At 37.4% G+C, this 72,089-nt stretch overlaps 3 protein-coding genes and 1 pseudogene across 4 annotated transcripts; 1 reads left to right on the top strand and 3 right to left on the bottom strand.

Annotated features, from left to right (window-relative positions):
• Positions 1–27,277: 27,277 nt before the first annotated feature.
• Positions 27,278–30,520, bottom strand: LOC116105529 (cysteine-rich receptor-like protein kinase 10). Its single transcript, XM_031391934.1, has 7 exons — positions 29,252–30,520; positions 28,784–28,885; positions 28,501–28,667; positions 28,208–28,418; positions 27,887–28,124; positions 27,663–27,813; positions 27,278–27,565 (listed from the first exon to the last, which is right to left on the bottom strand). The coding sequence occupies exons 1-7, from the start codon at positions 30,348–30,350 to the stop codon at positions 27,278–27,280; spliced, it is 2,256 nt and encodes a 751-aa protein (XP_031247794.1). The 5' UTR covers positions 30,351–30,520.
• Positions 30,521–39,574: 9,054 nt separating this feature from the next.
• On the bottom strand, positions 39,575–42,663 carry LOC116105528 (cysteine-rich receptor-like protein kinase 10). The gene is made up of 7 exons (XM_031391933.1): positions 41,583–42,663; positions 41,048–41,182; positions 40,798–40,964; positions 40,505–40,715; positions 40,184–40,421; positions 39,960–40,110; positions 39,575–39,862 (listed from the first exon to the last, which is right to left on the bottom strand). The coding sequence occupies exons 1-7, from the start codon at positions 42,661–42,663 to the stop codon at positions 39,575–39,577; spliced, it is 2,271 nt and encodes a 756-aa protein (XP_031247793.1).
• An 11,698-nt stretch (positions 42,664–54,361) lies between these two features.
• On the top strand, positions 54,362–56,115 carry LOC116105577 (leucine aminopeptidase 2, chloroplastic-like). 2 transcript variants are annotated; one of them, XM_031391987.1, is made up of 3 exons: positions 54,362–54,835; positions 55,221–55,720; positions 55,925–56,115. In XM_031391987.1, exons 1-2 carry the CDS (start codon positions 54,548–54,550, stop codon positions 55,422–55,424), a joined length of 492 nt encoding a protein of 163 aa, XP_031247847.1. In that variant the 5' UTR covers positions 54,362–54,547; the 3' UTR covers positions 55,425–55,720; positions 55,925–56,115. The 2 variants fall into 2 exon arrangements, with proteins under 2 accessions (XP_031247847.1, XP_031247848.1); XM_031391988.1 differs by having other exon boundaries at positions 55,221–55,819.
• Positions 56,116–69,442: 13,327 nt separating this feature from the next.
• LOC116105527 lies at positions 69,443–70,338 on the bottom strand (annotated as a pseudogene).
• Positions 70,339–72,089: the final 1,751 nt, after the last annotated feature.

Here is a 72,089-nt window from a genome sequence, read left to right as displayed (position 1 = left end):
AATCCAGCATCAACAATTTGAAAAGCTTCTTAAAGCTTGCCCAACTTGTTATCTATTAGCTCTTCAGTGTTACATATATATAGGCATATGGAGAAAGCTTTGTAAATTACTTCATACTATTTTGCATATACGTGATAGAAACTTCAATGCTTTGCACAATATGAAATCAAATCAAGTTAAAAAGACAATGTAAACTCCCTGTTAGAAAGGGATTCTGGTGGGGTGTGAGGGGTAAGCCAAAAAGAGAAAAGAAGGATGCTTAATTGATAATTTTATTTTCTTTAATTGACTAATTTAGAGAATCTTCTTATAATTATGGTTTAATAAGTTTATTGCATGGCGAAAAACTTTTTACTCATATTTTATATTGAAATTGATTTTTGTTGTCACATTATTAACCATCCTAATATTCTTTATTAACTTTATAACGTTCTCTTTTATATTCTTTTTTTTGTTTCATATTAATCTGTATACATAAGTTTTTTTGTGTAATCATATTCACAGTCCTTATAAATTATAGGTTTATTTTCTTTAATTGACTAATTTAGAGAATCTTCTTATAATTATGGTTTAATAAGTTTATTGCATGGCGAAAAACTTTAGACTCATACTATATATTGAAATTGACTTTTATTGTCACATTATTAACCATCCTAATATACTAAATTAACTTTATAACGTTCGCTGTTATATTCCTTTTTTTGTTTCATATTAATCTGTATACATAAGTTTTTTTGTGTAATCATATTCATAGTCCTTATAAATTATAGGTTTAATTAAGAGCATTGTTTTAAAGCCCAAATCTAACCTGCCAATTCAATTGGTCCAATCAGGAACCGAACCCTTAACAAGTCCAGGTACATTCTAAACCTGATTATAGCAGTTGGACTCGATTGACTTGGGGTTGAACTGGTGGAATAATGCCAAATCGCTGGTTCAATTAGCAAGTTAGAGAACTGATGCTAAGCCGGGATCCTAATTCCTAAAATTAAAATATCTAAATTCTATTCTTCAATTTTATTTCTTCATCTTCAATTCTTCATCTTCACTCCTTCAAATCTTTTAATCATCGATCTGGATTGTAGACTACTTTGCCATCGTGTCATCGGTCTTGTGGCCCCTCTTTGTGATGGCTGTGGTGTTTTGTGGTGGATTAGGGTTTTCATGGTGGCCCGGTGGTGGTTTGTCCAACGTTGGGATGATCTGGGTTGGATTGCAGTTGCAACGGCTAGGGTCTCCTAGCCAAATCACAAGGATGTGTTTGTTGTATTTTAAACGTGCAAGGACTAATTTCTCAAGAGTATGTCGGTTAAGTTTCATACTAGGGTTTTACGCTAACGTCAACGGTCCGACTCGCCAATCGGACCGCTAGCTGGTCGAATCACCTAACTTGGGGATTGAACCCTTGACTAGGTTAAGGCCCAGTCTTGGTGTAAAAACATTGGCTAAAAGGCAAATATTGTTTAGAACTTCAAATAATAAGTCATTAATAATTTTTTTTTAAAAAGAAAATAAGAAGTTATTTCTATGATTCTTTAAATGAAGAAATAGAAGGTCTGGATAGATAATCTAAGAGTAATTACTAAATTAAGATAAATTCTACATGCATAGGAAGTTATTATGAAATTTCTGTCCGACATTGAGTCAAAAAGATATTGACTTGACTTTTATTGACTTGTTTTAAGACCATGTGAAAACGCATTTGCAACTATGAATAATAAAATCTTGACCTACTTAAAGACAAATACAGAAAAAAGATTTACATTTCATCTAACTACCACACCTTAATTGTCACATCATTAATTAATTGATAGGGTGGTCATTGAATAACCTTGCAACTATCTTGTATATTTCTTTTGTTTGATCTTCGTAGTAAGCATAACCTCATTCTTGAATTCCACAAATCCCTTAAGTGGAGGTTTCTGCAAGTTTCTTCACCGCTATTTCCTTTCCATTTGGCACTATACCTCTCCTATTGGAAATCCTCTGGTAGCTAGTTGCGTTAATATCATCCAAAGTATAGACCATCAGATGTGGAACATTCACCACAAAAAAAGGTTCTATTTCCTACGACCAATTTCCTAGGGCCTTAAAATGCCCTAGGAATCCCGTTTGGTTCACTATTTTTGGAGTTTTTAGAATAGTCCTTTGGAAAAAGTTGAGTTGAGTAGTATTTTCAGAAGCTTTTGTATATTTTTTTTAATAGCATTTTTTGGAAATATTTAGATTAAATTTTTAACCCTCTAGATTTGTTAATTTAACCAAACACTCCCAGCAATTAAAATTTTATAAAATGACAAAAATACCCCCACCCACCCGCATTTGCCAGATTCTGGCCACCATCGCCGAAAGCTGGCCGAAATCTACCGTATTACCAGTTGGATATGGCCGGTAGTGGGCCGATTTGGCCTTTTCTAGCCAGATCCACTGTGGATTTGGCTGGAAAAGGCCAGATCTACGATTTCCAAATCTGGCCGTTGACGACCAAGATACAGCTGTCAACCCGGCCAGATCCACGGTGGATCTGGCCGTAAAAGTCCACATCGATGCACTACCGGCCATATCTAGTCGGTAGTGCACCATTACTGCTGATTCTGGCCACCTTCCGATGGTGGTGTCCGGAATCTAGCAAATGTGGGTGGGTGGGGGTATTTTTGTCAATTTATAAACTTTTATTGTTGGAGGTGTTTAGTTAAATTAATCAACCTAGGGGATGAAAAATAATCTAAATACTTTAAGTTGAATAGAATAGTATTGTATTTTGAAAAGAATTTTGAATATTGAAACAAATATGTATTTGGATAGGATTGGATAGGATTGGACCTGGGAAAATAGGTGGGTGGGCCGGGTTGGGGTCGAGTCATCACTGGTATGGGTCCTATACGTACGGGTCCAATACGGATCAAGTTATACGGGTCCAAAAAATTAGGCCCGTACGCTACCCTATACAAGTACAGGTGGACCCGCAGGTACCCCTTTTTTTCTCTCTAGGTTTTAGTTTTCCTTTCGCCCCTAATAGTTTTCAATTATGATAGTTACACCCCCAAAATTCCTACAGTTTTAATTTTTTACATTTACATCCCCAAAATCAACTATTCTAAATTCAATTCAATTTAGAATATAAACAAATACGAGCCAAAATAAACAAATAGCACATAAACAAACACAAGAAGTCAATAACATATAATACAAAACTACAAATACCAACTAAAATATACAAATACATAATCACTAATACACATAAACAAACACAATAAGTCAATAAACTACAAATACCAACTAAAATAAATAATCCAATATTCAACAAAAAACATTATTAGGGTAGCAAATGTTCATCCCACAATGGGGGTGATAGAGTCTCTTGATTCGACAGTCCTGGGATTAGTTAATTGCACATCAAGATCATCATCCAAATCATCATTCGCATCATCATCTACAAAACAATGATCAACTACAAATATTAATAAATGTAAATAATAAAATATATGAAATACTATGTTAACATGTTACCTATAAACTCATATCCATATAGCCAAGTCCGAGTGCATATCAAAGATTCTGCATTTTTTGGTTGAAGTGAGCTTCCATATTTGTTGAGCACTTTACTGCCAATACTAAAAGCAGACTCCGAAGCAACAGATGTTATTGGTATTGCCATGAGATCACGATCCATCATGGCAAGTACTGAATAATGATCACGATTGTTCTTCCAATGATTGAGTATATCCAAATTCTGATATTTGACGCTATCAAACCTCATCTCTTCCAAATAAAGATCTAATTTGGATTTCTTAGTGGAAATGAAAACACTTTTATAGTTGTCAAAATCCTGCACCATTTAAATAGTTAAGTGTCAAAAGTTAAAATTAAATAATAAACAATATTTTATTTATCATAAGAATATAAAAACTTAAAAGTATAGTGACTTATAGAAGAATTATCTATGCGCCTAACAAGAGTAGGACCACTCGTAGGAGAAACAACTAAAGGTGATGCAGGAACTTCTTTGGAACATTGAGCCTCGTAAGCTTGAAAAAGCTTTTGCAAGTTATTCTTAACAACCTCCAACTTCTGTGTGGCAGTAGTTAAATCATAAACTTTGTTGAAAGCATACTCCACAAACTGAAACGTGAGACGTGGGTCAAGAATAGTTGCAATCGTCAACACAAGACTATAAGAATCCCAATATTTTGTAAATTTTGGGAGCATTTGTTCTGCCATGCTCCTAACAACTTCATCCTTACTCATCCTCTCTTCAATTAAATGCAAATGAATTTCCCACACACATTTCAGGTACAAGTTTGATGTAGGATATTTAGAACCCGAGAATAAAGTCGTAATATTATAAAATGGTTCCAAGAACTTGCATATCCTCGCCCCCCTTTCCCATTCGTCATCTAATGGACAAAATTTATAACTGAGATCTATTGTTGATAAAATCACATACACAGGACGATATATTAATGTCGTTTCAAGCATTAAAAATGTCAAATTCCATCTAGTGGAAACATCCAATCTCAACCCCATTGAGCTTTTCACTCCCATATGTACAGCAAGTTCTCTAAACTTGATTCTTCTAGACTCGGTTGCTTTAATATATTTCACACTATCTCGAATCTTATTCAAAGTGACACTAGTAGCTTTTAACCCTTCTTGAACAGTAAGATTCAAGATATGTGCAGAACATCGCACATGGAAAAATTCACCTCTACATAACAAAGCATTCTGCACATAAAGCTGGTTCCTCAAGATATCCTCCATCCTATCATTACTACTTGCATTATCCAAAGTAATTGAGAAAACTTTTTTTCAATTCTCCACTCTTGTAAGAAATTCATAATATTATATGCCAAAACAACCCCCGAGCGTGGAGGAGAAATATGACAAAAGTTTAATATTTTACTTTGTAACTCCCAATCCTCATCTATATAATGAGCTGTCAAAGAAATATATCCCTCAGTTGTACCAGAAGTCTAAACATTAGAAGTTAAGCATATTCTACTAGTAAGACTCCCTAATTCAAGCTTAGTTTTTTTCTTCATCCTTCCATATATTTTTAAGCAATCCACCTTAGCGGTGTTCCTAGAATAATGCATAAGCTCCTTACACACATACGAAAAGAGTTTTCTAGTTCCTTGATTCTCCACATATGAATATGGATAATTATGTTGAATAATTGATAAGGCCATATATTCACGATAAGTCTCTTGACTAATCTTTCTACTTTGGAATCTATGATCATGATCAATCAATAATTGCCCTACATCATTGTTGCCACGTTTTGGACAATCTCCCATATGACACTTCAAATTTTTAGTCCCATGTGTGGCACTCTCATTTTATTGCACACCTTACACCTAGCCCTTTCATTCTTATTCTCATCAACATATGTCTCAAAATAATTCCAAACTTCTGATGTTTTATGTTTATTTCTAGAACTAGTTGCATGAATACTAGAATTAGAAAGAGGTGGCATTACCCTAGAAGCATTGTCACTTGCTCTCACATTAACCATATCTGTATCTATAGTTGTAGGTAGTACAATGCAAAACATGGAACTGAAATAATAAAAAATTTGGAAAAATGAAATAAGGCAGAATCATAGATGTCTGAACATCACCAAAGTGACCCAATTTCCAATCTTTAAGGAAAGCTTTGAGCCCTTTAAGCTTTCTTCTAGAAAAAAACATAGACCGCCATGGATCGAGTGAGAATACTAAAATGAAGAAACCAAAGATCAAAATTGGGGTGCTGAATCCACATTGAATCAATCCTAAAAGATAGCAGTCATGAGAAAGAAAAATTTTTGGCTGTAAAAATTAAAGGATAAATAAAAAGCTCTCCTTGTGTAAGTAAAAAGAAAAGGATAAGTAAATGGCCAAAATATGAAGCCTTGATCTCTCTAATAGAAATGGCCACACCTCTAAAGATGCTCTAATATAAACCTCAATGGATCAAGAATGGAAATTCATTAGGCAACAAATAACTCAAAGATTTTATACTCAACGATCCAATATATTATGATATCAAGCATAGAAGACATTCTTCATGGATAAACACCTATATATCCAACTGACATAACCTTTAAGCTTTCATAACAACTAATTATACAAAAATTAAACAATTGTATGCCATAGTAATAACAAAATGTTTACCATTATATTATTGTTCACATAGAAATAAAAATAAAAGAACTAAGCTATACTCAAACTATAACAAACTAAGACCTGGATGAAATTTATTGATCAAGTGTTTGACCTAAGTGCATATTACTAACACGTGATTACAAAGATGACGAACATTATAAAAGAGAAAATGTTAAAATCACTTAAGCTTAAATTTTAACATACTTAATTATCAGCACCAAACAATGAGTCATAAACCATTGAACACAAATCATCATCAAAGATCAATCAAGTTGGGTGCAAGGTTAGAAACTTCAAGAAGTTTCTAATTCCATATTCGACAAGAACTTTGAAGGTTGAAAAAAATAAAACTCAAGCTGAGCTCATTAAGAAATTGGATAAGTATGATAAAATAAAATAAAAAGAAAGATAGTGAGACTACTACAGAATTTCTACTTGCTGCCCTACTTAAACTGCCAACCCCGTTATGAAACCACCAGAACTTAAAACTTGCTCCATGTAGAAGAAATACATCAGAGCATATACCACCAATTAGCACTAACCAGTATTTCTTGAACAATGTAGTAAACCTTGACAAACACATACATACCTGACTCAACAACAGGGCATAACACTCACAAAACGTTAGTCAACTATCGAATAAAACATTACAAATTAAGAGACAATAAAAATAGCTACGAAGAAAATTAGAAATTGCAAAAATAACCCCTAAGACTACTTAGAGAAACAAGTGAAGAATAGATAAGGGGAAACAAGAGAAGCTATATACAAAAATCAGAAGGCATACAAACTACACAATAACAGCTTCTCTCTTTTCCCCAATTCTTGCAAAACAAGCTGACACTAGTTACAAAAAAAATCTTGGAAGAAAAAATATTTATATCTTCGAAATGTAAATCGATTCAAAATAAACTAATCTTTGACCAGCAAATTGCATATTGTGCTCAATCTGGTTAGTACTTTACATTGTACTTGGTCTGAAACCAAGCCATCAATTTTTATGAAGGTACTTCAGGTTTGACCCATAACTGCCTTCCACTCACAAGGAAAAGAAACAAGGATGAGGCATGCACTTGATAAGAGTAAAACCTTTTTTCCAAACACTACCAAGGACCAGTCCTTGAATTGGTAAAATTAAGTTTTCAATGTCAATATATTAACATGTGGATTGACCAAGTGATTCACTTCTCTTGTTTGAGTCCAGTCCAGGTCACTGTTTCCAATTCGCTTAAAACAATCATATAGAATGAATTCACATACCTCTGGAGAGTAAGCAGCAAACAAGGCGTATTCCCAAGTGTGGCCTCCAAGAAAAGAAGCAAAGAAAGCGTAAAATGCAACCACTAACAAGCAGAATACAGTAATTGCAACAACCTATCAAAGGTAAGGGCCAAAGATGCATCAGAAACTAAAAGATATCAAAGGAAAACGAAATCAATTAACACAAATTGCACAACCATAATCTACAAGTTGAAAATAATTAAATGCAAGAAAAATCCCTCAAAAAGTCTTTGCACCAATTTAAGAAACCCAACCCACAAATTTAAGAAACCCAACTCACCGATCTACGACCACAATGGTGATGTGAGAGAAGAGATGTTGACGATGACAGTGACGGTGATGACGATGATGTGCGACAATGAGAGAGGACAGTCGTGATTCTTGCGACGGAGAGAGAGAGGAGATGACGAGCCGACGACATAAGAGACAACAGATGACGAGCCAATGACGTGGTCTATGAGAGAGAGGAGTTCAGAGATGGCGATGCCGAGACGGTGGGACTGGGATGACGGTCGACGGATGACAATTGAGAGAATGACTGAATGAATGAGTATGGAGAAAATTTAACTCCCCAGACATCCCAAGTTTCCATTTAACAAAATGGCCTTGAAAATCTTTTTCATTTTTTTTTTAATTTTTTTGATTTATTTTTTATTTTAGAAAAGCTGACGTGGCACAGTTAGGATTCATTAAACATGTAAAATGGGTTAAAATGAAAAGATTCAAACATATGTGGGCAAAAAATAATTAATGAAAGTTTTTTAAAATTTGAAATTTAAAAATGAGCCCCACCCATTCAAATCACTTAATCAAAACTGATTAGGAAAAAATCGATTTCTTGAACCCAAAACGGATTCTCTGCGATTTTTGGCGACTACAGTCCACATTCTTGCAAATTTTCACACCAAATTCAATCCTAAAGCTTCCTTTCTTAAAACCATGGCTGACATTCACAATGAAGAGGAAAACCCAACGCCACTTCGAATCCTAGAGTCTGGCGATACAAGCAGTTCAATGGCTACTCCAGTGGATCATCCAATCAATGAAGGTGGTCCACTGGCAGAGGAGACGGCGACGGTACAACAATAGAGAAAAGAATCACAAAACGGTTTTAAAGAGGAAGAGGCCAGCGAGAATTCAGGTGAGGAGGAGGAGGCCGATGAGAATTCAGGTGAGGAGGAGGCTGGCAAAGAAAGGGTACGTATTTGTTTTGGGAGTTCTGGTACTGTATTGTATTTTGGTTCGCCATACCAATTTTATGCTTAGCCTTTGTTTGGTGGATGGTTGTGGTGTTGACATCTTTCATGTCAGTGATGCTACTGGTTTAGATATGTGATGGTGTACTTCTCGTGTACTGCTTGTGGATGAAAAACCACTGGTGGAATTTGAATGATTAAAAGCTTTTTATTCTATCAGTGCTTCTATGCGGCTCTGATTAACCTGCCAGTTCAGATCACAGGTTTGAATTTGTGTGTATGTGATGTTAGTTTGATGGCCAGTCATTTGCTTTCAAGAGACAGGATCTAATTTAATCATTCCTTGAAGGAAGTAATATAAGAATTTGGTAGGTTTTGTTTCTTTACTTCAATCTTGAATATATGGTTAGAAGAACCTTTTACTTGCTTATTATTAGCTGATAATGTTAGATCTTGTGTTTTGTGGTGAGGTTTTACTTTTCTGTTGCCCAAAATGGAAACAAGAAATTGTATTTGGTTGTTGAAACACTTGCCTGAAATTTTTCAAGTAATTGTTGATTAAATAAGAGAAAGTTGTGTATTGAACTATTTATGGATGTATTAATCAGGGGTCATCTTTATCCTGTGATGAGATAAGAGAGTGCAATTAAGTTTTTGAATTCAGTAAATTCATATATCGGTAGGAAGAAATGTATGCAAGTCATGCTATCCGACTGAAAATGTCAACAGAAATGCTTGCCTAGTTTTTAAGTTTTAGAAAGTTAAGTTTTAGAAAGTGAAGCCAAGCTTTTGGAACTCATGGTATCAAAAACTTGTGCTGTTGCCTCTATATTTCCGCATTTAGCATACATGTCAACAAGACTTGTCCAGAGGGATATGTTGTTTAGTTTTTGGAAGTTTTTGTCTATATAAGCACGAATCCATTTGCCAAGATCAATCGCACCTAAATAAGCACAAGCTAGAAGAATGCTTAAAAAGGTGACATCATTAGGCTGTACATGTGATCGTAGCATTTGCCGAAATAACATTAATGCTTCTTTGTAGTGGCTCATTTGAGTATAGCCAGCAATCATAATATTCCATGAAATAACATCCCTTTGCTCTGCACTGTCGCTTAAGCGATTTATGATCGCTTAAGCGATCATGTTCGACGCAAAATCAACATCTGCCCAGATCTAAGATCGCTTAAGCGATTCATCATTTTTACTCTTGGTCGCTTAAGCGATTCCCGATCGCTTAAGCAATCTTGTCCGAGGTAGAATCATATGCCGAGATCTAAGATCGCCTAAGTGATCTTTTGTATCGCTTAAGCGATTCATCGCTTTTACTGGTAGCGTGCCGAATGCACCAAATTAATTAACCTTACTAACCTAACTACTGAATTGTATAAAGGGCAAGCAAGGGTCGATCCCACAGGGAATGACTCGATTAATTTCTATATTCTAAAACAATAAAGACAACAGAAAGGTAAATTAAACTCTAAACAGTAAACCTAACAACAGTAATGAAAGGGGGTTTGTAATCAAGGCAAACTAAAGTAAAACAGAAAAATAAAATATCAGGTTAAACAATCAGTTCTCAGTTCAATATCCACCTAAACATGCATTGGACGTAAAGTAACTGCAACACTGTTCTATCTTGTCATTATGGAAATACTGACCCTAGGAAACAACAAGCTCGGTTACCCGAATTCTCCCTTAGTTTGTCACTACTGAAACAAGCTCTTTGAGTAGATACTAACCCTTGAACAACCTAGAACAAGCTCTCTAAATTTAATTCAATGGCAGCCTTAAGAATTAGGAGAATAGATCAATCTAAGCAACAATCACGCAAGCTCGGATTATTTAACTTAGGTTATGTTATTCAAGACAATAGACCGAAAACTTGTCCATAATCAGCTATCATCATGCGTCACTCATTGAATAGAAAAAGACGATTACGTATCACAATTCCTAATTCTAACAGGTAAATTCTGATTAAACAATTTAGCAGGCCAAAACTAAATCACTCAAACAAGAATCACAGACAATTAAATCAGAATAACATAAACAATTCTAAAAAAAACGAGATTGAGAACAACGTTACTGAGGTTAAGTTACACCAATGACATGAAATTAGGCTTCAAAATCCCCTTGAACTGAAGAAGGAAATTAGCCGCACATCTTGATCTAGAACGCAAAAACTCTGAAAAAAGAATACTCTACTGTCCTCTCCCCGTTTAACCTAAAAAATTCTAATTAAATAACATGTGTTTTCCTTAATTCTTCCCCAAGAATCGCGGAATTTCTTTCCTAGACGTTTCCTAGAAGATAGACATCCAGATTTGACAAAATCTGATCAGATATGGATTCCAGAATTCGTCTCCAGCTTGTACCAGGATTCTTGCAAGGTAAAAGATCTTTTCTGGGCTCTATCACTTCATAAAAATTGTATTCTAGGATATGTAGATGAATCTGGGCTTTTGAATCACCCGTTTTCGATATCTGACGCTCCAGTTAGGCCCATTCGAAGATTCAATACTCAGCTAAGGAATCCTTCCGCGACTAGGATTCCAAGTCCGGTTTTGCAACAACTACTGAGAACCCAAACGAACTTGGATTCTCGGCCATAATACCTTCCTGAAAAGCTTGATTCGTCTAATTTAATTTCTCTGAAGAACACTTTTGCAATCAAGGAATCTAGCTTCCTGAAAAATCTGAAAAACGTAGCACTGGTCAGAATAACGAAAAATCTGGACTTTCCTAATCTTTTCTCAATTATTTCCTAAAGTCTATCCAAATATGCCAAACTTACAAAATAAGCTCTAATCAGCTCAACTAGGCATAAAACATAACAAAAAACATAATATGGAAGGAATAAAAATATCTAAATTACACTCTTATCATTTACTCTTGGTTGCTTAAGCGATTTCAGATCGTTTAAGCGATCTTGTACGAGGCAGAATCAACATCTGCCCAGATCTAAGATCGCTTAAGCGATTCTTCGCTTTTACTCTAGTCGCTTAAGAGATCCGTCTATATCGCTTAAGCGATTCTTCGCTTTTACTCTAGGTCGCTTTCGCGATTGAGGTGATCGCTTAAGCGATCATTTCTGGAAAACTCTTGGTCGCTTAAGCGATATATGTGGTCGCTCATATATCGCTTAAGAAATCATGGTCAAAAAAGATTTTTCCTACTTTTCTCCTAAATTATGTAATAATCTGTCTTTACAGAGCTAATTTCTAAATTACTGTGATTGTGATACATTTCGACCTCACTCATTTTGAGTACATATCAATAAGTGCATTAACAGTATCAAGATTAGTACCAAGTCTATGTTCTTCAATACAAGAGTGAATCCAGTTGCCCAATTCAAGAGAACCCAAATGAGCACAAGCAAAAAGGACAGTAACCATTGTGCTTTCATTAGGAACAACATTTTCATTACAAGCCTTTTTTTTTTTTTTTTATGATACACGTGAAAAGATTAGTTGAAAAGTTGATTGTATCATACTTTTTCTTTGTTTACAAAGAATGTTGGTAGCTTATTAGTTGTTTTGGTTTATTTTTTTGCTGATACTTTGTTTATATCGATTGTGCAGATTTTTCGAAGCGTAAACTATAAAGACTACGGCTTGGAGATTATAAACAATAAGGTATCGTAATTCCCTGTAAGGGTGACAGTAAGGTCGAGTTGGAAAGTTTTAACTAGAATAAAGAGGATTTTAAAGGAAGTGAGGAATGGTGAAGACTGATTCAAAGAGACTTGTTTCGATCATTTTTTGGATATCGGAACAAATTGGAAAAAGGCGTTATGGGGGCAAGGAGTGCATTATATGTTGCTGCACTCAGTAAAAAGCAAAAAAAAAAAAAAAAAGCAAGAAATGTGGTTAGTGGTGGATGGAAAGCCACTACGTTTTGGGATCTGGAATATGCCTCGGTGACAGGCTTAAGATATGGGGAATTGCCAGATGCGGTTGAGCAAAAAAGAATAAAGGAGAGTAGGGTAGCTAGAAGCTTGGCTAACAAGGTTTTGCGGGGGCGAGCGTCTATTACGGGAGCGATTTAGAGGAGAGGTTAGAAGAAGGTGGGCTAAGCTCTTCAGAGAAGTTCAAATTATGCTTGGTATTGTTCTTACATTCGATCCTAACGGCTGCTGACTCAACAAAAGCCGTTGATATTAATTGGGTGATGTTTGCAAGCAACTTGGACTTCTTTAATGCTTATCCGTGGGGACGGGTATCATTTAAGTGAACCATGGAGTCCCTGCAACTAAAAGACATGGCGTTAAAGCACTCCCAATGGGCCGGGAAGAATAGACCGAGCACGTACAATTTGTTTGGCTTCCCATGGGCAATGCAGGTAAATATTAATAGCTTTTTGTTATATTTTTTGTAATATATGTGTTTGAATTATGATATAGACTATTTTTTTACAATGTAGGCTTGGATGTATTAGGTCGTCCCTTTCTTCGCTAAGGCGGGGGGGAGGATGAAGACTTCGGATGTGCGACATCAATTTCCTAGGATGTTGCGGTGGCACGTTAAGAAGTGTACCCATTAGGATTACAACCAAATAGACATTGAAATTCAAGCGGCTCAGGTAAGATTAAAGGTTTAAGCTTTTGAATATGCACTTACTTTAAAATGTCGCTTAAATCTAATTGATTTTGTTTCTAATTGCAGGGAGTTGTTCGTCCCTTTCTCACAGCTACTAGGGGTGAAGCGCAAAAGCATTATGTCACGTCTTTCTAACCACTAGAGGATGAAAGCGATGAAGGGATAGACCACCTGATGCGGGACCTAGAAGGGGTCATGCATGTGAGGGCAGTTGTAGGGCCACTGCTTGAGAATGTGGTTGACGCCGAGGATGATGAAGCTCCAATCGGCAGGAGGAGGGAGGAGGATGAGGAGAGGGAGGAAGAGGTTCATATGCCTTAGGAAATCGGTACAACAAGTACGGCTTTACCGAGGCGTCGGGGTCAAAGAATGAGGTGGTTGACCTCATAAACGGTCTGCTTGAGAGTTTTACAACAGTCGTTTATGAGAGGTTTGACAAGATAGAAGAGCGGATGAAAAAAGTTGAGGAGAAAATGGATAAGGTGGCAAAGAAAGTTGGTAGGGTGGAGGAGGAAGTTGGTAGAGTATTGAAGGCGGTTGAAGTGCAACCTAGGCTGAAAAAAGAGAGCCGAAAGAGCAAGTTTGTCAAATCACCTTACACCGTAGTAACACATGGAAAGAAGAGGAAAATGAAGAAACAAATTGAGGAAGAAGCAAAAATGGAGGCGGTTAAGGAGGTTGCTGGAGGAAGTGGGCTAGTGATAATGAAGAAAGGTGAGGCAGAAGGCGAAGGAAGCAGGGATGTAGAAATAGAGGAAGGGGGAGGAAATGGGCAAGCAAAAATGGAGTCAAAGGTCGATTTGTATAGGCCAATAGAGGAGGAAAATAAAAAACTCTTCTATGCTTATTACAATGAATCTGGAAGTGATGCCCATGTAAAGTGTAAGATCGAGGATTATCCTCGGGACTAGTTTGAACAGATGTTGATGATGGGCAGGTGGCTTGATGACTCGATGAGTTATTTTCGCTTAATTTTCCTTATTTTTGCTTATGTTTTCCATGAGCTATTGTATACTTATCATATTGTTTTTATTTGATGCAGCATATCGATGAGGTATTGGCATTGATGAGGCTACGACAGACTAATAATGGTAATCTATTGTATCCTGATTATGCAATCACCGATGTGGCCTTTGGCTAAACACTAGTAATGACATATCGCAGTTTAATGAGAAAGGCCATTGGTAGAGGTGTAGCAAAAGGAGCCAAGCGAAAAAGATTGGGCACAGAAGATTTGGACTGCGTCCCTGATGATTTTAAGTTTGATGACAGGATCATGCAATATGTACGGGGGGAAAGGCCCAAATATGGCCACAGTTGGGCAAAGGTTAAAAGAGTCTACTACAGTGTCAACATCAAGGATATGCACTAGATAGCAGTCGTCGTGCTTGTAGAGGAGGGGTTGCTGAAGATCCTTGACTGCAACCCAACTATTTGTCGAGACAGGCAGTTGGAGACTAAGTTGGAGCCACTGTCCCTGTTGTTCCCACAACTGTTGCACGACAGCAGGATGTTTGAGCACTTCGGTGACAAAGTACTGACCGAAAAGTAGCCACTCAAGCGCTTTCCCGTCCTAACAAATGAGTCAAGGTAAATTTTGTATAAAACTAACTTACATAATACAATTGTTCTATAAGCTGATTCTAATGCTAATGTCTTCTTCCTATTGTAGTGCTGTTTGTGGGGCATATGCCCTGAAATTTATTCAATTCGACATGACCAACACACCGATCGACGGCTTGAATGACGAAACAATGAGCAACTGTCAGGAGCGCTAGGTTGTTGAGTGCTTCTATGGGCATATGGATCCCTTTTAAGTGACCAGAACCTAATCAAAAGGTATAGAAGTTGGACTTTGAATTTTGTAGTTTATGTGATGTTGATGTTGATACTTGGGTTGTAGTGTTGATGCTGCAGGTGTCATGCTTATACAGAGCTTTACTGAAAGAGACGGACTCAGTGAACTTCTCAATCTTGCACTCCATAACTTATCCTCTTTGGACGCAAACATTTTACACAATAAAAGCTTATGTTTCGGCTTCCCTCTGTTCGTGAAATTGGCCCTGAAAAACTTTTTGATTTTTTTTTTAATTTACAAAAGTTGACATGGCTACAGGTGTGCCAGATAATTTTACAGGTTCTTGGCAAACAATGAGAGGAAACTTCTCAAAATGGCTTGGGGTGTCACAGTAGGCTACCGGCAAGGCATCTGCAATCAAGGCTGGTGGACAAGAGGAAGCATCTGCAATCAAGGCTGCCGGCAAGGCATCTACAATCAAGGCTGGTGGCTAGGATGAGGCATCTGCAATCAAGGCTGCTGGCAAGGCATGGTACCAAACAATGATCTTAGACAGTGATAATACAGAATTTGAAAACTTCTCAAAGTGGCTTAGGGTGTCATAGGAGGGAAATGAGAATGTACGGAAGGGAAATGAGAGGAAAAATGGTACTTGGAATTGGGTTCTTCTTTGCAATTGTCTGGGTGGAGAAAATTTTATTACAATAAGAACTAGAGTTAAATGTCTTAAGATTTATCGTGTTTTGGCACTATTATGGATGACTTTAAGTTTAAACTTTCAATTATATTGATGTCTCTTATATTTTGATTTGTGATGAATTAGATTGATATAAATTACTTAATTTTGCTACTTATTCTTTTTGGATTTGGGAGGAAAATGAGTGAGGTCGAAATGTATCACAATCATAGTAATTTAGAAATTAGCTTTGTAAAGAGAGATTATTACATAATTCAGCAGAAAAGTAGGAAAAATCTGTTTTGCCCATGATCATTTAAGCGATATATGAGCAACCACATATATCTCTTAAGCGACCAAGAGTTTTCCAGAAATGATTGCTTAAGCGATCTAAAATCGCTTAAGCGACCAAGAGTAAAAGCGAAGAATCGCTTAAACTATACAAAAAGATCACTTAAGCGATCATAGATCTAGGCAGATGTTGATTCTGCCTCGAAAATGATCACTTAAGCGATTTCAGATCGCTTAAGCTATCATGTTCGAGGACATCGCTTAAGTGATATAATAAATCTCTTAAGCGATCGTTCGTGTAGGCACTTATGTATTCTTTGTTTGTGATCGCTTAAGTGATTGTAAATCGCTTAAGCGATCAAGTGTAAAAGCTGAGAATCGGTTAAGCGATATCATAAATACCAGCGGATCACTTAAGCGACTAAGTCTAAATACACACCTAAATCGCTTAAGCGATCCTCTGTATTCAGATTTTTTTAATTGTATTTCAGAAGATTGGTTAAGCGATTCACGCTATCTTAAACATATAAGGTGTATGATTCATTCTCAGTGGAACATGACCGTTATTATATTTTAATTAAACATATAGTTCTTTTACATCTATATGAAACATATAAGGTGTAGAATGTTTACGTCTATGTTAAACATATAGGGTTTACGATTCGTTCAGTGGACCATGACCGTTATTATATTTTTATTAAACATATAGTTCTTGTACGTCTATATCAAACATATATGGTGTAGAATGTTTACGTCTATATTAAACATATAGGGTGTACGATTCGTTTAGTGGAACATGACCGTTATTATATTTTAATTAAACATATAGTTCTTGTACGTCTATATCAAACATATATGGTGTAGAATGTTTACATCTATATTAAACATATAGGGTGTACAATTCGTTCAGTGGAACATGGCCGTTATTATATTTTAATTAAACATATAGTTCTTTTACGTCTATATTAAACATATATGGTGTAGAATGTTTACGTCTATATTAAACATATGTCTATAAAGTTGGGAGATAAATATTGAAGTAAATTACCCTTAATCACTTAAGTGATCCCGTCTATTTAGCCTTAGTCGCTTAAGAAGGTTACAATAGTTGTGCTGAAAAACTTATTGTGATAACAGAAGCGAGCCGTTGTTCATAGTGAAAAAGTTTCTGAAAAATTATGGCACTCTCTTGGTCTACAGAGTGTAAAGCATATGGTTGCAGAGTTCAATTTTATATTAATATTAAATTTTTTATATATTACTTTCTTGCCAAGAACTAACAAAAATAATAGAATAACAATAGATCGTTTAAATAATCAACAGATTCTAGTTTGTGCAAATGGTTTTGCAGAGTTACAACTTTGTACATAAAACTAAATTATCTATAGTTATTATATTACTGTTGTTAGTCCTTTTTTATTTAATATTTATTATTATTAATTATTTTTTTCATTTCAATAGAATGAAAAAAATTATTTAACAACAGTAATATTATTATTTAATTATTTTTATTTCACACACTTACCTTTCACATTCTATTGAAATGAAAAAAATTATTAGGGTTAAATAAATATTAACCAATAACAGTAATAGATTAAAAATTGAGCATTTAGTTTTATGTACGAAGTTCTAACTCTGCAAAACCATTTGCACAAACAATCTGTTAATTAGTCATTCAAACTTCATTTACTCCTGAAAATAACAACTCTTTTAAAATTAGACCGAGAAGAATCTCAAAAGAGTGTAATATTTATTGATGCTCTACAAATTTCACTATCTTCTTCTTGGTCCATATCTCAACTCTGAAGCCATTTTCTTGCTCGAACTCTTAACATCTTTATGTTACGAAGAAAAAAAAAAAGATATGTTCACTAAGCTTGCATGGTTATCTAGTTCTCTTCTACCCAAATCTCTACCCTTGAATTTGAGAATTATTATTGTAGAGTACAAAGGAAATTAGGCATGATCGCTTAAGCAATGTGAGATATCACTTAAGCAAATCATAGCTTATGTATATAGGATCGCTTAAGCGATATATAACATCGCTTAAACGATCTATTGTTATTCTATTATTTTTGTTAGTTCTTGGCAAGAAAGTAATATATAAAAAATATAATATTAATATAAAATTGAACTCTACAACCATATGCTTTGCACTTTGTAGACCAAGAGAGTGCCAGAATTTTTCAGAAACTTTTTCACTATGAACAACGGCTCGCTCCTGTTATCACAATAAGTTTTTCAGCACAACTGCTATAACCTTCTTAAGCGACCAAGGCTAAATAGACGAAATTGCTTAAGTGATTAAGGGTAATTTACTTCGTCCATATCTCAACTCTGAAGCCATTTTCTTGCTCGAACTCTTAACATCTTTATGTTCTGAAGAAAAAGTTTAAAAATTAACAAAAACACCACCACCCACCCACATTGACCAGATTCTGGCGGCTAACCACCGGAATATAGCCGGAATGTGATATAATGACGCACTACTGACTGAATCTTGCCGGAAGTGCGCCGATTTATAATTTTCGGCCAGTTGCGGCCTAAGATCTAGTTGTTGACAGTCAGATCTTTGGCCATAACTGGTCATCAACGACAGTGCAGGTATGGCCGTTGTTGACCATCAACGACGGCCATATCTTTGGCTATCATTGACGACCAAACATGGCCACATCTGGCCATAGATCTGGCCCTTTCTGGCTAGATCCACGGTGGATCTAGCCGGAAAGTTGCATCTTGGGGTACGCTCGTCCAGTTTCAGACGATTCTGCATCGATATGGCGACTCCGACAACCTGCCGGTAGTGGTGGCCAGCTGCTGGAATTTAGTGGGTGAGTGGGGGTGTTTTTGTAACTTTGATGTTTTCATTACGGGTGCTTTGTTAATTTTCAAATCTTACAATGGGTCTAGCTTAAGCGCTAATTTCTTTGCACTTACACAGGGTCGCTTAAGCGATCGAGTCCGACGCAGAATCAATATCTGCCAAATGCACTATCGCTTAAGCGAGTCTTTGCTTTTATACAGTGTCGCTTAAGCGATTTTAGATTGCTTAAGCGATGAAGTGAAAAAGAGAAGAATCGCTTAAGCAATGAAGTCCGAGGCAGAATCAATATCTGCCCAGCTGCATGATCGCCTAAGCGATCACTAATATCGCTTAAGCGATTCTTCTTTTGTTCACTTTGTCGATTAAGCGATCATGTGATGGACAAAATCAATATCTGCCCAGGTGCACGATCGCCTAAACGATCCATGATATCGCTTAAGCGATCCCTTATGAGAAACCTTATGTCGCTTAAGCGATCATGGGCAATACATACTTTTCCATTTTTTCTCCTGAATTTTGACAAACTAAAATTACCAACATATATTAATTCCGTACTTTCTCCTCAATTCGACAACCTAATTCCAAACTAAAATCACCAACACATATTTACGCCATGTAACGAGAATACTAAATATAAAGAATGATTTATTCAAGGTAACAATAAAATTTAAAACATCAATAATTGAAAACAATAACTTATCAATGGTTGGCCTTGCCAACTCCCTAAATTTCATTCTTCTTCGAATCTAATTTTCTGGATCTGCATGTGATTACTTCTGGCAATTGCTTTTCTTGTGGCCAGGTTGCTTGCAAATTGAGCACTTATTCATCTTCTGGGGAACCTCAGAGGCTAAAGGAATACACTTAACTTTTTTTCTCCATTTTGCTATCTTCTTGAATGGCGGATGGATGATAATGTCAGCCAACTCTGGCAGCACTACCCACTGCTCTTCTGGAGGCACTAGATATATCTTTTTTGAATAAGCTAGCATGTAGTGATTTGCCATATAGATAGGGGAGCAAAGTTCCATGTAAATTCTTGAACCAAAATCCGGCTTCCGTTGGTGTTTCAGTGCTGCTAGTGCATGAGGACAAGGTAAATGTTGAATGTCAAGCACTTTACATTTGCAAGCTTTACTAGCAAGGTTAACTAGGGCATCTGAACCATAGCCGTGCACAGTGAACTCTTGAGCATTAAGAGGATAGGTAAATAGTGCATTTGACAGTTCCATACGTTCTGGCAATAATTTTTTAGCTGACGAAACAAAGGTTGTGGTAAAATTATCTTACTCCGTACGATGCTCATGGAACCATCGTGACAATGTCCTCTGGATTGCATCAAAAAGTGCAACTATTGGAAACACTCTTTCTATTAACAACTTCGAATTTATGGACTCGGCTATGTTCGTGGTCATGACATCAAACCTTTTTCCAGGAAAGTAAACTCTACTCCATCGCTCGAAACCAACATCATGCTTAAGATACTTAGCAACTCTATCATGCTTGATTCGGATTTGCTAGAAGTGCTCCTCGAACTTATTAACCCGATAAGCTTTTGTTGCCATGTAGTATGTCTGAAGAAGGCCAGCACACTTAAACTTTTGTTTTATGTTCTCACCAAGGTGCCTCATATAGAATTCGTGATGTGCTTGAGGGTAAATAGTGGCAATCCCCTTCTTTATAGAGTTGTGCCTATCGAAAATTATGCACAACTCGTCACTGTCAGGCACTATCGTACGTAATTACTGAAAAAACCAAGTCCATAACTTGTCATTCTCAGAGTCAACCACACACCATACAAAAGGATATATGTGATTCTTGCTGTCCTGCGTAGTGGCCACCAACAATATACCTCCATACTTTCCTGTCAAAAAGCAACCATCAATAGCCAACACCTTTCTCATGTTTACAAAACCCCTTATAGCAGAACCGTAAGCAACAAAAAAATATTTAAACATCATATTCTTGTCGCACTTCAAAGCCGTTTTGCTACCTTAGTTTGTCAACTCAAGCATATAATGGTACGCTTCTAATACTGCGTACCCGTGCTCCAGCGTGCCCCTCACAAAATCTTATGCATGTTGTCTCCCTTTTCAACATTTCCAATAACTAACAGCACATCCCAACTCTATGCGCACAAGTCTCTGAATGTCTTTAGGAGATGGACCTTTCTCTTCAACGAACTAACTTTTGACAAATTATCCAATAACATCAGTGGAGGCTTGTCGATGCTCACCTGAAATATGTCCCAAATCACATGTGTGCTCACGAGTATATGTGTTAAGAATAAATTTTTTTGACTCCGCCAACCTTCTACAATAAACCCGCCACTTGCACTTTCGATCACGACATGCAACCGTCACAGCCAATGAATTTGACTTTTTGGTGATGAACTCAAAATTACCTCTCACGGCAACAAGTTTTAGCTTACTCACCACTTCCTCTTTGTTGTCAAATAAATACCCTATGCGTAACTCCGATCCATCCGTAAAAACTGATTCACTACTACCTACAATTGCCCCCTCTGAACCTGCATAAATGACCATAGTGTTCTCTTCCTCACAAACTACACATTCTACATAATCTGTATTTAAAGAAATCTCTACATCTGCGGGAACATGAACGGGGTCCTCCTCCTCAACATTTTCATTCTGCCCCCTATGACCAACCTTTTCTACAGTGTCCTCCTCACTACTCAATTCATCATCTACTCTTGATTTTTCAACTAACAAATCAATGCCCTTGTAGTTCAAATTAAAACCAGGCAAATCTCTGCCTACTTCCTTATTATCCCCTTCTTTTGAACTAACTTCCAATGGTTTGTCTACAAAAGAAACCCTTAAAATCGCCTCGAACCATTATCGGTCACATCAATCATATATAATTTCACACTTTCATCCGACTTTAATATAGTAGGAGGTACCTTATAATGTTCAGGAACTCTGTTTAAAACATACTTCACAACTATATCACTACGTGAGCAACTCAAATCACCTCTTCTAATTATTTCATCAATCAACACATCAAAACTAACCTCTGTGCTCACAGCAATTGGTATAACTTTTTTGCTCTTCCCAATCCACTTCTAGCTACTTTCTTCATCCACCCACTCAAAAAAATATTCAACACCCAAAACAACTTGTCCCATGTCTAATAATAGCCAACTACCTATAATGTAAGGAAAAAAATATTCTTAACTATTGTACTAAGGGTTGAAATATTTTAAAAAGCATCTGCACATCGCTTGACAGATCTGGTGTATCACTTAGGCGATCTGGTATATCGTTTACTGGATCGCTTATGCGATATAATGGATCGCTTAAGCGATCCAGTATAAATAAGCATGATTGCTTAAGCAATCTTATGCCATTTACTGATCGCTTAAGCGATCTACTGCTATACACCAGACTTTTAGCAGATCACTTAAGCGATCTTATGCCACATACCTGATTGCTTAAGCGATCTGGTACGTATACCTACAATCGGTGCTACCACCCCTAGCTACCCACAATGCAAGAAAATTTTCAACAAATTTCACTGCTTTCAATTTCCATTAATCAAACACAACCCAACAACCTAAACAACTAAATCAAAATCATAACCCAAACCCAATCCATCATTAAATCTTTTGTAAATCGAAATATAAAATCGAAATGGGAGATACACATGCCTGGACAAAATGTCAGGAGGAGGAGGAGGACCTGTGTTGGAGAAGATGTTAATAGCGGAGGAATGTGTTAATGTGGCAGGAGGAAGAAGAATAAGGTGTTTGGGTTTGTTTGCAAGAATTTCGTCTCTTTGGGGACATATTATAATTTTTAAAAGATTACACAATTATTCATTAATCCTAATTAACCCCTAATCATGTTTAATTAAGCTTAATAAAAAATAAGGCTATTTAGTTAACATTTACAAACTATATAGCTTTTTAATTAAATTTTAACTTGAAATGACCTTTTAATAAACTCCCCCATGAGTATGAGAGATTGAAAGTCGAGAGAAATGTTTTAGAGTTAGGGATTTCATTCAAATCCCCTGTTTTCTTTTAACAAAAAAGGGTACCTGCGGGTTTACCTATATAACCCGTTAATAATACGGGTTGGGCCGGGTACAGGTTTAAAAAAAGGGTCCAATGCATTAGACCCATACCTTATATGTTTTATCAGGGTACGGGTCGACCCGCAGGTTTGGACTTATTTTGTCAGGTCTAGATAGGATAGTGAAAAAAAATAGGATAGTGAAAAAAAATAGGATAAAAAATGTTGTACTAAAGGGGCCCAAGAGTTTTTTCAAGGGTAAAAAAACTCCCTAGGAAAAGGATATAATTATACTTGATCAATTCCCATGGTAATATTGCCCTTGAAAACACGTACCATTGCCACGGGAAATTCCTTGATTATAAGGATATAGTTAATATTAATTTAAAATTTGAGGGACTGTTTAATATTCTGATGTGATGAAATTGAAATAATGTGAGCATAAAAGGGACTTAATAGATATTATCCAATATATAATTGGTTAATTAGGTCATCAGATTGTGGAACTGCGTCGTTTTAAGATCCAATATATCCCAGCGACAGCCGCAAGCCAATGGCGGAGCCGTCGTCCGCAGCTCGTGCTTGCGCCATGGAAGCAATTAGTACTCATCGCTGCACTCTCAGTGCAGTAGCTTGCGGTGGCTATGTAAGCAACGCAATTGCACTAGCGAGAGTAGCTCTCTCGGCCTAAGCGAGCTTCTTGCGTGGCGCCACGATCGGCTTATTTTTCCCGTCATAGATAACCAGGAGTCTTCAATTTTGTGCACAGATAATGGAATGATGCTATTGTTGTTTGTAGTTCGTCGGAGGGTTCGAGTTGCCTAATAGTGTCCGTAATGCAGAGGAAATGGTGGCAGATGTTGATTATGTTGAATTACAGCCTGAGGTATCAAATTTACTTTGAATTTCATGTAGATATCAATGTTAACTATTTATTAGATGTCTCAGAGCATTGAATCTGTACTTTATATGAGGTTTGTTATTGATAATTGTCTTTTAACAGTTTGATAGTGTTGGTTATTGTTGCTCTAGTTATATTATGAAGGGTGCATTTATAATTGATGTAATGGTCAAGCTTTGGGGAAAGTATTCCTAGTTTGTATGTGTTCTGGTTGATCGAGCAGGTTGTTTTGGAAATTCTTGAGAAGGCCAATTTTTGTTGTTCTTATGTTTTGTCTTCAATGGTTATTCTTCCTTAATTCTATTTCAGGATTGTCAATTAATGAAATGACTAACTTCATGATTAATTTTGTAATTAATAGCGTGAGTGGATATTACAGTATTTAATTTGTTGTTTCATTCTACTTCAGGATTGTCAATTGCTTTGTCATTCTGATGGACTAGATAAACTCATTGTAACCGACATTGCTGCCTCGCCAATCGCTTTCCGACAACCTGTTATTATGAATGATTCACAGAGGTTTGTATGTCATCTCTGAAATTGCTTGACGTTAAGCTCTATTTTTATTATTTTTGTTCTTGGATTTCATTTTTTATTATGAGATTTAATAGACATTTTCTTGACTGAATGCTCTTACCACAACATCTCCATTGTTTCATTCAAAGGCATTTTGTGAAGTTCAGGATATGATCATTCCTATCACAGATGCATTATACATGCATTCCTATCACAAGGTTTTTCTTTCTCATTCTTAAAAATTTTGATTCGTTGTAATGTTTTCGTCTATGTTAGTATACATTTTTGTTCATAAAAATATCAAGTATAGATGAAATACTAAGCAGTTATATCTCCAAAGTTTGTAAAATGACACTGAATTCATTGTTTTGGCTCTCCAATTTTAGGGACTCTTTAAACATTTCATTAAATTTTACGATAAGTTCCACGTTTCAATTTGGTTTGCTGCTGATCTAAATTTATATTTCAGGTATATATATAGATCTTGAATAAACTACACCATGTGATTAGTGAGTTTTGGTGACTGTTTATTTAAAATCCTGGTTAATTTCTCTAAATCTACATGCTTTAACTTACCTGTCTAAATCAGATTGATAATTATTTATGCTTAAGGAGTACATGTTTTGGATGGCCTCATTATGGTTTCAGATTTCTTCAACTGGAACTGGGTTAAGCTACGTTACTGTGATGGAGCATCTTTTAGTGGGGATAGTTGAAATGATGCTGCCCAACTTAATTTTCGAGGACAGCGTATCTGGTTAGCTGCTATAGAACATTTCATGGCCAAGGGAATGCAAAATGCCACACAGGTTTAATTTGCATTTAAAATTCATTTTTCTTTCTTATTTTCTATTTTATTTTTTTCCTTAGCTTTGAATTTATGATAGTTTTATGGATACATCTACTGAAAATCTTCTTTCTGGATGCTCTACAGGGGATTTAGCATCCATGCTTCATTGTGATGAGTTTTGGTACTTATTTCCAAACTCAACTAAAGTCAAATGCCTAAGTGATGGTGGAATGTTCCTTGATGCGTAATTCTCTTAAATTATGATATCCATTGGGATTCAATTCTTTATCTATAAGCACATTCCAAACTAATGATCTTCATTTATTCTATTGAGTTGATGTCTCTGGTGGGCATAGCCTAAGGAATATGTATGCCGGCGTTGTTAGCTTACGGGTACCATAGAATTTCTTTTAACTTTCCATGATGGAAAATTCAATTTAACTATGACATGAAGTTCTGTATTGACTTTTTGTCTGGACTATTAAGAAGTGCAACAGAATCTGCCAAGAACTTGTACCAGAAAGCTAGATCAAACTTTGGTAAACATCGCTCTTTTTTTTTTATTATTGAGATTTTTATTAACTTAATTTCTCACTCTGTTTTAGATCTTTCTAATTCATAGCCTTACTTGCTTACAAACAATGTTGTAAGTTTTGTGCCACTTTATACACTTCATATGATGTACTTTGATCATTGATTCTTGCCTTTTTGTAGGATTGCGTAAGATAATTTCATTTTGAATAATTTTTCAGAAATTTTACCTTTCAAATTTATTGAGCACTACTACATTGTGTCCATTTATGTTTTATAATTTTTCTGGTATAATGATGAAATATATTGAAATTANGTGAACCAGGGTAAATCGCGCGTATTACTTTCTTTGTTTACTGTTTGTTTTGTTTAACTATTATTATTTTGTTCCTGTTGCTTCTCTATTTTGTTCAAAGAAGTCTACAACAACATATCAAAAATTAAGCTTCAAAAAAAGACCCAAAACATACAAACAATTTTCGGAGTTTCAGATGGTCAGATTTTTGTACAGTAAACCCTTATATCAAAAATCATATATTTAACCTATTTTTGTTTAGGAGCAACCTCTATGTTCAACTCAAACCAAATTATTAAAACCAATCTTCCTATTATAGTGCAATCTCATGTCATTACACTCAATTATAACCAATACAATCTAGTGAAATAAAACTCATCAAAAAAAGGGAAATTTTAACCTTTACTCACCTCTCATATGCTTGATCTTCCTCCACTCTCTGATCACCAGAGTTTTCTCGCCGGCGGCCACTTTTCCAGCCACTTCCGTCATTCTCTTCTCTCCTCTCTCTCTATTATTGGTTCCATCTTCCTCTCCCTTCTTTCTTTTCTTCTTCCTCTCCTTCTCTTCTTCTTCTTCTTTCTCTCCTTTTCCTTCTCTTTTTTTTTTTTTTTTTCCCTCCTTCTTCTTTTTCCCCATTTTCCTTTCATTGAATGGCCATTGTTCATCAAAACATCTAAAAAATTTCAATTTAGTCCTCACTTATTTCGGTTCCTGTAGTCCCCAAAACTTTCAAATTATTACACTTTATCCCCAGAATCACAAAATAAAATTTAATAAAACTCCATACAAAAAAAAGTAAGAGGTATAACAATACAAGTTTATAAGACATAAACTTAGACTTTAGCAACATGATGTATGGAAACATGTTTTAGAAAGACATGGGTATTAGATAGCATGCTTTAAGATTTTCATAAAGGTGTTTTCACAAAAAGACCCACTCACTGAGTATTTCAGCTCACCTTTATCAAATGTCAACTGGTAAGTAGTGATTTGACGCCCAAGGTTGAGCCCATGCGACATCACTCCTTTGGTTTTATTTTTTGTATACCTTTGAATATCTGTATTTGGCTACAAGAACTATGTTTTGCTTTTGAAAGCGTCGCATGTTTTGATGTAATATATGAAACATGATACCATATGTTTTCAATTTTGTAAAACATATTTATATATGTTTATTTATGATCAGAAGCAAGAGAAAGAGTTTAAAAAAGTTTATTTAAAAAAAGTTTTACAATTTTTCACATGACACATCCCAATAACCCAAGTCTCATGGGTGTGCCCGAAGCCTATGGGATAAGGAGGGTTGGGATGAGTTGGGTCACTTAGCGTGTTTGCTACAGTGCTACTGCTACTTTATGAGGAAATATCACACATTGGTCATCACAATTGCTGCAATCATCTACCTACAACTTCTGAAATTGTTGAATCATTGAATGTTAATATAGTTTCTTTATCTTCATCAGCTTGTTTCGAGAAAGCTGGCTTCTTCGGGTTCATTATCTCAAAGGTTTCATTTTTAAGCATAGAAGAAACTTCCAACATGGATGGTCTATCATTTGGGTTTTCCTGGACACATAGCAAAGCTATTTGCAAGCATTTTATTAATTTACAAGAGGAATTTGTATCGTCTAGTGATGGATCCATAAACTCCATGCCTTTGCCATCTTTCCAAAGCTCATATGCCTGAAATGATCAACTACCAATTATCATTCAATTCAAATTCCAAAATTTGAACAAAATACCATCCTCAGTAAATAATAATGGTTATGAAGAAACTTACATAATCTAGCAGGCTTAAGTTTTCTTTGGGACCATAGAATAAAGAAACCTTGTTTCCACTTATAATTTGTAGAAGTAGAACCCTGAAACTGTACACATCAGATTTAGTAGAGTATATGCCTCTTTTAACATATTCAGGAGGAACGTACCCACTACAATGGACAATCAAGTTTGAGTATATGAGATACTATATATATACCATTAGGAGGATATATATATACTTACTATGTTCCAACAACTCGTCCTGTGTTTGCTTCAAGTTCATCTTTTGCAAATATTCTAGCCATACCAAAATCTGATATTTTAGGCCTCATTTCTTCATCTAATAAAACATTACTAGCTTTCAAGTCCCTGTGAATGATAGTAAGTCTTGAGTATTCTTGCAGATATAGAAGCCCTTGAGTAATCCCTTCAATGATATGTACACGTTTTCTCCAATCCAAAGTATACCGTCTAATAGGATCTACATCAAATTAAATTGTCAACAATCAAGGCAAAAAATGCAAATGATCAATGCAAAAAATTACACAAAAGCTTTCACAATACCAAAGAGGTAGTAGTCCAAGCTTTTGTTTGGCATGTACTCGTAGATCAACATTTGTTCTTCTCTATCAGTACAAAATCCCAAAAGTCGAATAAGATTTACATGTTGGAGTTTTGCTGTAAGCATAACCTCATTCCTGAACTCCTCATATCCTTGTGTGGATGTTTTTGAAAGTTTCTTCATTGCTACTTCCTGTCCATTGGGTAGCAAAGCCTGACAAACAAATAAAATTTATGTCCCACAATCAGCTAGAAAGACCAAATTGCAATAGAATAAATGGCCTAATAGAATGTACCTTGTAAACAGGACCATATCCTCCTTCCCCAAGCTTATTTTCAAAACAGAATATGTCTGTAACCACTTCAATGTCATGAAAATTATAAGTTATCAGATTAGGAGCATTGCTGTTAAAATCCCCAGCTGCAGATGGGTCATTTATTCTCGTCTTTGATCCTTCATTAGCTGAGACCAAATAAACATGGCAGTAAAAATCAGATGATCATTCATCACATTATCACAAGAAGCATTATGGCTGGACAAGTCACCTTTTGATTTGAGCTTTCTTATCCAGAAGTATTATATCAAAAAGCAGCCCAGAAGAAGAATAGCAGCTGCAGTTGAAGACAACACAATTGCTAATAACCGCCGCTTATTTCTTCCATCGTTATTACCCTCTTGAGCTGAAAAAATATTTCCTTATGTTACCTAGAGTTCCCATAAAAAATCTTCATTCAACTCATTGTCAACCAATTTTTCAATGTGTAAAACTTTTTGTTCTTTTATTTTTATAAATGGTCATATGTCAATACAACTGGTCTAACTACTATGCCATTGTCATACCTATACTTATATCTTCACTTGATCAAAAAATCTAGTCATCTGATGAATAAATAATGTCATAGTTTTGCCTTATGTGCCGGCTATGGAACTAGTGATAACATAAAAAATTGGGGAAGCCACTTAATAATTGTTGATTTGGTTGTAATTTCACTATAGATAGAAATAATAAAACAGATTTCTTCATGAAGTAAGTTCTGATCACTTACCTGCAGCTTGAGAAAGCATCCAGTTATCATCGTGGGAGATCTGCCACGCATTGTAACCAAGTAGCTTCTTCTCCTTGGCATAAGCAACCTTAATTTTAACAACGTCAACATCATCAAAACCAATCCAAGATGTCCCAATTGTGCAGTAATTCACCACATAAGTTGCATTGTACAAAATATTAGCTCCATATCTCAGAACATAATCCCTGATGTCCTTGTAGCTCATGTCTCCATCCTCTGTGATGGCTGGCCCTGTTGCCGGTGCACCAATACTGTTGTCCTGAGCATTCGCAAGCGTCCACGCGTATCCATAAAAAGGCAAATTCAAAACCACCTTATTCGAAGATAATCCTCTGCTAATCCAAGCCTTTATCCCATAATCCGTGTTAACAGTACTAGTCGGATCATACAAAGCAGCGTGTGCTGCAGTAGAATTATACCACTGAGGGGAGTAGAAGTCATAAGCCATAACATTAGCCCAATCCAAGTATTGTTCCATTTCTTTTACAGGGAAGCTTCCTGAATCTAAACCTGGCTGAAATTGAACAGCTGCAGTCAATATAAGCTTTGCCTGGCTAGAGTTTCCTGCCTCTAACTCGATAGCAGCTCGCCACTCTTCGAAGAGAACTCCCATGTTACACATACCAGAGCTTGAGTTCGCGGAAACCCAACAGAGATCCAGACCCTGGAAGCCATAAACCCTGGCTGTTTTTATGGAAGAATCAATGAAAGATTTCCTGAAAGATGAATTGCTCACCATAGTAGAAAGAGTTGAATATTTTGCATTTCCTCCCCCAATGGATAGAAGTGTAGAAACTGATCGATTCTTCTGTTTCACAGCATCTGTGAAGTTAGAAAATTCTTTCTCATCAGAATCTGATAAAAAGAGCTCATAGGAGGTGGAATTAACATCAGCAAAAGCATAAAAAAGGTGAGTAAACAGCGCAGAATTGATATCCGAACTTGGGAACCCGCTGCCTGAATACCAGTAACCACCTTTAACCCAAGTTTCTGATTTTGCTGAGTAGAATTTTAAAGAGAAGATGACAAAGAACGCTGCAAGGATGATTTTGGGTGCCATTGATGAACTTGGTAGCATATTTTGGGTGATTTATTGAGGAGAAAATTTATATATTTAAGCGAATATGCCTGAGCAAGTGTCCTCAAAGCCGGTGAACGTAGTTATGACTTACGAGTTCCATGTGTGGAATTTGTGGTACGAAATAAACGGCAAAGCTAATCTAAACACATAAATTTTCTGTTTAGGTGTTTACTTTAAAGGGATGAATTGACCCTTTTGGTTTTGAACCTATTTATTGAAGATTAAATAATAGTTGGCAGTTTTCACAATCAAAACCATTAAATATGAGTTGAAATTTATTCTGAAATGGCAAGGTCTTGTAATTTAGAGTACTACACAATATATAAGTAGAGATGGCAATGGGCCCGATATTTCTGGGTACCCGGCCTGGCCCGGCCTGAAAAGGTCGAGCTTTACCCGATATTCACGGGCTTGGGTCTGGGCCTGATTTTAAGGCCCGACTTCGGGTACGGGCCGGGCCCGACAATTTTAGTATTAATTATACTAAATTATCCTTATACTATATATTTAATTACAAGATTGTCTTACATATATATACTCATTTTTCCCAAATCCTATATGGATGGATGGATGCACTTTGTGGAAAGTTATTGATATATTTGATGAGTATTCAAAAATAAATTAATATTTAAAAATTGTTTATAGAATTAAAAATATAAAAAAATTGAAATTTATTAATATTTAAAAATTCACATTATAAAAATGGGCAGGTTTGGACTGGGCCTAAGGTTACAAAAAACCCATCAAGCCGGGCTTGGGCTTTACTTGTGATACCCGTGACGGGCTCGAGCCAGGCTTGGGCCTTTGTTATGAGGTCAGGCTTGGGCCTGGGCCAAGGGGTACTCGATCCCGGCTCTCCCATTGCCATCACTATATAGAAGTCAAGAAAATATAAACAAAAGATTCAAATTATTTATTTTGCTAGCTGGTCCAGCTTTTAATCTTTCAGCTGCTCTATTAGTAGACCTGGCAAAACAGGTTGGGACCCACGGGTCGACCCCATACCCGGGTAAATTATATAGGGTACGGGTCTGTATTATTAAACTCGTTTTTTAAGACCCGTACCCAGCTCTACCCGTTTTGTAAACGGGTAGGCCGGGTACACCTGCGGGGCCCATGGGTACCCGTTTTTAATTTAAAGAAAAAAACATGGCATTCTTTGTCTTTCTCTTTCGTAGCGTGTGAGGCTGTGAGCAGACGCCTAAAACATCTTTTGACTTTTGTTTGCCTTCTTTCTCTCTCTCCAAACTTAACTTCTCTTCTCTGCCTCTTTCCTATCAAAATCATTTACAATCTCCATTCATTCCCATTCCCTAACCCACTAATTTTTCTTCCCAAAGAGTTTTTCAACAACCCACTCTTCTTCTTTACGACTCAGGGACTACTGGTATAATAGATCCAATTGATGGCATAAAAAAAAACTTGAATTCACCCAACCCTTCTCACTTCTGGTTCATCAAGATAGGTTGTAGAGCAACACATTTCCATTTCTTCAAATTGTTTTCTCTTCGTGTTTCTCAAGATTTGGGAGCTTTTAAGAATTTTTCTTTTTTGGGTTTGTTTTGTGTGGTTGAGTTATGGGAAGAATGAAAAACATTGTGTAATTTTGAAAACAAATTTTCTTTTCTTTTTGTTTTTTTAAGGATTTGGAGATTTTGAGGTTGTTCTTTTTTGGGTATTTGCTTTTGGGTTTGGGTTTGGTTTGAAGAATGGTGATAAAGATTATGGCAGCCATGGCCGCCTCTTATGAGTTGTGACGAAGAAGTACGAGGTGAAATTGGTGGTACAAAGGATGGACGGGTGGGATCTGGCACATGAGATTGTAGAGAAGAAGGAAGAACAAAGAACAAAGAACAAAGATTAACGGTTGAGATTCGTTGGAAGGTCCTAAAGTCACCTTGAGTACTTTGAGAAGAAGGGTCAAGAGGAACTTCACCAGAGAAGCGGGCACCCACGGGTCCACCCATACCCGTATAGGGTAGGATACGGGCCTAAAGTATTGGACCTGTTTAAGACCCGTACCTGTTTAGACCTGAACTGTACTCAACTCACCCGTCCGTTTTGTCAGGTCTATCTATTAGGACAAAGAGTTAATCACAGTGCCAACCCCAAGATTTTGTGAAAAAAGTTTTCCCCTCTAATTTTGGGAAATTAACACTGACATCCCCAAATAGAGATTATGTTAGTTAAATGTAAAGGTGTAAGAAAACATTTGAATCAATGGTTAGCGGTTTTGGACAAGCAGTTAATCATTTTTACGTTCAATAATTGTAATAATACCAAAAAGATCATCTACTTATCCATAACTTTCAATTATTTGATCAAAATTATCAATTGTTTGACCAAAACTTCTAGCTATCTGCAAAAATGTTAGTGGTTATTTAAAATGTTTCTTTTACCCCTTGATCTGTTACATTTAATTAATGGAAACACAGTTCTAGGGGTTGCAGCGTTAGTTTTCCAAAATTTGGGGAACAAATTTGTACCAAACTTCATGGGTGCCTCGGATAAAGAGTAAAGGAAAGTCTTAATTATAGTACACATGTTTTTTGAAAAATATCTTGCCGACGCTATTAATAGCAAACTAGTTCCAAAATGTATTGAAATATGGACAGTAACGTACTAACGTCTTGACTGACTGTTATGTACTAAAGTCAATCAATTCACAGCATCGCCGTTTATTTTGTAATGTAGAATTCTTTGACTTAATGTATGAATGATGTGACATATGATATATCTGATATATTAAAGGGCCAAACGACTTTCAAGATCGATATTCAAAAGGTTTAGAAATAAAAAATAAATACTTTTTATTATATTTTGTTAAAAATTTTTGTCTGCTAAAAGACAGTATAGTAATTTTATTCTAACTTCATGCCCGTTTGCACAACCCTCTTGCATGATTGATCGATTTTTTGACCGAATTTAACATTTTCTGTGAAGTTCGGTGATAATTTTTTTTTTTTTCTAATATATAGTGTCACGCATAAATATTGCGATGGTAATCAAGCTGCAGATGGCTTTAGCTAATTTTGGTCTACAACATAATTATCTTATTTGGAGGTTATACTCAGACACATCGTCGTATAAGCATTGGAAGTTTTATCCTAATGGATAATGAGTGTTAGACCTCTCTTACTTATTGGAGCGGTTTTTTCTTTTTTATTTTCCGGTTTATTTTCACATTAGATATGATGGAATAATTTCTCTCTCTCTCTCTCTCTCTCTCTCTCTCTCTCTCTCTCTCTCTCTCTCTCTCTCTCTCTCTCTATATATATATAAGAATATTTGTCTAAAGCTTCACTCAAAAAACAAAAATGTATAATGAGAGGAAATAAAATAATATTGGCCGGCCGGCCTTGATTAAAAAGCTGGTTAATCTACAAATTAAGATCCATAGAAAAACAGCAAGTTTTAATTTTTAAAGTGAGCATAGCTTGCAAATTAATATTATTAATCAACGTTATTGTAGTAAAGCTCCAATAAATTTCTTTCTTGATCTTAAAAATTGGAGAAACTCTAAGGGTGTATTTGGTTGGGAGTAATCTCTTGTTATTAAGATAATTTCATCTTATATTACTTAAATTATCACGTTTGATTGTCAAGTAATATAAGATTATGGTAATCTTTCAAAATCAATGGTAATTACTATTGGTTATATAGGTGGTAATCTCATCACCTCTATTTTCTTAGGTATTTTAAAATTACTTAATAATCTTAATTTTGTTACAATTTTATCTTTTATTAATAAAATTTTAAGAGAGTAATGCCCTTATTATCTAAACAATTTACAAGAATTTTATGGACAATTTTAGCCTTATACTCAAGAGTTTTAAGACATAACTACACTTGTACTTCAACCAAATTACCAAGACCACAGCCACCCCCAGCCACCCAAGAGGACTATCGGTCATCGGCCACCACCGCCATCAGTCACCAAAATGGCTCACGGCCGGATTTGGTCGATCATGCTCCGATAAGGCTGTTTCCAGACGACCAAATATGTAGCCGTGAAAAGGTCAAATCTGTGGCTGTGAAACTGCCAAATCTATAGCCATTTCATAGCCAAAGATGTGGTCGAAAATGTCCTTACCAATGCACAACCGAGCAGATCCGACCGATCGTGCACCGTTCAGGCGACTGTCAACGGTGGAGGCTAGCAGTTGGCAATCCTAGGAAGGTGGCTCGGGTGTTTTGTTAAGTTTTAAACTTTTTTGGTTGCCAAGGTGTTTTAGGTAAATCTGAAATGTTGGGGTTAAATAATAAAATACAAATTAATAATATTAAAATATAAGGACAATTTAGTAATCTAACCCTAAAATATAACGTACCCACTAATTTATTCCTCCCAACCAAACATATCAATATAACATTCTCTCCAATTTAATCTTATCTAACCAAAAATATTAGGAATCTTAAAAGTTATCTATCTTTTTATTAATACAACATTCTCAATAATATAATATTCCCTGAACTAGACGCCCGCTAAGAGTTTAATTTATAAAAGTCCTTAATGTCCAAATTCAACCGCAAAATAATTAATAAATAAATTTTCATCCTTATCTATTAATTGTGTAAGTATTTTTGTCAATTTATGAATTATGTGTAGCTACATTAAGTTCTGATGTTGAGACATTATATTGTTTATTTATGTACAATAATTTTTGTAGTTTAATGTTGTCATGACACCCAATGTTAGTGTGGCGATAGTCATCCAGTCAAATTTTTATTACACATGTTATGTCTTCATTAGATGTTAGGATATTCTCTAGACCTGATATATGTGTGAGCGGTCCATGTACACATGTCAATATAACAAATGGTGTGCTAGAAATTCGTTTAGCTTTTTATAAGTGGTCCTAAGAAAGTAGGTGAAAACTTTTCCAAAATAGCTAAACATGTAAAAGAGTGTCGACTGGTTGTCTAATGCATTGTTGAGTAGGTTTCTCATATTTTCGTCTTCAACCTTGCATTTTCTTTTGGGCCTGAATATACCTCTTTGTTCTCTATAAAATCCTTGAGGTTTATTTCATATTTGGTCAGGTTCCATTATGCTTTGGTAAGCTTTAAAATACCTTGTTAACCTTTATTTTTTGGGTGTTGTTGGAACAAGTTTCCTATGATGATGTTTGATGGGATTTCGAGTTGTTGGAGCTTAAGGGTGACTTCGGCATTGAACCTTGAGTGGAGCTCAAGGTTGTCCAGGTTGTTTCCTGGTGTGAAACTTGATGCGGTAGAATGAAGTTCAACCAAAGGGTGAAGTTTGGAGTGTTGTCAGAATAGAGAGTGTTTTACAATTGATCCTATTAGTTACTTTCTTCAAATATTGTTGTTTGGCAATCGCAACTAATAGGATCAGTTTTTAGTTCTCAATGGTAAAACCGTTAATAATTATTTATACATGACACAACCTGTCCTGACTCTCCCTATCCCATAGGCTCCGGGCACACCCATGAGACTTAGGTGACCAAGACGTGCCATGTGGGAAAACTATGAAAACCTGTTTATGAATTAAAACATCATAAAACTCTTCCGGCTAAAACATTTATAAACACTCATTTTTGTTTCTCACAAATAAATATAACATCATTGCAAATAAACAACTGAATTTTCTTTTACAAAATGACGTATGGTATCATATTTTTCCATATCTTTTACAATCCAAAACATGAAATAAATACATAATAAAGAAACATAAACTTTGCAGCGGAAAATGAAACACAACTATAGAACATATGATGAAATAAAGTCGTGTGGCCCAACCTTGAGTGGGATTCACTCCTCTGCATGATCTCCTTCTTGATGGTGGGGGGAAAAGAAAAACATTCGAAAACGAGGGGTGAGCTAGAAATGCTCAATGAGTGAGGAATGGGTTAGTATGTAATAAAACATTTCAATACATAATAACATTCATGCTTATAAAATTTCATTTCCATAAACATATTTTATAATATAAGCTATCTTTCATAACAAATGTTGAATTCTCTCATTGCAAAACTTCTTTCTGAAAGCTATAATGGTAAACAAATCAATACTCATGTTTCTCTACACATATCATTTCTAAAAACATTTCATGTACAATTAACATTTTCATTTATAAATTTCCATTTAAAAAAAAAAAATGATATACATGTATATATATCCAAACCATCTCTCAATCACATGTGAAAACTCTCACCTAACTAGTACCCAGGGGTAAATCCGTCCAACCCGACAAGATCTAACATCGCGCAGGCTGAACCAATAAATCCATCCTGCTAGGCAGAATCGGCCACCACTCAGGCCGGCATAATCATATCCTGTCTAGCGATATCTGCCTCGCTCGGGCCTTTGACTCTCTTGGGCCGACAATATCAAATCTTGTGTAGCGATATCTGTCTCGCTCGGGCATTCCCATTTGAGCCGGCAATATCAAATCATGTGTAGTGATATCTGTCTCGCTCGGGCCTTCAACTCTCTTGGGCCGGCAATATAAAATCATACGCATTCGTAGAATCAAATCAATATCATGAGGGTGATGGGTACTACATAGGGTGGTTTGAAATCCACTAACATCTCATACATATTCTCAAAACATTTTTTTCATAAAATATAATAATTTCATAACATCTCATGTAACATAAAAATATAAATGCAAATTCTCAAATGTTTTCAAATCTAATAATTTCAACCCATTTTCATTTCTTTTCAAGCTATTGCCCAAAAGTATCAAAATTTCATCTTTTTCATGTCAATCAACAATTTCCAACAATAGCATTGCAATAGAGCTCATTTATATTTAGAAATCAAACATATTAGGAAATTTAAAACAATAAACAAGTATAAATAAGTATTAAGAGATAACTTTGTTAAAATGAAAGTTAGGGGTTTAGATTTTTCCACTCATAGTTTGGAGCTCGACCCTTAAGTCGAAAAATGATTGAAATCTTCTAACAATGCCCCCGCTTGCCTCCCTATACACAAAATCCAATAAATCCTCCATACATAAGTCCCCCTAAGGTAACGCCTCAATATTAAAATCATTGGACACTATACACACCAAAACATTAGCCCAACTTCTTCTTTAACAAAACTATCTCATAACCGAACATCAGTCGCTCTCAGATTTTTCATAAAAAATTTATTCATCAATTTAAGCCATAATTTTAACGAAGCATTTTAGAGACACATAAGTTGTTCCCATAATTTTCTCAAGTCATTCTAAAATCAATAAAAATTTAAAACACAATTTTCTTTCAACTCATTCAAATCTGCCAACTGTTTCCAGAATTGAGGTTACTGACTTGTAAAATTCATAACAATTCAGCCCTTAATCTAAACTCATGAAACTATCCAAAATTAAACTAGACACATATAGGATTCACCAGAATTTACAATCACTCAATTTGGATAAGAATAGATACATCAATTCATTTTCCAAATATACATGTTCTGCAGAAAACGAAAATTCCAGAATTCACAAGGCAACTTCAAAAATCCATATAAAATTCAATTCTTCGAGTTTTTTAGTGAAATAAATTTTTGAACACTCCTCAAGAATGTTGGAGTTGTCAACTACTTCAGCATTAATGGGTAACGGAGACGCACTCGGGGGTCCGGCTGACCGGTGGCGGTTTTGGGCTTTTCCATGTATAACCGCTGTAGGATTCCTTTTAAGTTATTAATTCCTTTTTGGGTTGGGCTTAGGAATAGGAATTCTTGTAAAACTAGGTTTAATCTCTTAAACCTAGTATATAAATATACTTTTCTCTTGTTATGAGTGTGAGAACAATTCATTTATTGTAAACGAGAGAGGTGAGGCATATTGCAATAATATTGACTCAGCTGGACGTAGCCCACATTGGGTGAACCAGGGTAAATCGCGCGTATTACTTTCTTTGTTTACTGTTTGTTTTGTTTAACTATTATTATTTTGTTCCTGTTGCTTCTCTATTTTGTTCAAAGAAGTCTACAACAACATATCAAAAATTAAGCTTCAAAAAAAGACCCAAAACATACAAACAATTTTCGGAGTTTCAGATGGTCAGATTTTTGTACAGTAAACCCTTATATCAAAAATCATATATTTAACCTATTTTTGTTTAGGAGCAACCTCTATGTTCAACTCAAACCAAATTATTAAAACCAATCTTCCTATTATAGTGCAATCTCATGTCATTACACTCAATTATAACCAATACAATCTAGTGAAATAAAACTCATCAAAAAAAGGGAAATTTTAACCTTTACTCACCTCTCATATGCTTGATCTTCCTCCACTCTCTGATCACCAGAGTTTTCTCGCCGGCGGCCACTTTTCCAGCCACTTCCGTCATTCTCTTCTCTCCTCTCTCTCTATTATTGGTTCCATCTTCCTCTCCCTTCTTTCTTTTCTTCTTCCTCTCCTTCTCTTCTTCTTCTTCTTTCTCTCCTTTTCCTTCTCTTTTTTTTTTTTTTTTTCCCTCCTTCTTCTTTTTCCCCATTTTCCTTTCATTGAATGGCCATTGTTCATCAAAACATCTAAAAAATTTCAATTTAGTCCTCACTTATTTCGGTTCCTGTAGTCCCCAAAACTTTCAAATTATTACACTTTATCCCCAGAATCACAAAATAAAATTTAATAAAACTCCATACAAAAAAAAGTAAGAGGTATAACAATACAAGTTTATAAGACATAAACTTAGACTTTAGCAACATGATGTATGGAAACATGTTTTAGAAAGACATGGGTATTAGATAGCATGCTTTAAGATTTTCATAAAGGTGTTTTCACAAAAAGACCCACTCACTGAGTATTTCAGCTCACCTTTATCAAATGTCAACTGGTAAGTAGTGATTTGACGCCCAAGGTTGAGCCCATGCGACATCACTCCTTTGGTTTTATTTTTTGTATACCTTTGAATATCTGTATTTGGCTACAAGAACTATGTTTTGCTTTTGAAAGCGTCGCATGTTTTGATGTAATATATGAAACATGATACCATATGTTTTCAATTTTGTAAAACATATTTATATATGTTTATTTATGATCAGAAGCAAGAGAAAGAGTTTAAAAAAGTTTATTTAAAAAAAGTTTTACAATTTTTCACATGACACATCCCAATAACCCAAGTCTCATGGGTGTGCCCGAAGCCTATGGGATAAGGAGGGTTGGGATGAGTTGGGTCACTTAGCGTGTTTGCTACAGTGCTACTGCTACTTTATGAGGAAATATCACACATTGGTCATCACAATTGCTGCAATCATCTACCTACAACTTCTGAAATTGTTGAATCATTGAATGTTAATATAGTTTCTTTATCTTCATCAGCTTGTTTCGAGAAAGCTGGCTTCTTCGGGTTCATTATCTCAAAGGTTTCATTTTTAAGCATAGAAGAAACTTCCAACATGGATGGTCTATCATTTGGGTTTTCCTGGACACATAGCAAAGCTATTTGCAAGCATTTTATTAATTTACAAGAGGAATTTGTATCGTCTAGTGATGGATCCATAAACTCCATGCCTTTGCCATCTTTCCAAAGCTCATATGCCTGAAATGATCAACTACCAATTATCATTCAATTCAAATTCCAAAATTTGAACAAAATACCATCCTCAGTAAATAATAATGGTTATGAAGAAACTTACATAATCTAGCAGGCTTAAGTTTTCTTTGGGACCATAGAATAAAGAAACCTTGTTTCCACTTATAATTTGTAGAAGTAGAACCCTGAAACTGTACACATCAGATTTAGTAGAGTATATGCCTCTTTTAACATATTCAGGAGGAACGTACCCACTACAATGGACAATCAAGTTTGAGTATATGAGATACTATATATATACCATTAGGAGGACATATATATACTTACTATGTTCCAACAACTCGTCCTGTGTTTGCTTCAAGTTCATCTTTTGCAAATATTCTAGCCATACCAAAATCTGATATTTTAGGCCTCATTTCTTCATCTAATAAAACATTACTAGCTTTCAAGTCCCTGTGAATGATAGTAAGTCTTGAGTATTCTTGCAGATATAGAAGCCCTTGAGTAATCCCTTCAATGATATGTACACGTTTTCTCCAATCCAAAGTATACCGTCTAATAGGATCTACATCAAATTAAATTGTCAACAATCAAGGCAAAAAATGCAAATGATCAATGCAAAAAATTACACAAAAGCTTTCACAATACCAAAGAGGTAGTAGTCCAAGCTTTTGTTTGGCATGTACTCGTAGATCAACATTTGTTCTTCTCTATCAGTACAAAATCCCAAAAGTCGAATAAGATTTACATGTTGGAGTTTTGCTGTAAGCATAACCTCATTCCTGAACTCCTCATATCCTTGTGTGGATGTTTTTGAAAGTTTCTTCATTGCTACTTCCTGTCCATTGGGTAGCAAAGCCTGACAAACAAATAAAATTTATGTCCCACAATCAGCTAGAAAGACCAAATTGCAATAGAATAAATGGCCTAATAGAATGTACCTTGTAAATAGGACCATATCCTCCTTCCCCAAGCTTATTTTCAAAATAGAATATGTCTGTAGCCACTTCAATGTCATGAAAATTATAAGTTATCAGATTAGGAGCATTGCTGTTAAAATCCCCAGCTGCAAATGGGTCGTTTATTCTCGTCTTTGATCCTTCATTAGCTGAGACCAAATAAACATGACAGTAAAAGTCAGATGATCATTCATCACATTATCACAAGAAGCATTATGGCTGGACAAGTCACCTTTTGATTTGAGCTTTCTTATCCAGAAGTAGTATATCAAAAAGCAGCCCAGAAGAAGAATAGCAGCTGCAGTTGAAGACAACACAATTGCTAATAACCGCCGCTTATTTCTTCCATCGTTATTACCCTCTTGAGCTGAAAAAATATTTTCTTTTATGTTACTAGAGTTCCCATAAAAAATCTTCATTCAACTCATTGTCAATCAATTTTTCAATGTGTGTAAAACTTGGTGTTCTGTTATTTTTATAAATGGTCATATGTCAATGCAACTGGTCTAACTACTCTGTCATTGTCTGTTGATAAATGATAATTAATTCATATCTTATACTTATATCTTCACTTGATCAAAAAATCTAGTCATCTGATGAATAAATAATGTCATAGTTTTGCCTTATGTGCCGGCTATGGAACAATTGATAACATAAAAAATTGGGGAAGCCACTTAATAATTGTTGATTTGGTTGTAATTACACTATAGATAGAAATAATCATTAATCAAACAGATTTCTTGGTGAATTAAGTTCTGATCACTTACCTGCAGCTTGATAAAGCATCCAGTTATCATCGTTGGAGACCTCCCACGCAATGTAACCAAGTAGCTTCTTCTCCTTGGCATAAGCAACCTTTATTCTTACAACGTCAACATCATCAAAACCAATCCAAGTTGACCCGACGGTGCAGTAATTCACCACATAAGCTGCGTTGTACATAACATTAGCCCCATTTCTCAGAACATAATCCCTGATTTTCTTATAGCTCATGACTCCACCGTCTGGGCTGGCTGGCCCTGTTGCCGGTGCACCAATACCATTGTTCTGAGCGTTCGCAAGCGTCCATGCGTATCCGTAAAAAGGCAAACTCAAAACCACCTTATTCGAAGATAATCCTCTGCTGATCCAAGCCCTTATCCCAGAATCCGTGTTAACCGTACTAGTCGGATCATACAAAGCAGCATGCGCCGCAGTAAATTTATACCACTGAGGGGAGTAGAAGTCATAAGCCATAACATTAGCCCAATCCAAGTACTGTTCCATTTGTTTTACCGGGAAGCTTCCTGAACGTAAATCTGGCTGAAATTGAACAGCTGAAGTCAATATAAGCTTTGCCTGGCTAGAGTTTCCCGCCTCTAGTTCGATAGTTGCTCGCCACTCTTCGAAGAGAACTCCCATGTTATACATATCAGAGCTTGAGTTTGCGGAAACCCAACAGAGATCCAGACCCTGGAAGCCATAAACCCTGGCTGTTTTTATGGAAGAATTAATGAAGGATTTCCTGAAAGATGAATTACTCACCATTGTAGAAAAAGTTAAATAGTTTGCATGTGCACCCCCAATGGATAGAAGTGTAGAAACTGATGGATTCTTCTGTTTCACAGTATCTGTGAAGTTAGAAAATTCTTTCTCATCAGAAGCTGATAAAAGGAGCTCATAGGAGGTGGAATTAACACCAGCAAAAGCACAAAAAAGGTGAGTAAACAGCGCAGAATTTATATCCGAACTCGGGAGCTCGCCGCCTGATAACCAGTAACCACCTTGAACCCAAGTTTCTGATTTTGCTGAGTAGAATTTTAAAGAGAAGATGACAAAGAACGCTGCAAGGATGATTTTGGGTGCCATTGATGAACTTAGTAGCATATTTTGGGTGATTCATTGAGGAGAAAATATATATATTTATGCGAATATGCCTGAGCAAGTGTAGTCAAAGCAGTAGAATGTAGTTATGAGTTCGATGTGTTGACTTTGTGGACGAATCAAACGGTAAAGCTCTAATCTAAACGCATAAATTTTCCGAAAATGTCATTGTTTAGATGTTTGATTTAAAGGGATGAATTGACCCTTTTGGTTTTGAATCTAATTATTGAAGATTAAATCATATTCGGCGGTCTTTTGAAGCAAAACCATTGAATATGAGTTGAAATTTATCCAGAAATAGCACTAAAGATTTCTGGACTTTGTCATTTAGAATACTACACAATATAGAAGTCAAGAAAATAAAAACCAAAGATTCAGATTATTTATTTTGCTAGCTGGTCCAGCTTTTAATCTTTCAGTTGATATATTGGGACGAGTTAATTACAATGCCAGCCCGAGATTTAGGTAAAAAGTTTTCCCCTCTAATTCTAGGAAATTAACACTGACGTCCCCAATAGATAGTACGTTAGTTAAATGAAACGGTGTAAGAAGTCTCGAAGACATTTTAATCAACAGTCAGCGGTTTCGGACAAATGTTTAATCCTTTTTACATTCAACATTTTTTTTGGTAATAATACCAAAAAAGTAACTTTCAATTCTAAAGGATAATGAGTGCTCTACCTCTCTTTATTGGAACGGTTTTTTTCTTTTTATTTTCTGGTTTTTATTTAGATATCATGGAATAATTTTTTTTCTCTAAGAAACATTTATCTAGAGCTTCACTCAAAAAAACAAAAATGTATAATGAGAGGAAATAAAACAATATTGGCCTGCAGGCCTTTGATTAAAAAGCATATAAAAAAACAAATGCTTCTTTGGACGCCCTTCCATCTGCCACCCCCACTCGCCATTGCCGTCCACCACACACTCTTTGGACGCCCTCCAAATGTTTGTGGAAAGTCCTCAACCAACCCAGCAGGCTGCACTCTTTTCAAGAATGCTAATAATACCAAAAAAATAGCAAAAAAGTAACTTTCAATTCTAGGATCAATAACACTAGGGACACCGAATTCTTTACACCGAATTCTTGTACCGGCCGACGTGGAACGCACAAACCAAATTCTTTATAATTTTTTTTTAGTGAACGGCCGTCCATCAAATTTGGACGGCCGTCCACTCTCATGGACGCCCGTCCATCAAATTTGGACGGCCGTCCATATTCCAGGGACGGCCGTCCACATTTGATGGACGCCCGTCCATATTAAAATACAATAAAAAAATTTGTAAACGTTTAGGGACGGCCGTCCATCAATTACTTACGGTCGTCCATCCATTTTGGACGCCCGTCCACAAATATGGACGGGCGTCCATTTTTTAGGGACGGCCGTCCATATAATATGGACGCCCGTCCCTATTAAAATAAAATAAAATATTTTGTAAAAGCTTAGGGACGGCCGTCCATCCACTATGGACGGCCGTCCGTTAATTTTGGACGGGTGTCCACAAATTATGGACGCCCGTCCTTCACCCAAATATGAAAAAAAATAAAATTCCATTATGGACGGCCGTCCATAAAGTTTGGACGGCCGTCCATTTAAAGTAATTCGTAAAAAAAATGAACTTTTTTTAATTTTTGACCATGGACGGTCGTCCATTCATTATGGACGGCCGTCCATTTATTGTGGACGGGCGTCCATACTTAATGGACGCCCGTCCATTAATTATGGACGGCCGTCCATAAGTGTTGGACGGCCGTCCAGTTTGTAAAGGACGGCCGTCCAACCATTATGGACGGCCGTCCATAATGAATGGACGGGCGTCCGTTACTTATGGACGCCCGTCCATAATGTTATTAAAAATTTTTTTTTTTGAAAAATCAATTTTTCGCGTTTTAGTAATACATTGTTTTTTTGTTTATATTAGCTTCTCCAATACGCTTCCCCAATTACAAGAGCTAAATCAAAGAAAACCAGCGCCAAAATTCGTCGTCCTGCTTCATCGTTGCCGTCTGTTCCTCGTCTCAGCGTCTGCATTCCTCAGCCATTTCAGCGTCTGCATTCCTCAGCCATTTCTTCCCCAACAAACGTTTTCTCCTCATTTTCCAGGTACCGTGTGAATAACGGAAGTTATCATGTGTTCATTTCATCAAACTTCGTTGCATCAAACTTCATTTAGCTAAATTTTTACAGTCGAAAGAGAGATACATGAAAGGGAGATTACAGAGATTTGTTCAAAGGGAGATTAGAGAGATTTGTGCAGGTAACGATTTATATATATTTATACATTTATTTAGTTTTATACCGTGAACATTTTGATATAACGATTTAGTTTTGTATTATATTTTGGATTGAATATATGTTACAATAGAAAAACACTGATACAGAAAATTTATTGCTGATTGTTATGAATCAGATTAAAGAATATGGAAGAGTCCAGTTTGCCTCAGAATATNGATATACACGATATGGAAACAGAGAATGTTTGCTTGATAATCAGTAAGATAATGTACGTTGGTGAGAATGGTTTAATTTGATCCCATTTAAACAGCCCTTATATTCTTCCCTTATAACAGCTTAACATGTTAGTCTTCTTGCACGAATAAACAGTTGGTGTTTCCAAGACCCCAATCACACAGTACAGACAATGTTAGGGATGATGATTGATGACAATGAGTTTGGTTCATTTGCTCTTAATCATCTTTAAGTTAAGCAACCTTTACTTTACACTAATGGAATCAATTCAATATTTTACATCAACCCTGTGTAAATGTCTGATTAACGAGATCACAAAATGTCAAATAAAACCCAGATTTGAATCTGTGACAAATCCAAGGCTCATTTTCAGATTAAGGGCTAAACAAATTTGATAAAGAGATCCATATTTTTCATTAAATTCGAAAAGATTTACATAGTCAGAATTAAAAATTGGAAACCCAAGCAATGAGCACAGATTCAGACCTTCTAAATCTCTATCAAATTGAAAGCTTTGATAGATTCAGCACAGATTCAACACATTCATGCAGGAAGATGAGCTTTCACAACTGTTTATTCTTGTCGTTCCTCCATGACTTGAACATTGTTTAGGTTCGGATAAAAGCTTCTAGTTTTTGTCAGTGAATCTTTGTTAAAAGTCTCCACTCACCTCATTGGGATTGTGGCAAATGATAATGCCGCTTGTTTGGAACCTTTTTGCAGCAAAATTTAGAGGTGGGATGAGTAGGACAGAAACGATTAGTTTAATTTTGTTTATAACAGATAGCAAACCAGAGGCTCCAGTCCAGTTCAGCTTAACATGTTAAGGACATTAAAATAATAAATGTTGCAGACACTTAGAAAATAATAAATGTTGCAGCTCATTGATCTACATGAAAATAATAAATGTTGTAGACACTTTTCCTTTCCAGTAGTAAGCTTTCTGGCATTCATCCACATGGATTTTATTTGAACAACAGGTTTAGTTTGGCTATGTGTCCTTGGCAGATTATGATGACGATTTTTTAATGTATATAGGTTTTAGAAGAAAGTAGAAAATGGTGAGGGCAAAAAATACAACCTTTCCTCAGGAAGGCACATCCTCATCTGCACTTCAATTTCGAGACTGGCGACATAAAAAACAATACGAGGACGTGTCAAAAAGAGATATTTGCCTTGGAAGAAGTTTGGATTTAGGACTTCTAACAAGTTTAGGTTTAGGTGATGAAATCAATGGTTGGATTAATCATTTGAAATGGGACCGTTTAGTCAGTATAAGATATGATGGATATAGGCATTTGATATATGAGTTTTTTGGTAGTTTGGAAGTTTTAGAGACAGACACTGATGAGTTTCAGGCGTATACAATGTTCTTTAAATTAAAGAATCAGAACTTTGTAGTGACACCCCAAGATTTAGCAACCTGGATAGGATTTGATTGTGAAGGTTTGGAAAATGTACCTAGAAACTGGGATTCCAAACAAGCTTGGATTGATGTTTCCGGAATAGGGACTTACCATTCACATAGGTGTAAATCTACAAAGTTACAGAATCTTGCTATGAGAGTATTTCACAGATACTTGATTTTCACATTTAATGGTAGGAAAGAGACAAATGGAAATGTGACGGTTAAGGATTTATTGTTCATGGAAGCAGCAGTTGCAGTGAGGCAAGTTAATTCAGCAAAGTTATTGATTAAGAAGTTGGGAGAGATCCCTGCAGAGAAAGGAGAAATATATTGGGGGATGCTGGTTACGTTAATATGTAAGAAGTTGAATATTGAGATCACCCCTGATGATGCAAAAAATAAGATTACGTTTTCTACAGGTAATGTGTTAGGGGATGTAACATTGAATAGAATGGGTTTGATTAAAAAGAATGTGGCAGGACAATGGTATCTTATTAGGGATGAAATCGAGGGAGATGCAACGGTTCAAGAAGGTGTCAGTATTCAAGTAGGGGTTACTGAAGGACAAGTTTATGTGCGCAAAAGAAGAAGAATAGGTACTGAACCTGGACCATCTGAGAATGTATAAGATATGGGTTCTCATACTTTACAGGAAATGGAAAGCAGATTTGAGCGGATGGAAAAGTTTCAAGAAGAGCGTTTTTCACGAACTGAGAGGCAAATGCAAGAACTGCAAAGTGATTTCAACACGTTTGCATCAAGAATTGAAGAAACAGTTGACATCATTGGAGGCTGCATGACAGAGATTTTCAACATGATGAAAAACTTCTCAACAGCCTCCTCATCCTCTAGTCAACCTCCACCCCCTGCACCATGATGAAGAATTTTTCCCTTTTGTTTATAAATAGATTGATTTGAGCTTATGTTTTTAATAAAGATTGTAGTTTGTTTATAAATAAAGCTGTCTTTTGTTTATAAATAGATTTGTCTTTTGTTTATATATATGTCTACAACTCTTTTCAATGTATATGTATATGTAAAAAAAAACAAAAAAAAGTATATTTCCTCAACTTATTATTATTATTACTATTATTTTGCTTATAAACCTAAAAAAGTTATAAACAAACAGGTCAGTTTAATTTTAAAACTTATAAACTAATTTGACAAATTTATAAGCTCAGACAAATACCCTCTTAGTAATATTACCTATGTGTGAACTTAGATAACGTTATATTTTTAATATAATTAAACTCTAATAATTGGTATTCACGTTGCCAAACCTAAACCTTATTAGAATTCCACCTCACGATCTCAAATTAATTTGTATTTGGTTTGAAGTTTGGAAATTGAGTTGGCTTACCAAATTTTTTTTTTTTTTGAGAGAAGAGACGAAGTCACCTGTCCATGAGTGACTTCCTCCCAATTTTATTAATAGGCTTCACTTGTGGCGGAGGAAAAACCATGGTAAGAAGCGGGATACCTAGGATTTACAAAAATTCAATAAAAACCATCCCAAATATCAAAATTATAAAGAAAAAGAACAAAACAAAACAAACAAGCCTAAACTAAAGAAAACCCAAAAAGTCAAGTTACCATCTAAACTGAGGCAAACCCGCCTTATCCAACCGAAAAATGCCTTTCAACTTACAAGGCAAAGAATTAAAATCCAAAAAAGTATTATTATTACCCTCCTCGCCCCGTCTAGCACGGAAATCTGCTGCGCTATTCCCTTCACGTAATTGATGATTAATGGTGAAATGTACATCTCTTAACAGTATCAAAAGATCATCCCAATAGTCCCATAAGTACCAAGCCGTGCACTTTTGACTAAACCAAGATACAATCAAAGTGGAGTCACTCTCAATATTTATCTGATTAAAACCCAGCTCTTTACACAAAGAAATACCAGCTAGTAACGCCTCAATTCAGCCTCATTATTTGTGCCATGCCCGAAAGAAGAAGAGAAAGTCCCTTTGAAAATACCTCACACATCTCGAATGACACCTCCTCCCCCACAACTGCCCGGGTTGCCACGGCAACATCCATTTACATTCAATTTAATCCACCCTTCGGTAGGTTTCCTCCAATAAACCGGTTTCGGAATAGCCCTTGCTCTATCAACATAAGGCACTTCAAGAGCCCGAAGAATAACCTCATCCCTAGTAGAGATAGGCCACTGTTACCATAAGAGAGGAAATTTTACGTATCCGTACTTTCACTACCAACCAAACATTATTCGCCAATTTAGCTGAGTTCTCCATGTGAGCCTTGCAACGACGCATCCAAGGACGCCAGGTAATGATAGACGGGATGAGACCGAGAAAAACCCCTCTGTGACTCGACTTCTTGGAAACAGTAAACCACTACATCACAGTTGACCACCAAGAAAGACCATAGACATTATTAATACCCAGCGTGATGGCTGCTGTCTTCCACACCTCTGCAGCAATACTCCCATTACAAAGCACATGATTTAAGCTTTCTGTGTGGCCATGAGTGCAGCAATTACACCGAGATGCCAACGGGATTCCAAGCGATTGCACCCAAGAATCCAACTCTAGCCCATTAAAACGGGCTTTCCACATACACACATAAATTTTCTTCGGTAGAAGGTGATGCCAAATCCAGTCCATGCCCAGATGCTCAGTGCCTTTCACACGGATTAGATCCCACGCAGAAGCCGATGTAAAATCTCCCTTAATATCTAGTTTCCAAATGATAATATCAGTTCCCACCTTACCAGCCACCACGCCGTTCATAATCTCCTCTGTTTTGTCTAAACTGACCAGTTCCACCAGATAATTCTCATCCCAGGAACCATCAACCCATACATCTTTAATTGTGATCTGAGAATGCCCTGAATCTCTACTAGCACATAAAGGCCCACTCGCCAACCACCGATCAAACCAAAAAGAAGAGCTGCCCTCTCTCACCTTTACAATCACATTTTCGGCCATATCAAGAAGCACATTCATAATAGACTTCCAGAAACGGGAAGCATTTCTTCTAGTCTCAGCAAAGAAAATGTGGTCGTGTTTCACATATTTCGCACGGAAAAACTTGGTCCAAAGATTATCACCAGTTACCAATCTCCAAGCAAATTTCATCTGTAGTGACCTCTGTACTTCATGGAAATTTCAGATGCCAAGTCCCCCTTCCTTGTACGGTTTGCATATCCTATCCCAAGCACACCATTTCATTCTTGGTTTCCCATTCAAATCACCCCAAAAAAATGTCGACAGCAAAGAGTTTAGTCGACTGAAAACCTTCATTGGCACATTTAAAACTGCCAAGAGATGTGTTGACGTACATGCTAAAACATGTTTCATGAGTGTAAGCCTACCACCTTGAGAAAGAATCTTTAATTTCCAACCAGCAACTTTCCTCCTAATCTTCTCTATGAGTGGTTCCAAATGTCTAGATGTGAGACAACCAGAAACCAAAGGGACACCCAAATAGGTGACTGGAAACTTGCCTTTCACAAAACCTGTCGATCTCATGATATTACGTCGTCGAGCAGGTGTCCTGACCACTTTTCATAAACCTCCAAAGTACTTAGAAGACGTTGAACAAAACGTTTACCACCGTTCACAAAAACTAAAAGATCATCAACATAAAGTAAGTGCGATACCAAAGGCACACCCACTGGATGTGAAAAACAGCCAATACGACCCTCTTCAAAATTCTTGCAAAGCAATCTAGACAGTACCTCCTCCATAATAATAAATAAATATGGAGAAAGTGGATCACCTTGTCTTAGACCCCGAGCTGGTTGAAAGAAACCCTTGGAAGTCCTATTCATTATAATAAAGAACCAAGGGGACGTGACACATTCCCTAACAAGATTACAAACCTGAGAAGAAAAACTAAAGGATGTTAACACATTTAACAAAAAATGCCAGTCTACACGATCATAGGCTTTGGCCATATCAATCTTCACCATAATGTTTCCACCCTTAGTTTTCTTATTCAGAGAATGAACCAATTCCTGTGCCAGAGTAATATTTTCAAAAATGCTGCGATCGGGAATAAAAACGCCTTGTTCATGAGAAATCAACTGTGATAAAAAAAGGGTCATCCTTTGCACTAGAACCTTTGAGAAAATCTTGTAAGCAACAGAACAAAGGCTAATCGGGCGAAACTTGTCAAAACTCTTGGGCTCCTCCACCTTTGGAATCAACACCAAATAAGATGCTGTATAAAATCTAGGTAAAGTAGTACCCAAAAAGAAATCCTTGGCAGCATCGATAACATCCTCTTTGATCAGATCCCAACAGCTTAGATAGAAACCCGAACCAAAATCGTCCAGTCCAGGTGAGCTCTCTCTCGGAATAGATTTCAAAGCAGCCAAAATCTCTTTCTCGGTCGGGGCTAAAGCAAGAGCCACATTATTTTCCTCAGATATAGAATTTTGAATAAGGGAAGTAAGATCCACCTGTTCAACAATAGGAGGATTTGAAAGATAGTCTTGAAAATAATTTAAGGCTCCTTGATGAACCTGTTCCGACGAATTCAAAATCATACCATTCTCTAGCCTTGTGTTAGAAATGACTTTAGATTTTCTCCGTTGGTTAACAACAACATGAAAGAATTTAGTATTTTGATCACCTTCTGAAAGCCATTTCTTTTTCCCCAATTGAGAAAGCTGAAGTTCTTCACGTTATTCCCAAGTATCCAGTTCAAGTTTTGTAACCAAGAAATCACATTCAACTTCTTTATCATAGCCACCTTGTAAGTGGCTCTCTAAAACCTCCAATCTCTCTTCCAATTCTTTAATAGTCTGCCCAACATGCCCAAAAACCTGTTTATTCCAAGCTCGTAACGCAAGCTTCGTTTTCTTCAATTTTTCCGCTAACTGAAAAAGACCCACAGAAGTAGTAGGTTCCTTCCAAACTTCTTCAACACATCTCATAAAATCTGCATGGGAAACCCACATATTTTGAAAATGAAAAGTATGAGGGCCGAAGCTTACCTGTTGTTTTTGGAAATGAATGAGCATAGGACAATGATCCGAAGTCTTCCGATTAAGGTACTCGAAGAAAGCTGAAGGAAATCTATTGGCAAAATGGATATTAATCAGCGCTCTATCAAGACGTGCCCAGTTACGAGTATGCCCCTCATGGCCATTACACCACGATAGTCGCCGTCCCATAACTAAAAGATCCAATAAACCACAATGATCAATACAATTATTAAAATCTTCCATCGACGTAATAGGCCTTGGGTGACCACCAACTCTTTCACTATCTTCCCGAATAATATTGAAGTCCCTTAACACAAGCCATGGAGATTCATTAGAATCTACCAACTCCAAGCTTTGCCATAAATCTCTACGTTCTATACTATTGCGCTTAGCATAGATAAAAGAAATGTAAAGCTTCTCTTCACCAAACCGAAAAATCCCTAAAATTAATTGGTTAGTCATAGATGACACCTCCTAATCACAATCATCACTCTAGAAAATCCAAATTTTACCATCAAAAGCCGCATTACTACAAAAATTCAATAACCCCATCAAATAGGCCAGACGAGTCATCTTATCATCCTCAGCAAAAGGTTCCATAATCCCAACAATAGACACACCAAACTTCTTTACTCAACTTTTTAACTGATTACGGGAACTACCTAACCCTCGCAAATCCCAAACCAAAATTTTATCAATTATAAATTGAGTTTAGAAGGTCAGGATAAAACCTGTTGGGATTGTCTCACTGTGTGTTTCTTTGAGTCCATCTTGCGACTAGGTTGGCTAGCCAATGAGCTCGGAACATCTTCATCCTCCGAATCTAAAAGTGACACATGTTGGTCCTCCCTCACGGCAACATCATTTATAGAATCTCGTTGAGTCCTATATTCCAACTCTAGAAGTTCGGAGATTAGATCTGTGTGGCCCCCTTTGTACGAACCTCAGTTCAGAACATCTTCCTTAACCAGCAAACCCACCGTAGGACTACCAACATCAAACTGCACTTCACTACGCTCGCCTTCTTTTCCCTGCATAGAAACTGAATCTTTTCTGGTCACTAGTTCAACAGCAACCTCATCCACAGATTGTTCCTCTGTGGCAGAGTTTGTTTGTGCAATAACAAGTGCCATATACTCTGGATGCTGTATCATTGGCATGTCTTTACCATGATTCTTCACAATCCCATCCGCAACCAGTACCAACGTATGTTCAATCACTGGTAATTCGTCCTGCACTAGTTTGTCTAGTTGCACTAGATTTTCTGCATTAACACCGTCCACAACATGCTCTATCTCCCCCTCATTCTCACTAGTTTTTTCTTTCTCACCTTCTTTTTCTTTCCATACTTGCTGGTTCTTGATCAAAGTTTGATTAGTTGTTTCCCCTCCTGCCTTCCACCTAGTCTCCCCTATCCGACAAACTACATTCGTATGCCCTTGTCTACAGCACTTAGTGCAATAAAAACCAGGTTTTTCATACCTGACTTCTTGCCATATACTTCTATTTGCTGAAACGACAATAGGAAACCCTTTGATAGGTTCCTCATTAAGATTCACTTCTATGCACAATCGTGCACCCGTAGCCCTCGTTTTATTCAATGTAGCATTGTCAGTGCCAAGGAAACGGCCAAACCGAGTTGCTAGAATTTGAAGACAATCCCTTCTACACCAGTGCATAGGCAATCCTGGTAAGAAAATCTACTGAGGAGCCAAAGGAGACTCCTTCTTAAGATTAAAATATCTGGTCCATTTGAATAGCCGAAAGGAATTCCCCTCCATAGATCTTCCTTCACGTGTCCAACCATGAACAAAGTCACGTTCATTTTTCATGCGTATCAAAATATGATAGTCATCCATGAAACTGATTTGTAGAATCTCTAACAGACCCCAGTTTTTCACCACATGCAGACGTAACTTGTCTATGGAAGGCCTAACTCTCATGAATTTCATCACCAAGGCAAACTTCAAATCTTCCGCAACCTTCACCATCTCTGGTTCCAAGAATACAAAGCCCAACTCCCCATCAATATCTACCGAAAAACGCATTGGTAACTTGAACGATGCATTCTCTGCCTGTTTAGAAACCGCCTGGGCATAAGACGTATTCAAAGAATCACTAAGTACGACGTTCCCTGTTGACGGCAAGGCCATCAGAGGGGCCATGCACGCCGTGAAGAGGCAACCTTAGGAGCGTAAGAACCCAGAATAGGAAATCCGAGATCCTCGGACTTTCCAAAACAGAGAAATAAAATCAACTACCAAATGGGTCTCATTGGGCAACCTCAGTTAAGGTGTGCATTCCTTCACAATTTATCAGTTTGCAATAGGATTTACCTGATAAATTATAACGTATTGAGTTGGCTTACCATGTAAACTTTTACTTTATCTAATACAGTATGTAATTGAATTAAGCCTACAATTGAGTGTTATTGTCATTTGTCAATGTATAAAAATATTTTAAAATTTTATTTAGTTTTGAAATTGGCCTCCAACTTTATCTTATCACTTATGGTATTATCTTATAATTAAGAAAATAAAGACATGTTTAAAGAAATATTGATGTCATATCTTATAATTAAGAAAATAAACACATGTTTAAGGAAATGTTGATGTCAAACTCTCACATTGATTACGAAACAACAGATTTGGTCACTTATACAGCATAAAGACACCCTTACAACCTAGAGACACTTTTTTATATAAATTATATATTAATACAATTAATATATAAATAACGTGATATACTTTTACCATAACATTGATACACAGATAAATTGATATATTTATTAAACAAACACTGAGGTTTGCAAGTATATACATCGTTTTATGCTAAACGTTAAAGATAAGAGTCCCAATATACGAAGCCCCTCGGCTCAACCCGGACTCGACAGTCGACACATGTCGAGATAATTGCTAATTTGCTACAGGTGCCGCGACGTAAACAACGCAATCACTTTACTGAGTCAGTTTGTCACTGAGCTATTAACTATACTATTTCTTTTCCCTGTGTATATAAATACTCTTAATGGCAGCCATTGTTTTATCATTAGCCACTTCTTTATCTTCTTCTTCTTCTTCTTCTCTTAAAGCTCTTCGTTCTTCTTCTTCCTTGTTTTTCTCGAAACTAGGACCAGTTAGATCAGTTGCTGTTCGTGGTTTTGGTTTTAGAGTCGTCTCTTTTGGAGTTGCATCTCAAGGACGAGGATCCATTTGTTTTTACTCTTCTGGTAGACGAGAAGGCAAGTTCATGGCTCACTCCATTTCTCGTGCCACTCTTGGCCTCACTCAGCCCGCTCAAATCGAGCCCCCTAAGGTACCCTCTTTGTCTCTATTTTGTTTTTGGGTTTGTTGGTTTTGTTCATAAATCTTTTGTGGGTTCAAAGGGAGAATCTTGATCGCGAAGTTTGTTAAAGGAAGGAAATTTATGTTGTTTGGTCACACTGAATAATGTTGATCTGATGATAATGGTGGAGGTTTAGATTGATTATTAGGTTAAAATCATTGAAATTTATGCTTTTGTTTGTTAGGTTTTAAGGTTTTTTAACTTGTCACTTGATTTATTGCAGTATATTGTATCTATTGATTATCATGTTTTTTGGTTATGTTTTAATTGTTTTGGATTTGAATGGATATTATCGGTGATGATTTGATTTGTATGTTGATGTGATTTGGAACTGTTTTTTGGTAATGTTTTGAAGATCTCTTTTACTGCAAAAGAGATTGATGTGGTGGAATGGAAAGGGGACATTCTTGCAGTGGGTGTCACAGAGAAGGACATGGCGAAGGACGATAATTCGAAGTTCAAAAACCCGATTTTGCAGAAGCTAGATTCCCGAGTAGGTGGTCTTTTATCTGAAGCTCTTCTGAGGAGGAATTCACTGGAAAAGCTGGCCAGTCAATAGTTTTAAGACTTCCAGGCCTCGGCTCCAAAAGGGTAGGCTTGATTGGGCTCGGCCAGTCAGCTTTAACTGCGATCAATTTCAAAAGTCTTGGTGAGTCTGTTGCAGCCGCTGCAAAGGCTTCTCAAGCCAGCAATGTGGCTGTTGTTCTTGCCACTTCTGAGGGTATCTCGAATGAGTCAAAGCTCATGGCTGCAACAGACTCACCACGGCTTTTGAAATCGATCGCAGTTGAAGCTGACTGGCCGAGCGTCTCTCGAATGAGTCAAAGCTCACGGCTGCTACAGCATTAGCATCTGGTACTTTTTGTATGGATTTGTGGCATGCTGTCATTCTTGCCTCTTCTGAGGGTCTCTCGAATGAGTCAAAGCTTACGGCTGCGACAGCATTATCATCTGGTACTTTTTTTATGAATTTGTGGCATTATAATTGATATGGGATGTATATTTCTTCAAAACATAGTGTGATATTCAGTTTTTGTTGAATATTTGAAATTATGATAGGAATTGTACTGGGGACACATGAGGATGCTCGGTATAAGTCTGAGTCGAAAATATCTGTGCTTAAGTCTGTGGACATTATCGGTCTTGGAGCTGGACCTGAACTAGCAAAGAAGCTCAAGTATGCTGAAGATGTTTCTGTTGCTGTTATTCTCAGAAGAGAGCTTGTGAATTCCCTGGCCAATGTACTTACCCCTGGTTTGTAGAAGCTCTGTCCTTGCATATTTATAATTCCATATTCTGCCTTGCAGTTGATATTTTATGAATTTATGTTATGCTTGTAATGGTTCAATCTAAAAGATGGCAATCTATATTGTCAACAAGAGTTGGCATTTTGATGGCNCACGCAACTCGCGATTGCTATGTGAAAGCAGTGCAGATGGCGTGCAAAGGGAAAGGCATCACCCGCGGCATTCCCAAACAGGCAATGGCGATCAGTCGGATCGAACCACAGCCTGGCCCAACCGAGGATAACGTGGATCCTAGTATCTAGGAATACCCTTCTAGTGGGCCAGTTGAAGATTTATCTGAAGTGTCAGTCGACTAGAGCGAGCCGAGCAGAGTGTTGAGGATTGGAAGCAATCTCAACCCCCAGCTCGCCAGCGACCTAACCAGCTTCCTCAGAGAAAACATCAATGTGTTCGCATGGATGCATGCTGATATAGTCGGGATCAGCCTGGATATCATTTGCTATGCCTTGAACATTGATAGTGAGGCCAAGCCGGTCTGTCAGAAGAGAAGAGCGATGGACCCAGAATGATATGCTACCTTAAAAACCGAGGTAGATAATCTCCTCCAGAATGGGTCCATCCGGGAAGCGCTCTATCCGAGTTGGGTTGCTAACCCAATTCTAGTAAAAAAGCCTAACGACAAGTGGCGAACCTGTGTTGACTTCACCAACCTCAACAAAGCATGCCCAAAGGACAGTATTCCCCTGCCAAGAATCGATCAACTCACGGATGCCACCTTCGGGCATGAGCTGCTGAGTTTTATGGATGCATACTCTGGATACAATCAAATTTTGATGTATGCACAGGGCGGAGAGCATACCTCTTTTGTCACAGATCGGGGACTGTATTGCTACAAAGTTATGCCCTTCGGCCTAAAGAATACTGGCGCAACTTACCAGCGGCTGATTAATTAGATGTTTTCCAAGCATATCGGGAAATCGATGGAGGTCTACGTAGATGACATGCTGGTCAAGTCGCATGTCGCTTTAGATCACATAACGCATCTTGCTGAGATGTTCGACATCCTCTGGAAGTACAGAATGAAGCTAAACCCTCTTAGGTGCTCATTTAGAGTGTCCTCGGGAAAATTCTTGGGATACATAGTTAACCAGAGGGGAATAGAGATCAACCCCGAGAAAATATAAGCTCTCCTCGAGATGAAGAGCCCGACCAGCAAAAAGCAGGTTCAAAACCTCAACGGGCGAATAGCGACATTAAGTCGCTTTATATCGAGGGCAACAGATCGCTGCTTGCCNGTAGATGACATGCTGGTCAAGTCGCATGTCGCTTTAGATCACATAACGCATCTTGCTGAGATGTTCGACATCCTCTGGAAGTACAGAATGAAGCTAAACCCTCTTAGGTGCTCATTTAGAGTGTCCTTGGGAAAATTCTTGGGATACATGGTTAACCAGAGGGGAATAGAGATCAACCCCGAGAAAATATAAGCTCTCCTCGAGATGAAGAGCCCGACCAGCAAAAAGCAGGTTCAAAGCCTCAACGGGCGAATAGCGACATTAAGTCGCTTTATATCGAGGGCAACAGATCGCTGCTTGCCATTCTTCAATGTGCTCAGGGCCAATAAGAAGTTCGAATGGACTCTCGAGTGAGAACAAGCATTCCAAAGCGTTAAAGAGCACCTTGGGAAGCCACATTTTCTGTCCAAGCCTCCTCCAGTACTTGTCCGTCTCCTAGTATGCGATTAGTGCAGCATTAATCCGAGAAGAAAGCAAGGCTCAATGGCCAGTATATTATGCGAGCAAGCGTCTGTTAGATGCCAAAATGCAGTATTCGAAAGCCGGAGGCATCGGGTAAATTGCTTAAATGGGTCATGGAACTAAGTCAGTTTGATCTGCATTACAGACCGATAGCAACCATCAAAGGGCAAGCTATTGCCGATTTCATCTCAGAGTTCTCATATCATCCAGCAAAGGAACTCGAGCAACAAGCCAGCGAAGTCAATCAGGAAACTATTCAAAATCTGTCGACCTGGAGTCTTTACGTCGATGGATCGTACAACAGAAAGAGAGTCAGGGCAGGTCTTCTTCTCTTAAGTCCCGAGGGGACTCGTATTCATGGCATCCTTCGGTTTGGGTTAAAAGTGACCAACAATTAGGCTGAGTATGAAGCCCTACTCGCTGGATTACGATTGGCCAGAGAAATAGGCGCAACCGCGATCAGCATCCATAGCGACTCCATGCTGGTTGTTAACCAGATTTTGGGGGAGAACTAAGCCAAGGAAGAAAATATGATCAGCTATCTGAAGAAATCTAAGGCCGCACTCGAGTTGTTCAAGCACTTTACGATCACACAAATTCCTAGAGATAGCAATTCTATGGCAGATGCCTTGGCAAAAATAGCCTCGTCACTGGATTCAGATACACCGGAAAGCATTCATGTTCGGTTCATCGAGACCCCTAGTGTTAACTCGATCGAACAGGCCATGAATGTGGTAGAATAAGTTTCTTGGATGACCCCTATCATTCAGTATCTTAGAGATGGGACCTTGCCCAACGAGAAGGTAAATGCAAGGGTCCTGCGAATGAGAGCTGCTCATTACACACTTATTGGAGACCAACTGTACAAACGAGGGTTTAGAGCCCTTCTCTTCCGATGTGTAACTAATGAAGAAGCAGACTACGTCATGAGAGAGATACATGAAGAGATATGTGGTAACCACACTGCAGCAAAATCTCTCGCCAACAAAGTTGTTCGTCAAGGGTATTACTGGCCCCTAATCCAAAAAGACGCCTACAACTTTGTCAAAAGGTGTGACAAGTGCCAGCGGTTCGCAAATATATCGCGAGCTCCTTTCCACCAGCTGATAACCATGACCAGCCCCTGGTCATTCTCCATGTGGGGAATCGACCTCATCGGTCCCATGCCAGTTGGTAAGGGAGGAGTGAAGTATGCGGTGGTCGCGGTAGATTACTTCACCAAGTTGGTCGAAGCAAAGCCATTAGCTGCGATCACCACCAAAAAGCTCAAGAACTTCGTGTGTAAGAACATTGTGTGCCGCTACGGGATTCCTCATAGCCTTATCTCAGATAATGGTAAGCAGTTCGACAACGAAGAATTCAAGCAGTCCTGCGATGAGCTAGGTATTCATAAAAAATTTGCCTCAGTCGCAAGACCGCAAGCAAATGGTCAAGTTAAAGCCATCAACAAAATCATCAAGCACACTCTGAAGGCCAAACTTGGCGCAGCTAAGGGAAATTGGGCTAACTACCTCCTTGAAGTCTTGTGGGCATACATGACAACTCCTAGAACCTCTTCCTCAGAAACTCCCTTTTCGCTAGCCTATGACTGCGAAGCAATGATTCCTGTGGAGGTAGGAAACCGGTTACATTGGAGGGACCGTTCAACGAAGCCGACAATGAAGCGCTTATGCGCACAAGTCTGGATCTAGTTAAAGAAAGCAGCAAGGCTCAGCTAAGAATACAGCCTATCAACAATGTGCGAAGAGGTTTTTCGACTCTAAGGTTAGAAGAAGAGACTTTGAGGTCGGCGACCTCATTCTAAAAGAAGTTCTTCTCGGTACTCGAGAACCAAGTGCGGGAGTTTGGTCCGAACTGGAAGGCCCATACCGCATCGCCAAAGTGATAAGACGGGACTTATCACCTTAAAAGGCTGAATGGTTCCGAAGTACTGCAGCTTGGAATGCTGAACATCTCCGACCATATTATCAGTAATTCCAAACTCAGTTTTTCCTTGTAAAGATTTTATTTTTCGCAATCTTTGTAAATAACAAGTGTAATTATGTTCTTTTTGTAACCTTTTTGCATATATAATTCTATTCGCATAGACTTATTACAATTAATTGTAAACGTTTACATGCGATCTCATATGTAATGAAGGGTACGAAAGTTATAAGTACTCATAAGGATTAACGAAAGTAATGTCTTTATTTATTTGTAATAAAAAGGAGTGCATAAGCGACAAGAAAAAGACTACAAAAGCGGAAACTGATCCTCATCCCAGGCCCCGGAGGGGCGACAGTCAACATCCCTAGGCTGGTCCGACCTCTTGTTCGGGTGCAGTCTCCTCGGGGCGTACTCTAGATGCTCTTCTTCCAGGCCAGGTCCCGAGCCGTTTCCTCAGCCTTGGTCCGCGCCAGGGAAGCAAGCTCATCCTGGTACTCGTCAGGGAGATCGGACAGATCCATCTCAGGGTTCTTCGACTGAAGGGCAAAGATAGAATGAATTGTCCACTCCGCAGCCCTCCTCTCAATCTCACTTCCGCTACTGAATTCCAGTTAGCGAAGTGACGGACCTCGAGTGAAGTGGAGCTCGGCCTTAAGTACTGATCGCTGTCTCAGTAGCCTCCCACAGCTCGACCCTTTACCGCTCAACTTGTAAGGCCGCTCGAAGGTTGTTTGCAGCGCTTGGTCTTTCTGGCCAGCCTCCCTAGAGCGTCGGCCATGGTCCGCTGAAGCTTCTTCACCTCCTCGCTGCGTTTGTCCAGCTCGGTCTTCTGAAAGTCCATCGTAACGATGGGCAGCATCCTCTCAGCCAAGTGCTGGCTTGCCTGAGGATGGATGAGTCTCTGTCTACTCGCACGACCTCTAGTTCCTGCTTAAGCTGCGCATTCTCCTCCCTCGGCTCGACCAATCCCTCGGCAGTCCCAAGCTGGACCTTCTATTGGGACATATCAGGGAAAGCAAGGCCTGCATGACGAATAAAGAGTTAGTTTACTTTCCACTAAAAGCAACAAAAGTCCTTGTCGGGGACAGCTCGTTTACCTAGCTCAGGAGCTGGAAGGATGTGGATAGCAGGTCCGGGGTTGGAGGCCAGGAACTGCTCGAACGCCTCTCCGCGAGCCCACATTCCAGCAATGTTAGACTACCGATGCGATGGTAGGGAGTTGGCTATCGAGTTTAGCACGGTATGTCCGTACCTTCAGCAAGTAGAGCTCCCCCATGGACTCTTTGCCTGACCTCCTCCGGGGACTACGCTGCTGGTCTTATCTGGACCAATGAAGATGCCAGTCGTGCTTCTAGGTGGCCTCCCAAGCAGAACACTTGGTAAGGCTCGGACCTCCCGGGCTGAATACCCAAGCCTTCCGTTTCGATCTACTCCTTGGTTAAATTTGCTGCCTCTTTTTAGGCCTCTAGGCCATGGTTTTCTGCTTCGGGCGAGCAGCCGAAGATGGGGGAACACCCGCAAGTCAGACTGGAGCGCCTGTCAGTGTCCCTCCGATGGGGGACCACTGGGAGCAGCTCCAGCTGGTCCAGTAGCACATCTGGGGGAAGAAGAATTGTTTGGTCGTGGCAACCTGGTCACCTTGGGAGGCATGGTCGCTACATACGAATGCATTAGTAAATAGTTTGCTGCATGAAGAATCAAAAGGGCTAAGGTAAGAAGTTTACTCAATGGGGTCTTAGGTTCGCTTCAGAATTAAAGAAACCGTACTTCCGCGAGTTACAGTTGTCCAAGCAATCTTGTGTCGCGACTCTCTTTGGCAGAAAGCCGAAGTTGCGATCCTGTCTGGATCCTCGAGGAGCTCTAACCTAGTTGTTTATTAACCGCGAAGAAACATAGAGTCGTTATCAAAGAACAAAAATAAGCTCGCAGAATCAAAGGAAAGGAAAACCTACTCAGCTCCTGAAAACGGCAAATACCGTCATAACAAAGAAAAAGAACTTCATCTCATACGCCCCTACATTGCTCGGGTAACTGTGTATACCCGTTCAATGGCGGTTCACTTGGAAAGGTAGTGGAATCCTTGTCCTTGCTCTTTTTTAAGATGTACGAGCAACCAAGCTTTAGCGCGGTTAGCATGCCCAGTCGTTTCATGGCACGCCATGTACATGGCCACAGTTATCATGTATGCATTCGGTGTGAGCTGTAAAGGTGCATCCCAAAATGGCGAGGACCAGCCTGACAAAGGGGTGGAAAGGGATCAACCCCCCACCTTGAAAATGTCCTCAGAAATCGCGGCACCCTCGTGGCGGATCCAAGCTATGTGTACCCTGTCTCGGAAGACCTCTACGCTAATAGCGTATTAGTTTACTACCCTTTAAAGTCTTCGTCAGTAAGTACCGATATGATCTCTTGAGGGGGACCTGCGGGAGCATCTGCAAGGCAACTAGTCCCTTCCTTGGCTCTGGTCATTGGGGGTCCATTCTGCTACGGTCTGCACAAGCGACAAGCAGAGAACCATTCAGTCCTCGTACACTGTTTCGTACGATGAGTCGAGGAAAAGTAAGTATTTCCTCTTTAACCCTAGAAAAAACCCTAACAAAACATTTTTAGAGCCACCATTCATGGCTCAAGCTCAAGGGGAATGTTTTATCTCTGGTCAACTATGACGGACTGTCATCGCATAAAAGCTACAGAAACAAAGAATAGCTAAAGAGGCAAAGGATAATGCTTACCTCTTGGAATGAGAAGAATGAATCCCCTTGCTTCAAGTGTCGAGTGCGCACTGGTATTGAAAGGCAAAGAATCAAAGTTCATGAGAATCTCTTGCTCTCTCTGAGAAGATAAAGATTGTGACATTGCCGAAGTAAACCTGGGTTTTTATAGTAAAAGAAATGGCACTTTGGTTTCCCGAAGTCAAACGACGTTTGGGCGAAAAAATGTATCTCACTGTTGATCGTGACCAGTGTACAGATCAACGAAGAAGAGTGACCGTCAAGCTTCAAGAAACTAAATCGTCATGCTCTTCCATTGAAAAACCCAAGCGACAGCACGTTCTCCCTCCTCCACATTAAATGCACCCGCATCCGCATTCAAGCTCTGATAAGGAATGTCGTTTCAGCAGGCTCCATTTAATGCGTATAGCTGACACTTATTGCGCATAAGCACATCTTCAAGCAAAAGGTATTTCATTAAGTGCATCCGTTACAAAAACAACAGATAACATCTGAAGAGGTCGTCACATAGAACATTCATCGTTTCATTAGTCGCGAAGCGACATGACTCTTCGATTTTATCCTGTCAATCGCAAAGCGACGTGACCCTCAAGTGTGTATTCAACTCCGAAGCAACACGATCTCTGTGTCTAGTGAAGAAATCCAAGTGTAATCAGGTTGTGAACTTCGGAAGATGAAATCAAGGCATTGATATGGTCTAAGATCAGGTCGCTCATCCTAAACAGCGATGACTATATCAGGTCGAGGCATAAAAGCATCGCCTCGACCTCTTTTCGATAAGGTTGGGTCGACCAGAATCTCTTCAAAAGTGTCAAGTCACAGCATAATATGTAGTTTCCAAGGTTCAGTTCTCAAACCTTAAAAAACTAGGGGACTTCTGTATGCCTGAAAAAATAGGGCTGACGCAGAGCCCAATCAGCATAAATATCGCAGCTTAGGTAAATCCGCAGCCATAGGCGTAGCCACTTGCGTGATGACATAAGCAACATGCTTCTGTCAGTACGTGGGTGCGCGCCAGACTAGCAGGGGCTGGAGAGGTTCCACGTGTCCAATCCTTGCACAAATCACGTAATCGCTCTAGTAGGTGGGCAACGGACATAAAGAAGGATTTGCATGAATAATCCCACCATATCACAGATTTAGTAATCATTACCTTAATCCATCCCACTATAAATAGAGGTATTCTCTCTCATTTTGGGGATTGGCTAATTTTCTCTAAAAAATAGCATACGTTGCTCTCTCACTTGTAATCATTTATAAATCAGCTCGCTAAACGTGACCTGATCGCTATTAATGCGATACAGTGGACGTAGGATTCACTTTCTGGAGCATCCGAACCACTTTAAACATTGTTCTCCATCTCTTTCACTCTCATTCCCTCATTCACGTGTGTCTTCTGGGCCAACTCAGCATTTCATGCTGCATTGGTTGGTGTCAAAATCACGCATCAACAGTTTTCTTGTGTTATGTGTTTGAAACTTATTGTTATAAGTTTTGTAGACCTTCAGAGCGTCATTTCAAGATTAATTCTGAGATAATCAAATTTGTTATTGCCTCCAACAGGAATATTTTTTATTTAAAATTCGGTTAAATCGGTTAACTGGTTATTCGCCTCGATTTAAAACAGGTTTAAGCATTGATTGGTCGGTTTCGGTTGAATTTTTACTGAACTGGTTTTCGGTTCGGTTCAAAAAATGTCTCAACCGGTTCGGTTGATCATTTTTTCCTACCCCTACTCAAGATAGAGAAGATTTGATTGAGTTTAAAAAAATATACAGCTGTACAATATTAAGGACGCAATTCATTCTTATATAATAGTAAACCTAAGTAGGATTTAAAAAAAAAAAAAAGATCAAACCAATTCAAATAACCGGTTTTTGGAAAACCAAACTAGTTTTTCGGTTTTGGTTAATGGTTCATGAGTATTTTCAAACCGGTTGGTTTTGCTTAGCTTTCTTTAACGTCCTTAAGAATTTCAACTTATTTTTAACTAAAAGTTCAATCTTTATTTATTACACACAGTTCCAAAACTCAAATTATATACGATTAAAGCTCATTTTCACTCACTTTTTTTTCCAGCATGTAAGTTGCTGACTTGTGGCCGACGATTCCCGTCGATGTGCATGCTGGATGGGTTGTTGGTACCAGGGGTGGGCGGGTCCGAACACCCTTCCAAAATCAAAGGAATCGGAACCGATCAGTTCCTTTGATTTGGAACCGGAACCTGTGTTACAGGTTCCAGTTCCGGGTACCTTGAAAAATATCAATTACCCCCTATTTTCTAAAAATGATAAATAAATCCTTATAAAATTATAATTACACCCCTAACAATCAAGTGCAAAACATTAAATAATATATTTGTTTATATTTAGTTGATGTTTGATGTTTGATTATAAGTATTTAATTATTTGTTTTCACCAATAATAAATATTTAAAAGCTATTATTTAACGTAAATGTTTTAATATATATTACTTTCTTAATTTCACTTAAATATTAATAAGAATATTTTGAAAAACTGATCTTTTATTAGTAAGATTTTTAATACTAAGATAAAAAAAAACCAAAATTTCCTATATATTTATATGATATGTAAAATATAAAAAAAAAAAAAAAACCCTCATATGCAAAATATAAAAAACTCCCAGTTCTTTAATATTATATCAATTTAGTCCTAATTCCTGGTTCTGGTTTTGGTTCCTTTGATTTGGAACCGGAACCGAAACTGCATAATATCATTTCCGATTTTTTGGAACTGGAACCTACCCTGTTATGGCTGGTTTCGAGTAGGAACCGAAACCGACACCCGGATACCCGTCCGTTCTGGTTCTACCCTAAAATTTTGCCCACCCCTAGTTGGTACTATTAGGAAGCCGCCAAGAGTAGTCAGGATGTGGTTGTGTATATTGGTGGCGGGTTAGACACAAGGATTTTGATCCACATGTTCGTGTTTGGCAATTGGCAGTCTTAATTTTAGGCTTATTTTATGCTTCCGAGGTTTAAAAAATTAAGCGACCCCTAAAGTATCAGAAATTACTTTTACCTCCCTTAGATTTGGAAAAAATCATCACTCACCTCCCTCTGACCATAAGATTAGATGATCGATGACCAAAATTAACGTGACTATGAGATTAGATGATCGATGATCAAAATTAATGTGATCAGACTAGGTTGGAGATGATTTTTCCAAATCTGAGGGGAATTTAGAGGTAATACCTCTAATTATAATATATGGGTTATTTTTATTGATCGATAAGGTAAGTATCAAGTAATTACCTAGAGTATAGTCTAATCTATTAAATAAATGTTTATGCTACTTTAATACTTAGCAGCAATGCTACAGACACCAAAAATTGGTACCGATATTTTGCACTGAAATATGTAGCACCTGACTCATACGTCACCACGTAAGACACGATAGAAGACTTTCGTAAATGGACGGCCGTCCAACATTTTCGGATGGCCATCGATACTTCTTGGACGACCATTCATTCAGGATTGGATGACGGTCCATAAAACATATATAAAAATAAACTAAAAATTAATGGACAATCTTTCAAATACTAGAGGCAGGCGTCCCTTTAATATGAACGGCCGTCCAAATTATATGGACGACCGTCCAAATAAGCACATTAGATGGACAGGTGTCCCTATTCTTCCACTTCCACTTGTTTATTCTTCAACTCCTCCCTCATTCTTATGGGAATAGAGTGAGATGAATGTTGACAATTGTCTTCTTTATTAGTTTCATTTACTAAACAATCATCTTTTATTACAACCATATGTGATGAAGGAGCTATTTCTTTAGTCTTGGTCTCTAACTTCACATTCTTCGGCTTTAGATGCTTGCAAAAAGTATCATGGTCGGATATATTATTAGAAGTTTTTTCTTTGGAACCAGATGAACTTTCAACAGAACCACCATCCTTACAAGATGCATTCTACACTGTAATCTAGATCTCACCTGCTTTCTTGATGTTTTTCTCTTCAAGATGCTCTTCAAGTAGCACAGACACATTCTTCATTAAACTATCTTCAGCAACAACCTTTTTGCAAATTCTTCCTTGTCATTTTTTTCTCACTATCCTTGCATGCAGGTTGACCCTCTAAGTCTTCGGTTAATAGTTCAGACTGCATAAAGGATGGTAGAAGAGATACTTTATTTGACCATTTAGAAGAAGCCGATACAATTGACCTAATAGAGAATAAGTTAGATAGAGTAATAGAAGTGGAGAGTGCTGCCCCAGCACACATACAATTTTTGCTCCTAAGGGAGCAGTAATTGTTTCAGAAGTAACTTCCCGAAGATTAACATCTATATAATCAGTTTTTGGAGCATTAAGCCTCTTTTTCTTCTTCAGCCTCTTCTTCTTTTTCTCATTATGCAAACAATCCAAACTGGAATTAGATTGTGCCTCTATGCAACCAGACTTCGAACCAACTTTAACCACAGATTCTACATATAAATCTCTACCTTGTGGAATTTCCTGCATTGAAGAAGCTCCCTTGAAACAATCATGACTTGTATCATTATTATTATTATTATTTAAGAAGCTCTTTACTTTAACCGGAGTAGCCACCAAATCCATCTTTGGGCTTGTATCATACATAACCTCCACTTTACTGGGAGCAGTTTCATGAACCTTATTTATGCTCAGATCAAAAGAAGCTTCTGTTAATAAGGGAGTAGTTATAGTTTGGGCTTGTATCACACATAACCTCCACTTTACTGGAAGCAGTTTCAGGAACCTTCTTTATGCTCACATGGACTGCCGCTTTCCATTAAATCAGGACGGCAGTTCCTTTAAAAGGGTAGGGACTGCCGTCCACATTAGATGGACAGGCGTCCATCTAGTATGATTATTTGGATGACCGTCCATATTAAAGGGACGCTCGTCCCTAGTATTTGGACGGGAGTCCATTGATTTTTTATTTATTTTTAAATATTTTTTATGGACCGTCGTCCATTCCTGAATGAATGGCCGTCCAAGAAGTATAGACGGTCATCCAAAAATGTTGGACGACCATCCATTTATGGAAGTCTTCTATCGTCCTACGTGGTGACGTCCGAGTCAAGTGCCACGTATTTCAGTATAAATTTTTGGTACCAATTTTCGGTGTACATAGCATCTTTGCAATAACAATAGCATAAACATGTATTTTTTTTTTTTTTTTAACAAAGGCACTTGAGCTAGTTTACATGCACTTCGACTAATCCTCCGAGGGGGGCCTAGTACAGTAACCCACCACACCACAGCCTCCCACTGGAATCACGAATGCTTAGATGGGGAATCGAATTTGAGTTTGTATGTATATCCCTAATTTGCCCTAACCATCTGGGCTATCCACGATATATGAAAGGAAGAGGCCACCACGAAGATTGAAAATCAAACATGGGCCAACTCAGGAATTAAACAAAATCAAAAGTTGTTTGTATATGTATGGGGACAAAACTGAGAAATTTTAAATTATTGAGGGCCTTACGAAGGCCTACAATTATAGTTCACATGGTTGGCCCAATGAATTCATTTTGATTCCAAATTCATTAGGGTAAGGCCTACAATTATAGTTAAATGACGGATGCCCAAACAGAAAATCAAACCTAAGACCATGTGTTTGTCCACCTTATCAACAATTCATCTTCACCATATAGGCTAACCACATATATGTCTTTTTGTTTGTTTTTCATTATAGAATTTTTTTTTTTTTTTTCTTTCAAATTGGCTATAGAGCACAATCTTAAGCTGACAAAGACTTAAGATGAAAACTTTCATTTTCCAATAATGCCCTAAAACATTATAAGACCACTAGATTGAAATTACTATATAGTTAAAATAGATTAAGCTTCTTTTCACTATGNTCCGAGTAGGAAAGTGATCAGGAATAGGAAGGTCACCTTGAATGGGAGATTGATCAGGAGTAGGAAAGTATTCTGAGGGGGTTGTGGGCTCTGGATTTGTCCATGGACCTAGGACATGGGCCAGGTTTGAGAGGCTTGTGCCGGTGTGGTTTGGGCCGGCTATACCTCATGTCAAAATAGGACTAATCTGGCTTGGGCCTCTGTAACACTGGGCCTGGTCTTTCTTCACTAGTGGTCCTATTTCCCTATTTGGGCCAAGGACGATTTTTGGCCCTAACAATATATATATTATTTAGTTAATAATGCTACGGACACCGATAATTTGTACCAACGTACATGGCATCTAGTCAAACTCGACCACGTTGGAAACAACACACGTCATCTGTGAATGAACGACCGTTCAATAATTATGAACGCATCTATGTTTGATGGACAGATGTTCATAACGAATGGATGAATGTTTACGAAAAAAATAATGAACTTCCATCCATATTATTTAAATATGAGTATGTTTACTATAGACAGACATCCACTTCATATGGATGCCCATCCATAAAATTTTAAAAATAAAATAAGCTTGCAGAGGTTCGTTATGGGATTGACGTGGCCTCTACCAGGATAAGGCAAGGCAACTACGTGGCAAATCTTCATGCTTGATGTTTTTGTTTCGGATGGATCCACGTATTTCTTAGAATATTACAGCAACTGTGTGGAAACTGGGGAGTCTATAAGAGAATCGAAGGAGGGAGAAAGGTAGATAGGTATCCTTTAAGGAGATTAAATAACTAATTAAATACCTTGGTAAGTTATGAATTAACCTTAATTTTGAATATAACCAGGCATATATGCATTTTGGATACTAAAAAAACAACATTTTCACCACAAAAGCAGAATGCTAAGCAATAAACAGAAAAATTATTTCTTTATTCGATATATAAATCTTAGTTTCATTAATTATTCAAACAATTAAGGTCCTAATATCTGCAACATAAGAAACAAATGGCGCCCTGAGTACCCCAAATCTTGAGAGTGGATAGGGTACATTAAGCTTAATTGCTTATTTTGAGTCATGGATCTGTGAAATATCCTTAAGAAAAGCATCAATGTTACTTATAGATGATCCACCCTCAGGCTTCAGCAACTGCTCCTCGACAAATTTCTTTAAGTTCTCTAGCCCTTTTACTCACCACCTTCCTCTCAGTACTATTCAAACCCGTCAACCTTTTAACTAGCTCTGAAATCTCTTCTCTTGTCACCAAACTTTCACTCCCAACCTCTCTCCTCACTCTCCATCCAATCTTCCAATCCTCCACAATTCGCTTACTGTTTGGAACTTGATCCATAAAGATTGGAAATGTAAGTAATGGAACAGCAGCGTAAACAGCTTTAAGAGTAGAATTCCAGCCACAATGTGTCCCAAATCCCCCGATGGAAGGATGACACAACACCCTCAGTTGGTCACACCAAGGCACTACAATCCCCGCATCATCACAGCCATCTTTAAAGAGAGAAGTATCGCCACCCAGCAACAATTTCATCCATTTGGGCACTTGAAACTGATAGAAAACTTCCGAATGAGACATACAAGACTGAGGCATTAGGTTGGGAATCCAGCCACTCGAAGTAGTTGGGACGTCCATTGAGATTACTGGTAATTGTTGATGAAGAGTTGTGTTTGAGTTGAAAGAAGGGTATGGTAGGTCCAATTGGGCAGACGGGGAAAGGGAACTCTGTTTTTAACTGGTCAAAGACTTGATCTTCAAGCTCGTAGACTGAAGTGAAGAAAAGATATTGTGCGTTTGACACTCCTTGAACACATTCCAAGGCTCTTTTTAAAACTTTTCTGGTACCTTCATTAGATCCAGTTCCATGCAAAATTGTTGGAAGATCAGCTACCCTTGTTGAAGGAAGTCCAGGGATGCAGTCAACACGCTCCTCTCCAGTCTCCACGTTCTCTCTCTCTCTCTCTCTCTCTCTCTATATATATATATATATATATATGTATATATATAGAGGAATGTAATTATCTAGAACGAGTGTCCATTATTTTATTTTAAAAATTTTATGAACGGATGTCCAAATGAGATGGACGCTTGTCCATAGTAAATAGACTTCCATCCAAATAATATGGATGGGAGTTCATTGTTATTTTCGTGATGAACGGTTGTCTATCAAATATAGACGGACGTTCATTCATGGAAGATGTGTGTTATCTCCACTGTGGTTGTGTTTGACTGAATGCCACGTACGTCGGTACAAAAATTCGATGTAAATTATAAGTGTCCGTAGAATTATTGTTAATTAATATAATATATATGGAATCCAACGTGAATAACATTAACACTTATATGAATTATTAGATCATAGTTTAATTTATTAAATAAACATTTATGCTGCATTAATATAATAACAATAACATAAACATGTATTTTCCTTTTTTTTTTTTATGTTGTAACGAATGTGTCCAAGTCAGCTTACATGTACCTCGATTTATCTTCGGGAGAGATTAATGTAGCAACCCACCGTCGTGGTCTTCCACCTAAATCGCGGATGCTCAAATAGGGAATCGAACCTAAGACCATGCCCCTATCCACACAATCCCCAACTATCTAGGCTATCCAAGGATGGGTATTTTCCTTACTTATGCTCGGGTTTCAAATCCCTATCAGTCATTAACTTAATTAAAAACGAACATACAACACTAAAATGAAATAGTTCGTTTAATAATTCATTGAACCATATGATTCATAAGTAATAATGTCTTCTACAAACCCTTAGATTATGGTTGAAAGGTTGATGAAATGATGATCCAATGGTCCAAAATCCATTTCCAATTCTTGCAGTGCAAGATTTGGAATCGACATTATGAGGGGTAATTTCGGGTAGGAACTGGAACAAGAACCTGGGATCTGCTGATAGGGGTGTTCAAAAAAATGCAAAAATCGAACCGAATCGAAAAACTGATTAACCGAAAAAACGGTTCGGTTACGGTTCAAGATATTTACAAAACCGAATTTTCGGATCAGGAAAAAATAAAAAGCGGTTAACCGAAACCTTTTTTTGAACCGGTTTTAAAAATAAAAATAAAAATTATATATTAAATACAATAATAATAATTTAAACTAAATCCCTAAAAACATTATTAGTAGTAGTTAATGGATATATATGAATGTTTAATTTTTATTTGGATATGTATTGTTTATGTTTAAAATTTAATTTAGGAAAAAAAAAAAAAAGTTTTATCCAATAAAAAAGGGAAAAACCGGTTCAAAACCGGTTAACCGAAAAACCGGTTTTCCCCCAAACCGGTTCGGTTTCGGTTTGAGAATTTTCCTGAACCGAAAAACTGGTTCGGTTCAGAAAAGTGGTTAACCGGTTCGGTTAACTGCTTTTGAACACCCCTACCTGCTAGTTCCGATTGTGTTTTAGCAGCTTTATTAAACTGAGGACTAATTAAATCTCATATTATCTTCTTGATTTTACGAAAAAAAAAAAAAAAGTTTTAAAGTTTTTATCAAGGAATATATTCAATCGCCAAAGGCACATTCAAGAGTATATAACATAATATATTGTATTATATATAATATGCCTCTCTATTATTTTATGAAATTAATTAGCTAAAAGGTTTGATACTAATTGAGAAATGATTTTGCTTATTATAATCTGATGACCCTTTTCCACTAAACAATGTATAGTTGGATTCT

Source organism: Pistacia vera, unplaced genomic scaffold (assembly GCF_008641045.1).
Source record: "Pistacia vera cultivar Batoury unplaced genomic scaffold, PisVer_v2 Contig50, whole genome shotgun sequence".
Lineage (NCBI taxonomy): Eukaryota > Viridiplantae > Streptophyta > Magnoliopsida > Sapindales > Anacardiaceae > Pistacia > Pistacia vera.
The sequence above is the reverse complement of the archived record's forward strand: the minus strand, read 5'-3'. Positions and strand labels throughout refer to the sequence as shown.

Coding starts and splice junctions, on each gene's coding strand:
- LOC116105529 (XM_031391934.1), bottom strand. CDS start 30,350: ATGCTACCAAGTTCATCAATGGCACCCAAAATCATCCTTGCAGCGTTC. Junction 28,886..29,251: donor GATGCTTTCTCAAGCTGCAG/GTAAGTGATCAG, acceptor ATATTTTTTCAG/CTCAAGAGGGTAATAACGAT. Junction 27,814..27,886: donor GGACGAGTTGTTGGAACATA/GTAAGTATATAT, acceptor TGTCCATTGTAG/TGGGTACGTTCCTCCTGAAT.
- LOC116105577 (XM_031391987.1), top strand. CDS start 54,548: ATGGCAGCCATTGTTTTATCATTAGCCACTTCTTTATCTTCTTCTTCT. Junction 54,836..55,220: donor CTCAAATCGAGCCCCCTAAG/GTACCCTCTTTG, acceptor AATGTTTTGAAG/ATCTCTTTTACTGCAAAAGA.
- LOC116105528 (XM_031391933.1), bottom strand. CDS start 42,663: ATGGCACCCAAAATCATCCTTGCAGCGTTCTTTGTCATCTTCTCTTTA. Junction 41,183..41,582: donor GATGCTTTATCAAGCTGCAG/GTAAGTGATCAG, acceptor ATATTTTTTCAG/CTCAAGAGGGTAATAACGAT. Junction 39,863..39,959: donor ACTTAAGCCTGCTAGATTAT/GTAAGTTTCTTC, acceptor TGATCATTTCAG/GCATATGAGCTTTGGAAAGA.